A 60948-nucleotide genomic window follows, 5' to 3' on the forward strand; every position below is an offset into this window, starting at 1 on the left:
CACTGGAACCTCTTTCTTGTGCTTGAACATCTTCAGCGGTTTATTTACGATCCGTTTTCGGTTTTCCTGGAAGGAGTTATTTTCACAAAACTGCCTGATCGCGCTTCGTCCGATTTTCATAGTAACTATTTCCATTTTTTACTGATTTGTTGAGGTTACTCAACGTTTCGAATTCCATTTAACGAGAACTTGTTTTAAGTAAGTAATTAGATACTTACTTTCAATTAGATCAGTTCCAGTCTCGGGAGAAGAAAAATGTTGATATTGGTTCATCAATATCCTTAGCATTTCTAGTAATTTAACAAAGCAAGCATGAATATGTGTCATGAAAACAGGGCCACCTGTGTTTACCTACTGTCAGCGATATGTCAACAACTTGCCAACAAGCATTCGACAATACCGTTTTGTAACACCCTCGAGCATACGGTCAATGTAAGCACACGAATCAGTTCGGTTATCTTCGCAGTAAAAGGTCCAAACCTGGCACCGTGGGGCATTGTGAAATAACGCGGTTAGGGCACAAATGCTACGGTAAACGATGTTGTCTTAAAAATACGAACCGGACTTGACTTGGTATGCTTCTGTTCGACTGCCCTGTCGGTCACTTTTCATCTAGTTTCGAATGAAAAAGAGTGAAACAAGTGACTATTAATTGAGACGCAGATCTGTGAGGAATTTAATTAGCCCTACTCCTAGTTGAAAAGAAATAACTGCAAACGGGAGTAAATTATGTTAGTCACCAGCCACTTTGGTGTCAGAGCTTCCCAACGCACCGCTTCAATCATATGCGTTCTTACTGCTAATCAATTTATTTCAATTTCCTACCCACTCAATTCGTCCCAACCGGATAAAATGTATCTGCATTTGGTTATGCAGCGAAAAAAAAACTACTACTTGTTATGTTGTCAGAAACGGACGCCAGGCTAATAGCGACGACGTCTAGCCCTGCATGTGGAGGCAGTGCAGTGAGGCGGTGGTATCAGAAAGCGTTTAGTTCTATTGCACAAGTCGTGCGTTCCGAGAGTTATGAAACTGTTCGCTGGCAGTAATGATTAATGACCTCTGGCTAGGTCTGCAATATTTTGTCCACATCGCCACGTTCAATTTGTGGATCTGTTGAAAAGTGCCGCCTTGACAAAATAGCATATCGGGATCACGCATCGGTGGGGGGTTCTGAGCGATGCAGTGCCGCTCAGAATGGACACAAACCTGAGCTTGCAATAAACAGATTTTAGTTTGATTGCCGGCAATCAAGTTGCGTCGTGTTGGCAAACCATGATAAGCTGTCAGTGTAAATAATCGACTGAAACTATTGAAAAACGTCAAAACTTGTGCCGTTTGATAAATTTTAGGATCATTTCATACACCAAAACATACGCCGCTTGAGTAAAGTATTCAAATGAAATTGTTTTATCCCAACAAACTGCTGTTAATAACAGTAAATTACTTGTCTTAACTCTTGTACATGTTGATGTCTGCAATCAGAAACGGTCATGGCACCAAATTAGTCAGACCGTGTGTGTGTGTGATTTATTAGCAATTGTCACCATTAATGACGAGTAATAAAAAAATCACCTGTGCGTAAAATCGTTAGAGAAAAGTGCAGGTTGGTACTTAGATTTTCATAAGTTTAGGCGTAGGACTATTAAACACCCGAGCGAGTGGAATTCGTTCAAGGCTGTCCACACAATGTAGTGTTACAATTCGAATGGGTACTAATGGAACAGCATTCTGCAATCAAATTATTGTCTTCTTATTTTGGGAACATCTGGAGAACATATTTACTCGATGTGCTCACCCAACGCAAGAAAATAGTTCTTGTGTAGCAGTGTCAAGTGTCGCGAAAGTCTCGTTAGTTCCGTAGAACGAAAGTTCAATCGAAAACAAAAATTCTATTATGTCATATTTACTCCAACGTTTCGCTGTCCATTTGGTATGCTAAATTAGATCACACATATGGTATGGCAATTGTGATCGGGTCAAAGATTGAAGAAGATCTTTCCTTCAGCATAGCTGTTTAGTCTGCTAGAGTATTTTCAATCGGTTGGATCGTTTCGAATTCTTTTGCTATAATATCAGAGTGATCAGCGGAAATGTGTTTTATTCAAAGTTAATGATACAGTTTCCCGTAATTCCGTGACAATGAGGTGTGTTGTTTTACCTGTGAATATTTTTCAGAAAGCATCCAGAATTTCCAGAAAGCATGACATTGGAAATTATTGAATTATCTTGATTTACTCGTGTCAAAATGATGATAAGAAATGAAACGCTGAGTTGTCAATTTCATTGTCTTTTTTGTGCAGATCTTCGAAACTTTGCGGGTTTCTTTCGGATTTCCGAAGTTATGCAGAACTTTTAGGGTAGATTCCCGAAATTAAGTTTTTTTTTAAGAAATTGCTTTTCAATATCAGATGGCTTAGAAATACATGTATCCTCGAGATGTAGAATTACCTCTAATTTTTTTTCCCAATTATCTCTCTTTCTCTCACTCTTTATGTGACCTGGAATCCCGGACCTTGATGATTTTCGCATTTCTGTGACAAAAATAGTTTCATTTTTGGTTTTTTATACGAATTTCCGAAGTTATGCGTTTTTGAAGCGGTAGGTTATCCATGTATATAAAAAACTTCGGTGTATTTTGTTACTAGCAAATATGAATAAATCGTGTATGAGGATTCGTGAAGAAAATATTCTTAAAAATGCTTCAATCAAGCTAATAAATCAGCGAAATGAAGAAAAATCAAAAATAAAAGAGTCCAAAATGAAGGAAAATCTTTGGTTAGTGCAAAAATCATGTGGTGATAAAACAAAATGATTTTGAAATGTTCAAAAAATTTAAGAATTCTTCTTGCAAATAACGCGTTAGTAATACAATTAGGAACGATTTTTTTTGCATAAATATCTTTTATTTTTTTATTATTTGTATTTCAGAGATTGAGCACCTCTCTTCAAATTTCGTACAGTATTGTTCGAATTTTGTTCTAGTATATCCAGGGAGGCCATCTCATTGCCATCTCATAACTTCGTATTCGGCATTCGTCTGATGGAACAAGTTTTGGAGATCTTAAATATTCAGTTAGAGCGTCCAGACCTGTCTGTAGTCAGTATCAGTATCAGTATCAGTATCATCAGCAAATTGTGACAAAACACCACTACCCGGAAGAGGTGGGATGTCTGATGTTAAAATGTTGTATAGAATGGGACCTAGGATACTTCCTTGGGGTACACCAGCAGGAATAGTAAATCTTTCTGAAAGTGTCTTATTCAGAGAAACCTGGAATGCCCTACATGCAAGATAATTTTTGATAATTTTAATAAGATACATGGGAAAATTATACCGATGCAGTTTAAACACCAGGCCATCGTGCCACACATTATCGAATGCCTTTTCAATATCCAATATTGCCATGGCAGTCGTTTTGTACACTGATTTATTTTGCTCGATGACGTTGTCAACCCTTGTGAGTTAGTGGATGGTGGATTTTCCTTTCCGGAACCCAAACTGTTCTTCCAGTAATATATCCTGTTCATCTGCGAAAGCAAGAATTCGCCTTTGTATTGACTTTTCAAACAGCTTGGATAGGGCAGAGAGTAAGCTGAAGGGCCGATAGCTCTTGGAAAAGAAAGGATCTTTTCCCGGTTTCAAAACTAGGATAACTTTAGCTAACTTCCACTTTGAAGGAAAGTAACCAAGCTCCCAGCACCTGTTAAAAATTTTAGCTAAGAAGTCAAATGAGCGAATACTCAAATGTTTCAGCTCAATGTTGAATGTGTTTTCGAAACCGGGGGCCTTCATATTTTTGGATTTTTTCACAATAGCCATCAGCTCATTCGCAGTGACTCTACTTTCCTCAGGAACCAAGCTGTCTGATTGGTCAACCTCAGCTACGCTATCTGCAACGGCTCTTTCATGTGGACTAACAATGTTGAGTCCCAAATTGTGACAACACACAAACTGCTTGCTAGCGCATTTGCCTTATCTACTGGTGTGATTAAAGGTGTTCCTTCAATTGCGTCCTGGGGTGACATCAGAGGAGGAATAGGCTTCGGTTTTTTCTTAAGCACCTTCGTTAAGGACCAGAAGGGCTTTGAATGTGGGAGAATTTCTCGAAGCGTTGGTGGAAGTTCCTGTTGAGATGCTCAGATATCCTTTCCTGGATTATCCTAGTTAAGTTATTATAAGAAGTCTTTTCATCTAGGATGCCAATTCGTTGATACTGCCTCCGGTAGATATTTCGAAGTCGGATGAGTTTCTTGGTGACACTGTTAATATGAAGAGAGGAACACGGCATATGTTGTACTGGAACCGTCCTATCACGAGCGACTGTGATTGAAAGCTGGAAGGAAGATAGGGCCGCATCGATTTCCATCGGGGAATCTAGTGGAACATTGATATTAATAAGTTGTTCGACGATTTGTTGAAATTGGACCCAGTCGGTGCGATATTAGTTCCTCCGAGGTTGAATAGGCACTGTTTCTGGTGAAGATCCCAACATCAATATTACTGGAAAATGGTCGGAAGAGAGCTCGTTGAAGACAACTGGAGAGCTGTCTATGTCGATGTTGCTGATGAATATATCCAAAATGGAAAGAACTCCCGATCTGGAAAGTCGCGTTGGTTGATCCGGAGCGAGGATGTTGTATTGTCCAGCTTCGTAATCTTTTCAAGTACGAATCCGTTTCGATTCTGTCTTTTGTTTCCCCACAGCTCATGCCGTGCGTTCAGGTCCCCAGCAATGATGAATTTGTTCTGTCGTCGAGTGAGCATAGCCAGATCTCGCTTCAATGATGCACACGTACCATCTCGAAGATTGGTTTGTTTGGGGCAGTACGCTGCAATGATGATGATGGGTCCCATCGTCGTTGTAATCTCAATTCCGATGGCTTCTATAAGTTGCAATTTAAAGGCTGACAGAAGCCTGTGCTGAATGGATCGTTTAATGGCAATGGCAACTCCCCCTCCTCTGGTAGTTGCCCTGTCGAGCCTGTGAATCCTGTAACTGGAAATAAAAATAGAAATTTCAGGTTTAAAATGAGTTTCAGTTAAAATAGCAATTTACTTTAACCAACTCTTTATATTGCATATTCGATGATGAATTTACCTAAGGAGTTGATTTGATCTAACCACGTTCTGCAGTTTCGTAGTTTTGTTGTCATTGTTTCAAAAATGACGATCAGTTGTTCAGCAGAGAATAAATCACCAGAGTCATCCTTTGCTTGTGGTTGATTATTGCCCCATCCAGGAGGGATTCTTGAGGAAGATTCTTTTTGAGATCCAGCGGCTGAAGTCTTTGGATTGCTGCGAGGAAGTGGCGGTAAATTCGGAATATCCCTCTTCGGTGGAAGCCGTGGGAAATTAATTTCATCCTTCTGTGGAACATTCTTGCGCGTTGATTGTTTGCGGGACGCCTGTTGTCGATTTTTTGTGAACTCAGCACGTTTGGGACACGATTTGCTAGTAGATGGATGGTCGCCATCACAGTTCACACATTTTACAGCGATGTCATCTAGTAGGCAATCGTTGGTATTGTGTGATTCGGCACATTTCCCGCACCGACTTTTCATGTGGCAATTCCTCGCTCCATGGCCGTAGTTCAAACAGTTCGTGCACTGTGTGACATCCCGATGTACCGGTTTATACTTTTGCCATTTGATGATTATGTGAAATAACGATTTAATCGTTTTCAGTTGAGATTTTTTTCCGACAACGAAGTATTTGTTGTAAATGTTCTGTTCAAACCACCACAAAATATTGAATAATCTAGAGTCGAACTTGTGGAATAATATGTGATCAATAAATTTCCTGACTTACATTTAATAGAGAAAGCTGTTTTTATCTACCTAGTGCTGTAATGATGCCCTTTTCATATTGTTCATTTTCTCTTATATATTACAGCAAAAATTCATCGAAATACTACAATTTAAAAAAGTTGAGATGAGAAAGGCAAAAAATCATTTTCTATGCCTACTTGTCCAAACCTGTCGCAACTCGCTTCAATCACACTGACGACATCACACCCTACCGAACCCTGCCGCACCATACCGATTCGCTCGCGCGGTGCACTTTGCATACAGCGCGCGTATACAAAAAATCAAATATTTCAAAAACCCTATTTGAGCACAAAAATTTTTTTGTTGATTATGAAAACCAATAAAATATGCAACATTTTAGCATTTAACAGAAACAAAAATCTCGTGAAGAAGGTACTTTAATATCGATTTCTTTGGAAAATTTAAGCAGAAATTTTAGTAAAATTTAACATTTTTTTCTTCATTCTATGACAAAAATAGTTGTTTATGCATTTGCAAAGTTTCGTATAATTCGAAAGAGAACTTGAGTTTCAGGGAACATTACAATGAAAAGGTATATAAATGTTAATGTAACTAAAATAGCATAAAAAATTCGAATATCGACGAAATATTTCACGAACATGTTCGTAGATACTAATACTACAAAACAAAAACACTTATTGTAAAATCGGTTACCTCGTGAAAAATGGGGGGGCCACTTCAGAAATTTTTACTCTCAGATAACATTCCACTCCTTTGTAGTGGTTTAAAGCCGGAACAGTTATTTTGTAGCCTTCAATACATAAACGGATTGTTGCCTGTAGTCCTTTGCTGATCAGTGTGTTGAAATCCGAGCGTAGAGTTGGTGAGAAGCCCTTCAGGTAGAAAGGCGGCATTTTTTCCTTCTTCTGCATTTCCTCTTCGACATCAACTGGCAGACCAGCATATTGGTTTTTACTCAGCAAACGATCGTTTACCTTTACATCACTTGGCTTCAGACGCTTAGCATCCTTTGGATCCTTCTCGGATCTATGGCGCGTTTAACCCATGGCTGGAGTAGGTAGACAACTGCGAATAAAAAAACAAAACAAAATCGAAATTAGTCGTAGTAAGTTATTCGTCTATCCACATCGAGTGTTAGATGACGAATGATCGATTTTCGACCACGGTTCCCCTTTTATACGCATTCAGTTGAAGATATGTGCCTGACTACCTCAAAATCGTCGTCCTTGCGCGAAAAACCCTAGCAAAAGTAAAGAGTTTTCCGCGTTGTTTTCAAATTTTAAGAAAACATTATTTTTGAGTTGTTTGTGGTTATCGCACAATGTTCAAAATATTATCCTAAATTCCTGATCATATTTTTGATGAAATGGTGTAAGAATTATGTTGCTACCATTAATAAAAGTCGAGATATTCACGATTAAGTTCGCCCATTCTTCCATATGGCTAATTTTGAAAAGGCACCCCATAGTAAAGTAAGTCGTATTCACGACAAAATTTTCGAGATGACACTAAATCTCGACGTTTCATGCAATTCTAAGACTTTTGGCATCAAAACTTTTTTTCCGATTTCGAAAATTTCAACGTGACTTGAACCGATAAACATTAGATCACAAAGCACACCGGTTACTCGGCAGAGCTACAGAAGCACACATCTGCTCTATAAATAATTGATATATGAAATCATACAGTGGCACTTGGTAGCCGAGTGCAAATTCCACTCTTTGTTGAATTATGCCACCAGTAAAATTCATAATTTTTTTCTGTGTACTCTCCTACCCAGTGCTTGAGTGAAAAGTAGGGATACAGGGAGAAAACTGATGATGTAGGGTAACGGAGATATTTTGGTCACTCTAATATATTCTAATATATTCGTTCTAACACGAAATATCACCCTTCGATGTTCATTTTATTTGTGTGTATTATATAGTCAATTTTTGTAATAGTAGCTTAAACAATATATTAGGGGTACATATAAGTTCGTTCGGTTCTTGTTTCGGAATTTCAACATTATTGATAAATAATGGTTGAAATTTCAATATTCTATTGTTCATCGTTAGTCACTACTTTTTCTCATCTTTCTGGCAATTTACGGATACCCTATTTAAAAAATTCGTGAATTGATCCATTTTTGACTTCATCATACTTGGAGAAGTGCTGGTCAGTCAAGCCATGCTGCATCGACCGGAACAGATAGTAATCGGGAGGAACAACGTCTGGGCAATACAGCGGGTGACGTAGGAGTAGGTCTGTGTGTTCCTAAGTATGTTTTTACTGGCTGTGCTGTGTTGTCAGTTGTTGGTCCCTCCATATACAGAGCAAAACTTTCAAACCATGAATATACGGCCTGGATTGACACCCTGCCATTTTAGATTGTCGTAATCGACCCACTTTTCACTTCACCAAACCTTTTTTATTGTGCCACTGGAGTAGTGAAGAAACGTGAAGAGACGGTTTTCGATATCCCTTTGATTCAATTCATATGGCACCCGATTGCCTACCTTTCGGATCATTCTCATTGCTTTTGAATGTTGGCAAATTGCAGACTCAGTAACTCCGAGTGATTTTATAAGTTCTTCTTGCGTTTGTGGCAAAACCACTTTTAAACCATGTAAACCACAATGAGCGAAATCTGGAAACTTCTACTGTCACTTACACAGTGTAAACATTACAAATTAAACTAGTTCATCTCAAATTCTAATTGAAAGTACGTAATGGATAAAAACTTACAACTATTAGAAAGTGATGCAATTTGAGTCCGATTAAAAAAAATAAATTGTGTTAAAAGGGGAAATATAAAAACATCAGCGATGCGAGACGAACAAGTTTTGAGTTTTTCAAAACCCTACTTAGGGTACTCTGTTTTACTTGATTATTTTTTCAAGCATTTAGAAGCAAAGATAACAAAATTGACCGCCTTTATTTTTTCACATAAGATAAAAAATAGTGATAATCCATGGAAATAGTTCTCCTCTGCATTGTTATTCCAAGTATTTTCAAAAAAAATTCAATTAGTGCAGATCACCTTAATTTCATTCATATGATTTACAGGTTCAAACTACTTCTAGCACTGCAACTGCAGTTGTGCATCATTTTAGCCCGTAAGTAACGTACATAAATAATTACCTATCAACTAATTGATGACCACAAAAACACTCCCGTAATTCCAGAGGACATTTTCGAGTTCGGTGAATACGAGGAAGGACCCTGCGGCCGTTGGAAACCGGGCGATGTGGACCTACGCTCTTTCGATCTTATTCGAGAGTTTCAGTTGGATCGCTTTGAAAACAATGGCGAGCATATTTTCAGCATCGAAGGAACGAACAGTCTCCAAACGGCATATCGATTGGAAAGTCAAACGAATTTGACAATGCGAGCGATTGACGCATTTCCTCTGGGTCTGCCCCAGCAGTTTTCGTTGGAATGTACATTCCGAACGGAAGCTGAGCCCGTTTCGTCGTGGCACATGTTTGAGGTTACAAACGAGCACCACGAAAGCCAGCTGGCCGTAACGATGAACCCGGGTAGGCAAACCCTGGAGGTAGGAGTCCCGAGCTACGAAGGGGAACTGCAGGTGGTTGAGTATCATCACTCGTCGGTGAGTTTTTCAGGATTATGTGATTCGTTGGATCGAAATGTTAATTAGCTATTTTCAGTTGTTTGATCAACGGTGGCACAAAATCATGCTGGGAGTGACAAATGATTATCTTAATCTATGGGTCGACTGTAAACCGGTTCAGGATGTGGACGGACATCTGAATGCACCGTTGGAACCCCGAGGACGTTTCGATACCAACAACGGATTTGTTTCCATTTCGCGCTATGCGGAAACTTCGGTCCATGAACCGGAATCACCGATAGTTGATCTCCAGTGGATGGTGATGAATTGCGACCCGACGCGTCCTGCCCATGGAACATGCGATGAATTACCACTGTATGAAGTGGCTCACGTTGAGACTAATCTGCCACATGGACCGGAACCGAAAGCAGATTGTAATACCGTATGCCCACCGGGATACAACGGGACGGATGTGAGCTGCAAATTCTTGATTTTAGGATGTTTTATTAAACCTGATCGTTTTTTTATTGTCGCAGGGTGCTCCAGGAGTCCCAGGAATTCCGGGTGAAAAAGGTGCTAAAGGAGAGCCCGGTTTTAATGGGAGACGTGTAAGTGAGGGTTGATCCTGTGTGAAATTAAATAAAAAACCTTAAATATATATTGTAGGGCCCGCCTGGTCCAAGGGGTTTGGAGGGTGCTGCCGGTATCTCGATAAAAGGAGAAAAGGGTGCCATTGGAGCAGTAGGGCAAAAAGGAGAACCAGGATCAGCGGCTATCGCTGGTGCTGCCGTCATAGGACCACCCGGATTACCAGGCCCACAAGGCCCTCCAGGATTTGCAGTCAAAGGAGAAAAGGTAGTTTCTATTTTGTTTTATGCTAATGGGATTCTAACTTGCGATTGTTTTTCTGTCACTCAAGGGTGAACGAGGTTACGATGGATTGCCCGGATTGAAAGGTGAATCGTTGCAAGGACCTATTGGTCCGCGGGGACTTCCCGGTCCTCCTGGAACTACGGGGATAGGACTCATAGGCGAAAAGGTAGCGCATATTTTTTAGTGTATGAACCACGTTTGAGGCACATTATTTCAGGGTGAACGAGGAATAACTGGTTTTCCGGGTAGAGATGGAATTTCATTACCAGGTGCTCCCGGAACCAAAGGAGAGAAGGGGGAACCGGTGCGTAACATTATACTTCATAATCTGTTTCGATATACAATTAGAATTTCTTCCGCAGGGATCAGTAGTACAATCTTTGACAGAACGCGGCGAAAAGGGTGAAAAGGGTGACTCAGGGCCTCGGGGCCCGACAGGAATACAAGGAATGCCAGGTGCTCCTGGGCCTATTGGTCATCCGGGACAACCGGGACCACCGGGGCCCGTTCCGACTGAAGGCGCTTATGCGACAGGAAACTTGGGAGTATCAATACCTGGTCCACGAGGAATTCCCGGTTCTCCAGGTCCTCCAGGGCCTCCTGGACCTCCTGGTGCACCGTCTGAGGTTGCATCTTCAGGTACCTAGAAATCGTTTGCAGGTTTTCCTACTTTTGAATGCTGAACATGTTTTACAGGAAGTGGACGATATTTTGAAAACTTCATGTCCTACGGACATCGTGGACCAGTTGGTTATACTGGTTTGCCAGGTGTACGAGGAGCAGGTGGCGAGCGCGGCCCCGAAGGATCGATCGGGTTGCCTGGTCCGCCAGGGCAAGATGGAGCTCCTGGATTGCAGGGAATACCGGGAGTGACAGGACAACCGGGATCTCCGGGTACGTGATGGGAAACTTTATCATGAATGTTTTAACACTTGTCAAGTTTACAGGTCTACCTGGATTACCTGGAAGAAGCTACACCGAGGCTGAAGTACGAGATATTTGTGCTTCAGTACTGAGAGATCATCTAGCGGAACTTACGGAAGGATTAATAGGACCTCCAGGGCTCCCGGGTGAATCGAGAACGGGAAAGCCGGGATTACCGGGTAAACCGGGACCGAAAGGTGATCGTGGATATCAGGGTCTACCAGGTAAGCTTTTCAATCCATTTATTTATTGAGTTTCGTTTCTTAATTATATTTCTTTTGAATAGGAGATCGAGGTTATCCAGGGGAACCTGGGAATCCAGGACTTCCAGGTTCTCCCGGCGAACGAGGTGAACCAGGGGTTGAAGGCCGACCAGGCCACGACGGCGTTGGAAGAGATGGTGCTCCAGGTGAAAAATGGTTTCATTGAAAATGTTCAAAAGATTTCTTGATTTTTCTCATTCGCATAGGCCCTCAAGGTCCACAGGGTCCACCGGGACTGGAAGTTCAAGGCCCTCCCGGGCGTCAAGGGGAACGAGGAGAGTCTGGTAAACCTGGTAAGTATCGATCAGTCAAAACTACATATTTTTGCATGTAAAAACACACGTTCACTATCTTTACAGGTATCGCAGGACTTCGTGGACCACCGGGTGTTCCCGGGGTGTGCCCTAACGATTGCTATATGGCAGCAGCAGTAGCCGCCCAAAGTTTCCGAGCTAATCAACAAACCAAAGGACCGCCTTACTAACATGAGAGCTTACAATAATGACATCCATGCGTGCATTTCAATTACTCGTAACAATCTGTTAATAGCAAATAAATATTCACCTAAATGTAAGGAAAAAAAATAAATGATTTTTTGAGAACCCATATGAAAAAAAATTAACTGTATACTGGAGAATCTATCTATCATTTGCTATGACCAAACCAAGTTCAACATAAAGGAAGTAAACTTGTTGAGAACTAGTTTACTCTTGATGTGATGAAGAAATGAACTACGCAACGACTGAGTAAAACACGGTCCAAATGACTACCGCTAGACTAGTTTCAATAATTAACTTTGTTGAAGGATTTCTACTGCACGACTAGTTCTTGGTAGAATCGATTTTTAATTATTGAGTAATTGACTAATCAGTGGATGGTTAGGATTTCAACGGTGTTCTCAAATTATAAACTCTTCCAGGAAATTAGCCGATAATTGGTGATTGGTCGTAGAAGGATTCTTTGTGTATTTTATTATTATTATTTTTCAATTTAACAAGATATTCAATAAGGCACACTGCTTTTGTTCTAAGATGCTGAGGGCATTTCTTAATAGTACCTAAGACTATTTCTTGAATTTTAACATTATTGTATTTGGTTCACGTTTTCGTGTGCTGATCACCGCAATTATTTTATTTATTGTTATTTATTCGAAGATGGTTTTTTGTCATGCACACACGCAAAAAAAAGTTGGGTGTAGTGAACTTTTCATTTAAAACGAACGACACATTTTGGATCTATGACAGTAAACATTCACTGGAATAAGAAAATAGTTTTTTTGCAATGACTGAACGGAAATATATATTGGAGAAGCCAAGTGAAAGAAAAACTAACAGAAAAGATGAATTTTTGGAAAAAGATACGCTCAGAGACAGGACTCGAACCTAAAGAAAAATAGTTTCAAAAGTACAAACTTTTGGAGCAAGAGGCATGAAACATTTAAATTTGATCCGTTTAATTAGGAAACGAATCATTTTATTTACACTTTTGTGCCATTTTTTTATTCCTTTTTTTTGCGAATACCATTAAAAATCAGTTTTTGCAAAGACTGAGTGGAAACATGTGTTGGAGAAGCCAAATGAATGAGAAACTCAAAGAAAAGATTATTTTTTGGAAAAAGGTACGCTCAGAGACAGGACTCGAACCTGCGTTCTTATACATTCCGTGCATACGCGCTATCATTTCGCCACCCTAAGCCTTGTGATAGACACAGCTCTAACACACGACTGGGTATGATAACCAGCCAGCGACTAGCACAATAGGAAGGCAGCAAGTGATTATGAATATACTCTCATACACAGTGCTTGAGCGGAAGAATAGCTATAGTGCGAGAAGACTAGTGTTTGTTGTCTGATGAACAAAGAAGATGTTTGGATATTGGATATCGGTCGTGAGGCGGCTAGGATTAAGACTATGTCCGATGTACGCTTTATCATACCCAGTCGTGTGTTGGATCTGTGTCTATCATAAGGGTTAGGGTGGCGAAATGGTAGCGCGTTTGCACGGAATGCATAAGAACGCAGGTTCGAGTCCCGTCTCTGAGCGTACCTTTTTCCAAAAAATAATCTTTGCTTTGAGTTTCTCATTCATTTGGCTTCTCCAGTATATGTTTCCACTCAGTCATTGCAAAAACTGAGTTTGGTTATGGCGACTTTACGTCAAACCAACTAAAAATAATAAATCACTATTGAGAATATTTTCTACACAAAATACAAAGAAATAAAAACAAATTGATTGAAATTTATTTTTGTTTGAATAGGAAAAAAAGTGATGTGTGCCATTTAAATAGATTCATTGAAACATTGCGCAGTGGGAAAAAACAGCAAACCCGCGAAGAAATCGGGAACCATGGAAAAAGGCAACAAACAAGAGTGTTTCTTATGTAAAAAAATCCAAGAAATTCAATGGAATGGTTTTTAATGGCCGCACGAATCGCCATCCTGCTCGTTTTACCCCAAATGCCCAGCAGTTTAGGGTTTTCTGTAGTATTTGTTCTGTAACTTGAAAATAAATCGAGTGCGGTCTACGAAAATAGCTTGATTTTATGTGAAAATGTCTGGAGATTTGAATGGAAGAGTGTAGACTGGCCGTACGAAACGTTCTCGTGACTAGTTTACCCCATTTCTCCTTTTCATGATATCTTATTGTAAATCGTCCTTAAATCTCGGTAAAACTTATTGGAAGTTTACTAAATCTAGCTTATCTTGCGTAAAAAAGTCTGTACAATCGAATACCAGAACTTATACTGGCCGCACGAAATGTTTTGGTTTTGGTATTTTACCCCAATTCCTCCAATATGTGAAATTTTCATCTAAATCACCCTTAAGCCTTAAGCGAACCACGTTGAAAGCATACGAAAACTATTTTATATTATGTAAAAAAGTCTGGAGAATCAAATGGAAGAACCTACACTGGCCACACGAAACGTTCTGGTGACTATTTTACCACATTTCTCCATTTCATGATATCTTGTTGTAAATCGTCCTTAAATCTTGGTAAAATAGTAATCAATAGAGATTTAAGGACGATTTACAGAAAGGATCTCATGAAATGGTGGAATTGGGGTAAAATAACCACCAAAACGTTTCGTGCGGCCATTGTGGGTTCTTCTAATCGATTCTTCAGATTTTTTTACATGAAAGTAGGCTATTCCAAAATACCGCACTCGACTTCTTTTCAAATTACAGAGCGAATGTTATAGGAAACCCCAAAAATGCTGTACATTTAGGGTAAAACGAGCAGGATTGCGATTCGTGCGGCCATAGTAAACCTTTCCATTGAATTCCTTGGACATTTTTACATAAGAAACGCTTTAGTTGGTTGACCTATCTCGATTAGTTCGTGAGTTGCAGAATTCTTTGCGGATTTTCATAGATTTTTTCCCACTGTGCATGGATACGAATATACCCTCGAAATAAAAAGTGTCAGTATTGTGAAATTATTATGAGATTTGTCGGTTACGTCACCTATAAGATCACATCATCCGAGCCGGAAATGTTCGTCATGACCCTTCCAAACTTCTAAACCTAGACTTTCAAATTCAAATCTAAATTCGTAGGGTCATCTCCACGAAAATTGAGTCTAAAGAAAAACAAGTGAATGGTCGACAGTTCGTGCTTGCATGTCATCAGACACAGTCGACAATTGCTTACGGTCGAGACGATATAAACAAAGACAATACAGTGTAGTGAACAATAGATTGTACGAAATGGGCAAATACGATTTAACAAAGCCTGAAACTTGGCCTACAAGGCCAAATTCAATTTGTATTGATTTCAAGCGCTGCAAAGTTAGACCAGCAGCAACCGAAATTGAAATCTTGCTTAAGGAACGAATGCATCGTTACTGATGTAAGTGAGATTCAATTCAACAAGGCGTCTAACTGTGTGTACATTATGTTCAAGCGTGAAAAAGATGCAATTGCATTTGCTTCGGTTAATAACGAGGTGCACAGTGTTGATCATGATAATGTTAAATATAAAATCCCTGTATACATGGTGGACAATGCCATAGAAGTACGCGTGCATGACCTTCCCCCGCAGACCAGGGATGAGTTCGTTCGGGAAAGTATGTCGCAGTACGGTGAAGTTCTTTCCGTCGAAAGGGAAGTATGGCGGAATTTTTTTCCGGGTATCCGGAATGGCGTGCGAGTGGTACGTATGCAACTACGTAAAGCAATTCCATCGTACATCATTTGTGATCAAGACGGGATACATCCGTGTAAAACGCTGATTACGTATGAAAATCAACTGGTTACATGTCAGTTTTGTGAACAACCTGCACACTACGGCAAACCTTGCACTGAAAATGCAAAAAGGACATCTTCAAACAAAAATAAGGACAACCGCCCAACAACGGAAACTAGTGAGCGCAGTACTCCTGTTGTACCATCAAACCCACCAGCAACTGCAATTAATGCACAACAAGGCGCGTCTACAGCAACTAACAACCAACCCAAGAATGCGAATTACAAGGAAAACGAAGAAAAAACGGAAACCAACAACGATACCACCGATGCGGCAATGGAGGACGAGACGAGCCACGAACAAAGTGCCCCTCACTCATCGCAAGATATAAATGGAAGCTCCTCTCCCCCTAGAAAAAGGGTGACAACGAGATCCAACGGTAAAAAAATTATTTTATCTAATAAAAACATGGCTCATTCGGCCACGTAAAGCTTGTACGCAAATTGGCCTGAATAAAAAAAATTTATAAAAAAAAAGTGAATAGTCGGTTACGTCAATTATACCAGTATATCTCGGGAACCGGAAGAGACAGCAATTCTATCGTTGAACTGGAGCAACTAAATATATTATTTTTCACTAACTTTTCTCGGAGATGGGTAGACCGATTCTCCCAAACATTAAAATATAAAATTTTCTAATTTTGTTTGGATTTGTCTTCCAGTTCCGGAGTTATGTGATAAAATGTACAAAAAAATGTATAATATGCGTATAAATTTTTCTCAGAGACCAATTTTAACTAACTTTGATTCGAATGAATTGTCTTATGATCCTCTATAAAATTTTTAAATTTAACTTGAAACCGTCTGCCGGTTCCAGAATTATAGGGTGATTAGTGGAACATTTCAATTTCAAATTACTTACTCACTTTTCTCAAGGATGGCGCAACTGATTTTTACTAATTTAGATTTAAATGAATGGTCATTTGGTTTTCTACAAAAACTCTGAATTTCATCCGGATCCGACTTCCGGTTCTGTATTTAAAGGGTGAAGTGTGTTGAAATTTTGACCATCACTTAAAGGGGCGAAATAAAATAAAATATCAGTAGATGAGCAAACAAATCGATTCTAGCTATTCTGGTTCCCGGTTTCCGGTTCCGGAAGCACGGTAGTTACATAGTCATAATATTTTTCCAAATGGATCCAACTCAGCAATGGTTTGAGCGATTTTCACAAACTTGGATTCAAATGAAAGGTCGTGTGGTCCTATACGGAATCCCTGAATTTCATCCGAATCTGATTTCCGGTCCCGGAATTATAGGGAGAGTGTTAAAAATTTGACCTTACTTAAAGGGGCGAACAAAATACGTAAAAAAATGTCTAAATCGACATCAAAACTACTCCAATCGGTAGTCACTGTCAGTAGACAGCCAAACAAAGTGATTCCGGTTATTCTTTCAAGAATCAAAGATTTTTTTTAAAGAAAACCACAGTATTATTTATGATAGCATGATTGATATGAGAAAGGCATCATTACACCACTAGGTAGATTGAAAGAGGTTTTTCTCTAACTGTTTATCCTCGCAAAAGTTTTATACTAGTGATTTCACACAAAATCAGTCATATTTTTGGATAAAAACAATGAATAATTGATTCCTACACCAACAAAAATTGACTCATAAAACTTAAAATCCGCCAAATCCGAATGTGATTTTCCACGAAATCCCGCTTGTGAGGAATTCTGGCAACCGTCAGAAGACTGGCTGCATTCCGGCTGCTGTCAAGATTGTCCAGGCGAAATTGCGTCATTATCTCGCCGTACGTGTCTTGTTTATTTCCCTCCTACTTCTTTTTTATTTTATTTTTATTCGACTTCATTTGATATTCGTCAATCCCGCATGCACATACAAGAAACGAATCTTGAGACAAGGTAAATAAGATTAAATTACGGGTATGTTTGGTAGTGAGAAAGCAATGTTATTGACAATAACATTTTCCATAATTAGTATACACCCAAACCTCCGTTTACTAATACTTTTTATACGTTACCTCTTTTTACGTACCTCTTTTTACGAACCAAATCCCAAATAACGTAAACTTTTTTTACGAACCTACTTCGTAAAAAGAGGTTTTGTCATTCATCGAAAGCAATTTCCGACTCCATGGAAACTACTACAATATGGGTATTTTTGGAACGGGTTTAAATAGTAGATTCCGGAAAATGATGTTTGAGGTATTTTGGAAATTCAAGATGGCGACTTCCGGTTTGTTGATATTCCTTGAAAACTCTTACAATATGGATATTTTCGGATCGGTATAGTGTTTTAAAGGAATGCCAAGTTAAAGGAAAATGAGAAAAACTTTCAAAAGATACTAATAAACCGGAAGTCACTGTTTTGCATTTCAAAACCACCTCAAATATTATTTTCCGACGTCTACTTTAAATTCTCTTTCCGAAAGTACCCATATTGTAAGGGTTTTCAAGAAATATCAAGAAACCGGAAGTCGCCATCTTGGATTTCAGAACTACCTCAAACATCCTTTTCTGATATCTACTCATTAACCCTGTTCCGAAAATACCCATATTGTTAGGGGTTTTAGGCAATCTCAATAAACCGGAAGCCGCCATCTTGGATTTTGAAACGAGCCCAAACATCACTTTCTTGCACTTATTCTTCACATCCGTTCCAAAAATAAACACATGATGCGCGGTTTCCACAATAATCACACAAAACTTTTTTTACGAACCAAATTCCAAATAACGTAAACTTTTTTTACGAACTACCTCTTTTTACGAACCCCCGTTTAGTTCGTAAATGGAGGTTTCGGTGTATATGAAGGGCAATAACTTATTGCTTTTCATATGCACTTTTTATTGAAAAAATAGAACCAAGAATAGCCGAAAACATGTTTTCGTTCGGCACGTCAGAAAAGACATTGCACTCCGTTGCAAAACAAAAAGTGTTATGTAAGTAGCAGAAACTTTACGTCTGCTTAGCGGCTCAAATTGAACTGCCGAGTTTAGCACTAAGCAGTTCAATTTGAACTGCTCTGCACTAATGAGTCAAAGACGAAACGTAAACATAATAATAAGAACCAAGACGCTAAAAATGTAAAACCGATTCAAAACGGTTCTGCCAATCTTGTATGGCAAGAATCCGACAGAAAGAGAACCGTTAATAACCGCTAGGCGAGATTCTCTGCCGGAAACGGTTGTTGCATTGTTGCCAGACTGGAATGGCTGGCCGTCGGGGGGGAAATCTGCCCGCCGCTTGCAAGTGGGATTCGTCTATTCGAATTATCTACTGAAAAAATAACAATGTTCGAAATTTACAGTTGATTTACAATAAACACCATTTTTAAATTCAATTGAATTTTGTCCCAAGTTCCAAGTAGGTAATTATGTTCCCTGTCAACCTTCCATATGTTGCAATGTGAGCATATCTAAGAGAAACATGTTTTTCTAACACAAACTATATCTTGTCAAAACTGAATTGTTCATCCAGTGTCTCTTTATCGGAAACTAGACTAAACAGTATGTCCTTATCATCCAATGGAAATCCATTTGTGAGAAAATTAAACCGAATACCCTATTGCTAGTTGCCGCAAGTTTTTGCTAGAAAAATATGTTTCTCTTAAAAATGTCCACCTTGCAACATATGGAAGGTTAACAGGAAACATAATTAGCTAACACATGGATCAATAAGTCCCGAGACTAAAGCAGAGATGGCGCTCATAGTAAACCAGTAACCACGTCTTTCTAGAGTACTAACCTTTGCTTGAAACGGGTCAAAATTTTAAGTCCATCCGACCAGAAACAGCTGAGTTATCGAGGTTGGAGTAAAGTCGTTTTGTAGTTTGTTTAAAAAATGGAAAAAACCGAGTTTCGTGTTTTGATAAAACATTGTTCTTCAATGGGAAAAAACACCGTGCAAGCGAAACAATGGATTGAAAAATGTTATCCGGACTCTTTTCCATCAAAAGCAACGATTTGTCGGTGGTTCGCCGAGTTTAAACGTGGTCGTACCGACACAAATGATGCGGAACGCTCGGGTAGACCTGTGGAAGCCGTTACACCGGAAAATGTGAGTGAAGTGACAAAAATTATAATGAAAGATCGTAAAGTGAAGCTCCGTGAGATTGCTGAGATGACACAGATATCATATGAAAAATTGAGCATGAAAAAAGTTTTTTTCCAAGAGGGTGCCGCGATTGCTTTGGATGGAACAAAAACAGCAACGAGTCGATGATTCAGAAAGCAGTTTAAATTGAACGAATTGGACTTTGATCTGCTTCCCCACCCCCCATACTCGCCAGATTTAGCCCCCAGTGACTACTGGCTCTTTGCTGATCTTAAAAAAATGCTCCAGGGAAAAAGATTTGGCTCAAATGAGGAGGTTATCGCTGAAACTGAAGCTTATTTTGAAGCGAAAGATATTTTTTTATAAACATGGTATTGAAAAATTGGAAAAACGCTGGAACCATTGTATCACCTTAAAAGGTGATTATGTTGATGAATAAAAAAAAATTTGCAAAAAAAATGTTGTTTCCATTGTTAGTCTCGGGACTTATTGATCCATGTGTTTCTTGAATCTTGGGAACAAAATTCAGTTGAATTCAAAAATAGTGTTCATTGTACAACGACTTCGAATTTCGAAAATTGTTTTTTTTTTCAGTGCAGGATTCGAATAGACGAATCATATTCGGATTTGGCAGCACCCTCTCAGGTTTGAATGAAACTTTTTCGAGCTATAGACTTTATCACAAAAAGTCATCTCGCTTAACGCTTAACGGTTTTTTCAAAACTTATCTAAACCAATATAACTTGTTTGTTACCTATTTTTGCAATAAAAAAAACTTGTCAAAAAAGGGCAAATCCTACCTAAAATTGTTTTGCTAATGAGGTTCACGAAAGTAGTCGAGTTTTCGAATAAAAATACCTAACAAATTATTTACCGAGCCCTACACTGCAAAAATCGATCGTGAAAGTCAAATTACCAAAATCACCATTCTTTAATTGAATGAAAACACAATTCGACTCAGTTCGTCGAGTTCGCAAAATGTCTTTGTGTATATGTGTGTATGTAATGTTTTTGTGCACCTAACTTTCTTGGAGACACTTGGACATTCACAAACATAAATTCAAATGAAAAGTCTTGTGATCCCTTACGAATTTTCTGCATTTTATCCGGTTCTGACTTCTGGTTCCGGAATTATGGGATAAAATGCGCACCAACTTTGCTCGGAGATGGCTGAACCGATTCCAACAAACTCTAATGGCAGGTCATAGAAAGTCTCATGAAAAATTTACAAATTTTATTTGGACCAACTTTCAATTCCGAAATTAGAGGATACAGAGTAAGCCATTCTTAACGCAAAAGAGATTTTTTGATACCAAACATTTACAGGGCTGTGTAGTTTATTATATACGCTTAGAAAAAGCTGTATTTCCTGTGTCATTTGTGCAAATTGTAGTGATGTAAAATTCCCATTCTAATTGATCAAATAATACATTCCGGAACTAACTGAATCACGCATCACTGATATCACGGTATATTACCGTGTATTTGCATTATATTTTCTATCACTAAAACATTCAACAATGAGCGGATGAGTGCTGTTTTTCTCATGCTGTCTCAATTACTAACAGGTTTCCGAGCTCGTTCGAACTTATACAATGTGTTTGTGAAATTTGATCGTATTGATACTGAATTCAGTGCTAGTGGAAACGTCACCAACTGATACCACCAACAAACTGAACTGATTGAGAAAAATAACTTTCACTAGCGGTAAGGAATGTATCGAAAATAAGCTATCCACAAGTTTTTCTTTCAAATTATGATAAAAAACGATTTTTTATTCAAACTAAAAATTGATCCTTTATTGTACGAGGTTAAACTTGAGCATAATAAAAACCAGATGAAATTTAAGTTATTCCTTCACGAATTTTCGAACTTTTGATCGAACGCTCTTCATCAAGTTCCAGATAAGTGTTGCATCGCATTTTTTGGACGCTTGAGCCGAAATTTTCTTGAACTCCTGGATGTTCCCAGCTACCTTACCAGTCTTCTTCAAGACCTTTTTCACGATTGCCCAGTAACGTTCGATGGGTCGAAGCGGGCGGAAATTTGGTGGATTGATATTTTTCTCAACGAATTTTATACCCTTTTTCCGCAAGCCAATTGAGAGTGGGTTTTGCAATAGTGAGCCGACGCTAAATCCGGCCAAAATAGTGGAGGTGTACAATGCTTCTAATATAAAGCAGCAATTTCTTCTGAAATCTATCGATCACTCAGATCGATAAATTTCTGCATTTATAGTTCCAGTAGTGTAAAAAATTGTTCACTTCCTACCACAGGAACATATTGCTTGCCATACCAGTACCTTTCGACCGAATTTCTCCACTTGAATCGACCTGTCCGCATCGCTCACATCCTTCCCAACGACGACAGTAAAGTATTGTGGACCTGGAAGGGTTTTTGAGTCCCCTTTTACATAAGTCTCATTGTCCATCAAAACGCATGCATCCGGACACTGCAAAAGACGCGAATACAATTTCCGGGCCCTTGTTGCTACTTGCTTCTTCTGGTCAACACTTTGTTTCGAGACTTTCTGCTTCTTGTAGGTCTTCAGGTGATTTCGCCTCTTGGTACGCTGGATCATTCCGACACTCGTTTCAGCTTTTTTAGTCAAATCACGTATTGACATCATGATTAGCAATACTACTTTCTGGTCCAGTTTCGGGTTGGAAGCATCGGGTTTGCTGCCTCTCCCTGGTAGCTCATCCAAAGAATAGTGTTCCCCAAACTTATTAATGATGGTTTTAACACTGGCATGATGAATTCTAAACCGCTTCACTAATTTTCGCATAGTAATACCCTTCTCACTTAGCCATGTGTCCAGAACCTTAATTTTCACATCCTTTTCAATACGCGACATTTTCAAAACGAAGAATTTCAACCGCACAAACAAGTAAACAAACGAAAGCTGACAGCCAAACGCACAGCATGCTGTGATCTGAGCATAAAAAACGTGATTAATCCACCTAGCAGTGAGATGATACCTTTTTTATCAATCCGCATGTGTTTTTTGCATGAATATTCTTCGATGTTTAAGTTTTCATTACATTATTTTAATGACCGTCGTTTTAAGTGACAATTTGAGATTGTAATCACTCATTACTCTGTAATGTCGAAACTGCAAATACAATCGAATATAAATCTAAAAGTGTGATAATCGATTAAACATGCTATGATATGTTAGTTCCACTTTAGAGTTTACGGTAATTTAAGGTACTTCCAGAGCCGGTATTCAGGAACCAGCATAATCCAAATCGATTCGTATGGCCATATGACGAATAAATTACAGTTTTGAGTACAACTTTGAAGCTTAATTGGATAAAATTCATTAATTTTTGTATGTATGTATAAAACTAATTAATTTTGTATATAAGTTTAATTCAATTTGAATTTTTGTTTCTGAAATTTGATTAGGCTTTTTTGAGAAAACGATTGAGCTTTGAGAAACGATTTTATACTGGAACCGGATTTCTAAAATCGGTATGGCCGAAGTCAGATAAATTCACCTGAATAGCTGTATAGTTTACATTTGTTTCAAAATATTTGAAAATCAGTGAAGACATCTTTGAGAAATCATAGCACGAATTAAATTTTTAGGTGCCTTCTGAATCGACAACTGAATACCACTAAAACTGAAAAAAGTTAATTTTTTTATCGACTATCCAAATCTGCTAACCCGATAAACCTGATTAATTTATGTGGAATAGACATTTTTATACTAATCACCCTGTATCCCCGAAACCGGAAGTTGGATCTGACTGAAGAGCAAGATGTTTTATAGAATCTTGAAACTTTTTATTTGATTCTTAGATCGGTTCAGCCATCTACAAGAAGAATGAGTTACACAATTTTGATTTGGTTTCACATATCATCCTGTAGTTCCGGAACCAGAGGTCAGAACCAAACATAATTCAGGGACTTTGTTTGGGAGCATACGACTTTTCGTATGAATCTGAATTTGTAGAAAAGAATTTTTCAGAGAAAATTGAGTGAAATTATTTGTCACACACGCATTTTCTGATCTCGACGAACTGATTCGAATGGTATATGGATGTTATGTTCTTCCAGCATTTATTGCTGTAAGTAGTTTAAAACAATATAATTAAAAAAAAAGGTGCCATCATCTAGTTTACATGTGTCATATTAGAACAACTATGTTGCCAAAAACGAACCGTGCTAAAATCGGTCCGAGGCAAAATATCATGCTGTACACAGTCTTTTTGGTACTTAGAAACAATTGTATGTAACAGTATAAAAATTCGTGTTTCATGTTGCACCCAAGCATTGCTTTGTCATACAGCGCTCAAAACTCCTACTGCTGGAATAGGGGGAAAAGTCGTTTACACAAAAATTTCGATATCTCCGTTAAAAATGGATGGATTTTAACAATCTATGGCTTGTTGAATAGGTATTATCGTGCGGAATCTAAGTCTGAAAACATATTCTGTTTTCAAGGTAAATTGTGACAGATACTGTCAAAAAACTGAAAATTTTGACATAAAACTTCGAATAACTCGAAAAGTAAACATCCCATCTCAAAACCATTCAATAGCGTTTTGGGTGACGGGGAGACCTTTCATTTGCGACTAGTTTGATCAAAATCGGTCCAGCCATCTCTGAGATCTCGACCTCTTAGTTGACAACACACATACAGACACACACACATACACACACACAGACATTTGCTCAGTTCGTCGAGCTGAATCGATTGGTATATGTCATTTGGCCCTTCGGGCCTCGGAAAAATTTTCGAAAGTTTGAGCGAATTCTATACCTATTTTTTATGTATATAAAAAAAGGTAAAAACCATCACAAATACATGCGTACAACCGAAATGTATGTGGATAGCTTATTTTCGATACACTTCTTATTTGTCAAATTCTGAGTAAATTTATTCAGTGATAGAAATTGAAAAATTAGGTTTAATGATCAACTTAATCTCTGTTTATTATATTTATTTATTTACAATCAATCAACAGACACAATATGGTCCGCTTGATAATGTCACATAATATTTAAATATGATCAAATATATTTACCATTTTCGTCGAACAACTTAAAATTTACTTCTGACGGAGCAGAATCTGCCCTACACAACTAACAAGAGAAAACCGGGGCCCGGTCCGACTATTACAACAAGTTCTTCAAATATTCGTCGACAATCTGTGATTGCAAAGCACGATGAATAAAATTTGTTCACAATTTAGAAACAGAGTTAGTAAGTTACTAGGTTTTCTAAACCAGTTTTGAGTTGACATTTGAACTAAATACGAAAAAATGAGTACAAATTGCTCACTTGAGAGTAAAGTTGAACGAGCGTTTAGGTAGTTACTCAATTTTATATGGTTCCGACTTCCTGATATTGGTTAGTTTTCCGTTCACTCCCGGTTCGTTACGGGGTTATACAAATGTGTACAATCATCTGCTAGAGGAAAGAAGCGTGTATTCGGTATATGCCGGAAGGATAACACTTGAGTTAGAGCTGATTAAACGTATATTTAATGAAATATTTCGAGTCTTGTGAGTTCTTTCCGAACTCTGACATAGCTTTCTTGATGAAATAATAAAGTTTTATTAGAAATAACAGACATCTCTATGCTACTTCGATAGTAACCCTCTGAAAGAATTTCAGGAATGATTGATGAGTCCAACGCCATGTTCTTGATCCAATAAAAACCTTTAGGTATAGGACAAAGTCCTTCCGGAGGTATTTGCGGGAAGTTGGTTTTAGTTGCGAAGATATGTTGGTAGTCCTTTACGTAGTAGCTGGCGAACTGACAAACCGGTTTCAATGCAAGTTTATAAGGAAGCATGTTGAATTGGTTATTTCCCAAGGCACTTCTAGCAAACGTCATTCCTACCTGTAATGTAGGATGTGAAAGTTGTTTTTAATGATAGGCTTAAATCTAAATCACCTCAATCGTATCATCCAAATCCAACGCCAGTTCAAAAGTTCCATTGAGGACCGGCGTCGTTCGGTTGTATTTCGTTACTCGAATGTTAGAGATGTTTCCAATTGCACTAAATTTTGTCTCAATACGGTCATATTCTACAATAACCTCAATAAAAGTCCAACAAGTTTGAAGACTTGTCAGAAATTGAAACAAAGCAAATAACAGCTTTCGTCCGCGCATTGTTGGATATTAAAGTGGTTATGATGCTTTGTGCTTTATAATAGACAACGAAATCAGTGGTTCGTGCTATTAGACCATTACTCATGATGTAGAGATTGATCGATTTATATGGGAAAATGGGAAAATGTTAAACATTGAAAAGCTTTTTCGTTCACACATATGGCACTGCTTTTGATCACTATGAAACACATGGAAAAGTTATTAATCACTGTGTAAACCGGACGCACAGTGGTTCGAATCAATAAAAACGTGGACATAAATCAGTAGCTGTCAAACCGTTCTTTTAATGCATATAGTTGCTTTTAAGAAATTATTTACAAATATATACCGCTTAATTTGATTCTATCTCCAATTGTTCATGGCCTACTTTAACAAAAAAAAATATACCAAAAGTCTAGGTCGCACCGTTTCGGATTTACAAAGCGTTTTTATATCAACCCCCTTAAAATGAGTTTTTATACATAACTTGTTTCGAGTTATTTTTTATGCATACCTTATGATCAAAAAAGAATCGGAATTTTCATTTTAAAATTCCCGCGCTTGTACAATCGGTAAACTTTTATTCTCTCGACGTTGGCAACACTTTTATACACATTCTGTCAAATTTTGACGCATATCGTACGATTAGTTTTTGTTTGGCGTCTATACAAAGTAGTTGAAAAAATTTCGTGTGGCGATTTTTATAATGGATGAAAATTTAGAACAACGTGCGTGCCTCAAATTATGTGTTGCAAATGGATTTAAGTGTTCCGAAACGTTGAAAATGTTAGAAAAGGCCTTTGGTGAATCGTGTCTAGGAAAAACACAGGCATGCGAGTGGTATAAACGCTTCAAAGGTGGTCGTACAAGCTTGGATCATGATGAGAACCCTGGCCGCCCAACAACATCTGTTACTGAAGAAAACTTTGAATCGGCGAAGCAAATCGTGTTGCAAAATCGTTCTGTACCGATTAGAGAGATTGTTGTGTTGTTGGGCATCTCTTATGGATCAGCCGAACACATTTTAACTGGTGTTTTGGGTTTGAAACGCGTCGCTTCTCGGTTCTTTTTTATTTTTTTTTTTTATTCAATAATATATTATAATATTAAGGCACACTGCTTAAGCTCTAAGATGCCAAGGGTATTTACTAATCTTAATAACGACTAATTTAAAACTAGAATAGTATCATTATGTAATGTAGTATCGGGGTAGCGGATTCTCGACAATTCAGCTTTCAGCAGGCGAGGTGAATTGAATATTGGGTGAGGGTCTTCCAAATGGCGAATATCCATGTTGGCCGCATCCTTCGGTCCGTGTGGGTCCGCGGGAAACACCCCCAGGCTACGAAGGCCCGGCGGGTGGCCCGCATGCTGGTCATTGACTGGAGCGGTCTTCCGGTGATGGTGATGTTACGGAAGAGAATGAAAAAAAAGAAGTAAATATTGTGGGAAACGCGGTAAAAAAGGGGTGTGGGAACAAAATGTTTGAAAACGACAGAGATCTAATTAGTTGCCATCGAGATGGTGAAAAAACAGGGAATGGGGAACGAAAAAGTTAGTGACAAAAAAAAGATCTTGTTAGTTCCAATGAAGATGGTGGACAGGGACGGGGATCGAGAGAATCGGGCGGATGTTAGTGCCGAACCTGTAGGTGGAGATTATACTTTCTGAGCGAGGAATAACACATTACACTTGTATATCAATGTGTTTAAGGTACTGGTATATGAGAAGCATATATGAACTATCCCGACTCGCCAACACATCCCGAACCGGCACCTCAGGCGGTCTACCTCGGGCCCTGAGGGATTCCAGTAGCTTCGACCTGGCGTCACGATACTCTACGCACGACCACACGACATGCTCGATGTCCTGATAACCGTCGCCACAGGTGCAGAGCCCGTTCTCCACGATCCCGATACGCCGGAGATGTGCGTTGAATGTATAGTGATTTGACATGAGCCGTGACATAACGCGAATGAAATCACGACTCATGTTCATCCCCTTGAACCAAGGTTTCGTCGATACCTTAGGGATAATGGAGTGTAGCCATCGTCCCAGTTCGTCATTCGTCCATGAAGTTTGCCAACTTTCGAGAGTTTTCTGACGAGAAATACTGAAAAATTCATTGAAGCAGATTGGTCTTTCATAAATATCACCTTCCAATGCGCCCACTTTAGCCAATAAGTCTGCCTTTTCATTGCCCGGAATGGAACAATGCGAAGGGACCCAGACTAACGATATTAAATAAGACCGTTCAGATAAAGTTCTCAAATGTTCCCGTATTTTCCCCAGGAAATATGGGGGATACTTTCCTGGCTTCATTGCCCGGAGAGCTTCTATTGAACTTAGACTGTCCGTGACAATGAAGTAATGGTCTTTGGGCATGGTTTCAATGATCTCGAGGGTGTACTGAATAGCAGCTAATTCTGCGACGTAAACTGAAGCCGGATCACTGAGTTTGTAAGAAGCGGTGATGTTTTGATTGAAGATGCCGAAGCCTGTGGACTCGTTGATGTTTGATCCGTCAGTGTAAAACACCTTTTCACAGTTGACTGTTCTAAATTTATTATAAAAAATATTTGGGGCCACTTGAGGGCGCACGTGATCCGGAATTCCACGAATTTCTTCTCTCATGGATGTGTCGAAAAACACAGTAGAATCAGAAGTATCCAAGAAATGAGCACGGTTGGAAACAAACGAAGAAGGATTAATATTCTGAGCCATGTAATCAAAATACAAGGACATAAAACGGGTTTGAGAGTTAAGCTCAACTAACCTTTCGAAGTTTTCAATCACCAGAGGATTCAAAATATCGCATCGAATGAGCAAACGATATGAGAGATCCCAGAACCGGTTTTTCAGTGGAAGAACGCCCGCCAGCACTTCGAGGCTCATCGTATGAGTCGATTGCATGCAACCCAAGGAAATACGCAACCAACGATACTGAATTCTTTCCAGCTTGATGAAATGAGTGTTCGCCACTGATCGGAAGCAGAAGCATCCGTATTCCATCACGGACAATATCGTTGTTTGATACAACCTGATCAGGTCTCCTGGGTGGGCACCCCACCATGATCCGGTTATTGTACGAAGAAAGTTGATTCTCTGCTGGCATTTTTGTTTCAGATACCTAATGTGACATCCCCAGGTGCCTTTGGAGTCGAACCAGACCCCGAGATATTTAAATGTGAAGGCCTGAGCTATGGTTTCACCCCCTAGTTGAAGCTGTAATTGTGCTGGTTCTCGCTTCCTCGAAAATACAACCAGCTCAGTTTTCTCCGTAGAGAACTCGATACCCATTTGAAGAGCCCATGTTGACAAGTTGTCGAGGGTATCTTGCAATGGTCCTTGGAGATCGGCAGCTTTGAGTCCTATAATAGACACAACGCTGTCGTCGGCAAGTTGTCTTAGCGTGCAAGATGTGTTGATACATTCATCGATATTACTTACGTAAAAATTGTATAAAAGGGGGCTTAAGCATGAGCCCTGAGGAAGACCCATGTAGCTGAATCGTATTGTCGACAAATCACCATGCGCAAAGTACATGTGTTTCTCAGACAATAGATTATGTAAAAAGTTGTTCAAAACTGGCGAAAGACCATGCTGATGCAACTTCTCAGATAGGATATTTATAGTAACTGAGTCAAAAGCCCCCTTAATGTCTAGGAAAACTGACGCCATTTGTTCTTTACGAGCAAATGCCATTTGAATTTCTGTTGAGAGCAACGCAAGACAATCGTTCGTTCCTTTGCCCCTGCGGAAACCAAATTGTGTATCTGAAAGTAAACCATTAGTTTCGACCCAATTGTCTAGACGAAACAGAATCATTTTTTCGAACAATTTCCGGATACAGGAAAGCATAGCAATCGGCCGATACGAATTGTGATCGGAGGCTGGTTTCCCTGGTTTTTGAATGGCGATAACTCTGACTTGTCTCCAGTCGTGTGGGACAATATTACCCGTGAGGAACTTGTTGAATAAATTCAGCAAGCGCCTTTTGGCGGGGTCAGGCAGATTTTTCAACAAGTTGAATTTTATTCTGTCTAATCCCGGGGCTTTATTGTTACATGACAAAAGTGCAAGTGAGAGCTCTACCATCGAAAACGGTGATTCGTTTGTATTTGGTGTCGCGGCGCGGGTGATCTTCTGTTCCGGAACAGAGTCTGGGCATACTTTTTTAGCGAAATCGAATATCCAGCGGTTGGAGTATTCCTCGCTTTCATTCGTGGTGTTATGATTGCGCATTCGTCGGGCTGTGTTCCAAAGAGTGCTCATAGATGTTTCTTTCGTTAAGCCGTCTATAAACCGACGCCAGTAACCGCGTTTCTTGGCTCTAATCAAGTTCTTAGTTTTAACGTCTAACGCCGCGTAATTCCGGTAATTATCAGGTGTTCCATTTTTTCTGAATTTTTTATACGCGGAGGCTCTCTCCGCGTTTAAATTTGTGCACTCTTTGTCCCACCACGGGTTGGGAGGACGGATGTTAGTTTTTGCGCCGGGTACACGTTTCGTCTGAGCTTGAATCGCAGTATCGAGAATCAAGCCAGCCAAAAACGTGTACTCTTCCTCCGGAGGAAGTTGTTGAGTTCTTTCAAGTTTCTCAGATATCGAGGTCGCATAGCTATTCCAATCAATATTTCGTGTGAGGTCATACGAAACATTGATTGTCTTCGATGGTTTTAAGCCGCTGGTGATTGATATTACGATCGGTAGATGATCACTACCGTGGGGATCAGGAATTACCTCCCACGTGCAATCCAACCGTAGCGATGTCGAGCAAAGGGATAAATCCAGCGCACTTGGTCTTGCTGGTGGTGCAGGAATCCGTGTCATTTCTCCCGTATTCAAGATTGTCATATTGAAGTTGTCGCAAATATCATGGATCATAGCTGATCTGTTATCGTCGTGAAGACAGCCCCATCCCGTACCGTGTGAGTTAAAGTCTCCTAAAACCAACGTCGGTGCGGGAAGGAGCTCTATGATATTACTGAGCCGCCGATGCCCAACCAAGGCTCTAGGGGGAATGTAGATGGAAGCAATACAAAGGTCCTTACCTTTGATTGTAACATGACATGCGACAACTTCAATACCTGGTATCGAGGGGAGGTTAATTCGATAAAAAGAATAGCACTTTTTGATCCCTAAAAGTACTCCTCCATAGGGATCATCTCGATCCAGGCGAATAATGTTAAAATCGTGGAAGTTTAAGGATATTTCAGAAGTTAGCCAAGTTTCGCACAATGCAAATGCGTCACATTTCAGATTATTCACTAGAAATTTAAAAGAATCTATTTTTGGGATGATACTTCTGCAATTCCACTGTAAAACAGTGATTAGATCCGTGACCTCGGTGGATGATTTAGCCATCGAAGGATACAATCGCTGAGAGAAGGGGCCAATTTGCAGTCAACTGCTTCAAATATGTTTTTACTGTTGGCATGAAAGCAATTAAAATGCTTCTAAGAGGGTCTGAAATATTGAAAGTTGTAAAAATCCAGTCCACAACATCAGAGAACTTGATAAGTCCAGCACCTAGTTGGTTCTCTGGTAGATTTTCTGGGACGCTTGGGGATTTTGTAGTCCCGGGAAGTCGTGGGAATTCCATCTCGGAATTGAGTTTTCCGAGACCAGGAGCTTTTTGCTTCGGTGTTGTGTCCCGATTCCCGTTAGCTGTAACTTTTCGAAGCCCTTCGGAAGACACCTTCGAACCCTTACTAGGTAGCTTATGAGAGGATTTATTTATTCTTTTCCTATAGCTATGAGGGACCGCCGAAGATGGACCTTCCAAAGGGTCGTCAGAATCGCTCTCGTCAGTCGACAAGCAGGCATATGGGTTCGTTGTCTGTTTAGGAGGGGTGGCACTTTTAAGCATCTCTGCGAAAGAACGCTTGGAGTGCTCCTTTAGGGAACGCTTCATTCGATCACCTCGCAGTTTGTAAGCGGGACAATCAGAGAGGTCATGCGGACCCTCCTTACAGTAGAGACACTTTTCAGCATCCTTACCGCAAGAGCCGTCCGCATGAGCTTCCCCACAGTTAGCACAACGTGGCTTATTGCTGCAATGGGTAGCTGTATGCCCCAGTTGTTTGCAATTAGTACAGTTCATTACTCGGGGTACGAATAGGCGAACAGGCAAACGAACCCGGTCCAAGAGGATGTAGTTGGGCAAAGCAGAACCGGCGAAGGTCACACGATAAGAGTCTGATTGGGGATAGGACTTTGTTCCATCCCCGGCGATCGATACTGAATGCAATCGCTTGCAATCCAGTATCTTGACATTCTTAAGTGAGGGGTCTTTAAAACAACCCGCCCCGTACTTAAGAACGTCCTCGCAAGTCAAACTCGAATCGGTGACCACACCGTCGATTTCTACTTCGCGAGCTGGCACGTAGACGCGGTACTCCCGCGTAAAAGGATCATTTTGAACGAGCTCATTAGCCTGTTTTGAACTGGTAAACAGGACCCTGAGCTTGTCTGGACGTATCTTATCAAAACTTTTTATAGTATTGTATCGCGAGGACAGGTCCCGCGATATTTTTAAAATATTTAATTTTTTTTCTTTCGATTTGGTCCGGAAATAGACCGCATAAGGACCGGCCGGTAGTGCGAGCCCATCCGGATAGCTCTTTATGCGAGACTTTTTACAATCAAGGGAAGTCTCCATTTGATCATCGGGAACGGGGGGGTCAGCATTTAAATTAGGCATAGCGGAACTACTTCCGCGCAGAAATAAATGAATCGGGGAGAAATAGAACAATCGAATGCAGGAAGGAAAAAAAAAACTAAATAATATTACTTAACTTAAATCCAACGGGGGCCACCAAGGCCTAGCCCTCGTCGATCGGCGTATCGCCGCTGCGATGGTGTGCAAAAAACCTCCGAGAGGAAAAAGCACACTCTTTTGTAATCCGCACAGTGATATCACGTACACCGCTGTGCCTGTTTTGATCGATCGAACAATCACCGGCTAACGGTACTTTTTCGATCGTCCGCTCACAACAATACACTGCTTCAGTATATAATGTGCATAAAACCTCTCACAGGAAAAAGCACTATTGTCTATTACACAATAGCAATCTAGTTTTGATCGTCCGGTCACTTTATCACACACGGCACTGGTTTTCAACGCTTTCGCAGTAAACACAAAGCACGTCCGTTCACTCGGAAGGTTGAAACGGCAATGAATGGTTCTTTTTTTATCATGAGGTAGTTTGTTTGGAATAATTGAAGAAAATGAAAAAATCCCATGTTTTTTTTGTTTCCTGGCAAAGTTATACAACATTTTACCATTTTTCACCTGTGATAAAACCTTACACCGAAGTGAAATATGCATGCAGCTGATTTTTACGAAACTTTATGCAGCTGAATTTTACAAAATTTATAGGAAAAGATAGGTCCAATACTATAAAAAAAAATCTAAGTGGAATTCGAAGGAACTTTTTTCTAGACCTTTTTAAAGTTAGTTTTAATTATTGAATTATGACAACCCCCTTAAAACTAGTTTTCTAATCGAAACGTGTTTCAAGTTATTTTTTTATACATACTTTGTTTGGAATAATTGTAGAAAATATAAAATTCCACATTTTTGTAGAAGGTAATGCATAGGTTTATTCATTTTTGGAAAAGTTATACATCATTTTACCTATTTTTACCTAGGAAACATTGTACCGAAGCGAAATATGCAACTTAATGCAGCAAACTTTTACAATACTGATAGGAAAATATATACCTAACCCAATTTATTTTCCGATGAGAATATCCTGAGTACTATTCGTGTGACTCATTTTCACTATGGCCATGCTGAAACCATGAATAGTTAAGAAACGGAGGGCGTCATGCGTCTGCTATTTTTGTAACACACTTTTGCAGTGAGCGTAGAGATGGGCAATTCGCTCCTGAGCTATTCCAGTGAATCGAATCTTTAAAAAGTGCTGACAGCTCTTTTTAAAAGAACCGCAGCTCACCAGCTGGTAAGCAGGGATGCCAGGTTCACAGATTAATCTGTGTTTTACAGATTTTCAACCTTTTGCACAGATTAAAAAAATGGCATAGATTTTCACATATTTCTGAAAATGGTCACAGATTTACACAGATTCAGAAATCGATCACAGATTTTTTAAATTGATCACAGTTTAGCATCAAAAATTACAGAGCGGTAGGAAACACTTGTTAAAATTTGTAACCATCACCCACCGCTTCGAATATATATCCGTGACCAACCACCTATCACATTCAAGAACATCGCTTAATCAACATACTACAACTTCAAAAAAGGAGACTACACTGCTATGAGTAATTTTTTCTCATCTTTAGATTGGAACTCTATATTATCCAATGAATGCAACTCAGCTGCAGTAACTTGGACTCATGTTGTGTTATACACCATGGATCAGTTCATACCAAAAAAGACACCTCGTAAAACAATCCACCCACCATGGTCTTATTCTACCTTGAAAAATTATATAAAAGTGCTAAGCGATCGGACTTGAAGAAGTTGTCCAAATATCCTTCGCTACATCTCAGATTTCACTATTCGCGTTTAAACTACCGTTATAAACGTCTAAATAAGACTCTCGACCATAACTACCATCAGCGGATCCAGAGAAGTCTTAGAACGAACCCGAAAAGCTTCTGGAGTTACGTCAACGAACAACGTAAAGAAATGGGCTTTCGAACTCAAATGTCACTTGATGGAGTTCAAGCATCAACATCTCCTGAAATCTGTGATCTGTTTCGTAAGCATTTTAGCAGTGTTTTTTCGGACGAAATTTTAACTGATGATCAAATTCATGAAGCGACCGGTAACGTTCCTCTGCGTACTCCCTACGGCTCTCATCTAATTATTACGACCACTGAAGTTAGCAAAGCGTGCTCCAAGCCTTAGTCATCATTCATTGCTGGTCCTGATGGGATCCCATCTATATTACTAAAAAGATGTTCAAATTGAATTTCGATTCCACTATCGATACTGTTAAATAGTTCTTTGAAAGCAGGCCATTTTTCGGTCATATGGAAAAAAAATCATACATTTTTCCCGTCTTTAAGAAAGGCAGTAAAAACGAGATATAAAATTACCGTGGAATAGCGGCGTTATGCGCAGTATCCAAATTATTCGAACTCATCGTCTTGGACTTCATCGCACATAATTGCTCAAACTATATATCTGAAAGTCAACACGGTTTTATGCCGAAACGATCTACTACTACAAATCTCGTATCTTACACTTCATTTATCATAAAATCCCTGCAAGCGCGACTGCAAGTAGATGCTATATATATATATATATATATATATATATATATATATATATATATATATATATATATATATATATATATATATATATATATATATATATATATATATATATATATATATATATATATATATATATATATATATATATATAATATATATATATATATATATATATATATATATATATATATATATATATATATATATATATATATATATATATATATATATATATATATATATATATATATATATATATATATATATATATATATATATATATATAAGGTGATTTTTTTGAGGTTAGGATTTTCATGCATTAGTATTTGCTCAGATTTTTTGAGGTTATGATTTTCATGCATTATTATTTGCTCAGTATGCTTTGACATTTCATCATGAATAGACTTACTAACGAGCAACGCTTGCAAATCATTGAATTTTATTACCAAAATCAGTGTTCGGTTTCCGCTTTTTTATCGACAAATTTTGTTCAGCGATGAGGCTCATTTCTGGTTGAATGGCTACGTAAATAAGCAAAATTGCCGCATTTGGAGTGAAGAGCAACCAGAAGCCGTTCAAGAACTGCCCATGCATCCCGAAAAATGCACTGTTTGGTGTGGTTTGTACGCTGGTGGAATCATTGGACCGTATTTTTTCAAAGATGCTGTTGGACGCAACGTTACAGTGAATGGCGATCGCTATCGTTCGATGCTAACAAACTTTTTGTTGCCAAAAATGGAAGAACTGAACTTGGTTGACATGTGGTTTCAACAAGATGGCGCTACATGCCACACAGCTCGCGATTCTATGGCCATTTTGAGGGAAAACTTCGGAGAACAATTCATCTCAAGAAATGGACCGGTAAGTTGGCCACCAAGATCATGCGATTTGACGCCTTTAGACTGTTTTTTTTTGTGGGGCTACGTCAAGTCTAAAGTCTACAGAAATAAGCCAGTAACTATTCCAGCTTTGGAAGACAACATTTCCGAAGAAATTCGGGCTATTCCGGCCGAAATGCTCGAAAAAGTTGCCCAAAATTGGACTTTCCGAATGGACCACCTAAGACGCAGCCGCGGTCAACATTTAAATGAAATTATCTTCAAAAAGTAAATGTCATGTACCAATCTAACGTTTAAAATAAAGAACCGATGAGATTTTGCAAATTTTATGCGTTTTATTGTTTAAAAAAGTTCTCAAGCTCTTAAAAAATCACCCTTTATATCGATTTCTCTGCTGCTTTCGACAAGATCAATCACCGGATCACAATTTCGAAATTGAGTAGACTTGGATTCAATGGACCTTTTCTCAATTGGCTGTGCTCATATTTAACCGATCGCGACAGGTCAGTGAAAATAGGAGATTGCACTACGTCTCCGTTTACGATCAGTTCCGGAATTCCTCAAGGCAGTCATCTTGGACCGTTCATATTCCTACTCTACCTAAACGATTTAAACATTTTGCTAAAATGCATGAAGTTATCGTATCACGAGTAGAGTGTGAGATTAAAAAAAAATCTCTTTGATGTTGTGCTGTTCGTATATATCGATTACTTAATTTGCTATCTTTTTGGTTGTTTTAACGGTTAAAAGATCAAAATTGAAGGCAAAAAAAATGCTGTGTGACATCAAACTGGAAGCTAGTTTTGCTCTCAGTGAAAGCACATTGAAAACTTAATATGATGTAGATTTTCTCGAAATGACACGTCACGAGCATAATCTAAAAATAGAACAGTCAAAAAAAGGTCCGGGATAGTATACATTTAGGCGATATTACTCGCAAGCAAGAAAAAAGATTTCATGCAATCTCCCTCCACGCGCTACCGCGGAGAGAATCCGGTTTCGAACTTAGGTGATTTGTAATGCGAAATTGCTATGGACTGCAAGTGCTAGCTATAAGGAGATGGAAAATGTTCGGTTATATGACAAGCAGTGTTGTTTCACAAAGTTTTCATAAATACGTTTATTTCTTAAGGCAGTTTACATAAGTTTTTCTTCGCCGTAGAAACACTTTTGCATAAAATTCTTACCTTATATAATTCCAAAATAGTCACAACGATATAAATTTATTAAAACATATTCCTCTTATTACTTAAATATCATCTTAGGGTTGTCCCAGTTTGGCGGTTCAATGTAAAGGACGCTGGTCTTACAAGCCAGTTGTCGTATGTTCGAGCCCCGACCTGGAAGGATTCTTATGGCGTTTTTCATTGGAAAACACTGGTGGCGTGGATTGCTCTGGTTTTGCACTCTCGAGCAGAAATCGCAATGAAACACCGTAAAAATGTTGCATTTCTGCTCGAAAGTGCAAAATCAGAGCAATCCACGCCACCAGTGTTTTTCAATGAAAAACGGCATTAGTGTCTGTAGGATCCATAGTACTAGCCATGCAATGATTCTGTAGACTAAGAATCGGCTGCGAAGTCTGTTGAAACAGAAAGGCCAAATTCCACAAAAGGAATGTAATGCCAAGACTTTGCTAGGTAATTCGTCATTAATTATGAAATCTACTCGGAAATATTATTTGAACCATTTGAACTTCTATGAATTTTAAAATAAGCTGTTATTTTCAGACATTTTGTTTATAATTTCATACACTATTTCGAGTTTGTTTGTATCATTACATAATTTCTATTCTAATTTAGCTATTGGTTGAACTCATGGACGCAGCTGGAATCAGATTTAAGTTTTAAAAGGGTCCTTTATTGAATTGAAACTCCAATTTTCTTAATGAAATGATAAAGAAGTTTTATGTATGGAAGGTCACGACAAGCAAGAATATCTCGAACTGAGACATTGGATAGTCTACCTTGGGTATGCAAAGAATTTATTAGTTGAGATCTGACATCACAATACTCCACGCATGTCCGAACGACATGATCAATATGCCGATAACCTTCTCCACAAGCACAATGATTAGTCTCGGAGAGCCCAATTCGAAGGAGATGTGCGTCTAACGTGTAGTGATTGGACTCACATCCAGTCCCCTGAACCATGCCTTTGTCGATATTTTGTTCTCTTTATCCTTCTCATATTCAAAGCGGTAGCATTCAAACATTATAACATTAAATTGAGTTATCTACTTGATCTTACACAACTCGCACATGTAATCACTCATACGAATTTAGAGGCTCTGAAGACCGAACGTTTTACAGTGAAGTCTTCTAAAACACAGGAAACGTGAATTAGGAATCCGGCAATAAGGTATCCCAAACAATTTGTTCTTTCGACTTATTGGGACAATGAACGATTATCTCGCTTCTGACCACAGATAGAACCAGAATCTCTTCAGTAAATTTTTTAGTTCATGTGTAGACTTATAATTTTCGATCATCAGTTAGACGGTTTCTTTAGAAAAGTATATTAAAGTTCCAAGATCTATTAGATGATTGATAAAATTCTTTTCATAGTATCTAGCGTTAGTGTGTATATGAAGTTCTAAGCATTTATAACTAGGAATGAGAATTGTTTTGAAGAGTGTCTTCGACACAGTTTGTGCACTAGTTAGGAATATACAAATTAAACATATATTTTATTGGTGGCTCCTCTAAGCCACTAAGTATTATTAAGAATTAGCTCTAGATTCTGAAATCTGAGACATTCAATGTTCGATGTTCGAACTTCGTAAACAATGAATTTTCCCATACTGTTGGATATAAAGTTGTGGGTATTTTCAGAACGGGTTTGGCGAGTAGATTATTTTCGCCAACCAGGTCCCCGACGCAAAAATTGTTACAGAACCGGATACTTAACGTATCTAGAGGAAAATCGATGATGTCAAATATATTTCTCATATCAAATTCTGAAATAAGCTCCTTCTACGGCAGACGATCAGCGAGATGGAAATGCCAAAGCCACAGATTGACCTGCTTCAGACAAACATCGTACCGATGATCGCCAATTTATCCAATGCTTCCCATATGTACATCAATATTCCCGTGGATAAAAAGAAGAAGTATTATAGGCGTAAAACAGGAAAAAATGTTGAAAAAATTCATTTCTTCGCGGTTATGGTTGCGGTCAACTGCAGGATCTCGGCAGGATGTCAAAGCATTTTTGTAAAAGACAACATAGTACAGGGTCCGGCACTCGAAGTGTAACCAATTAAAAAGGCCATAAATTCAGTTTGGAAAATTACTTTTACTTAATTCAAAGAACAAAATGTGTAAAAATAATACAAAATTCAGAATCAATTCACTTTTGCTCGATATGACCACCTTTTGCCTTGACTTGATGACTTGAGAGAGCGAAGGAGTTGCTTCGTTTGGCCGAATGTGACTTGCAGGTATTTTGGCCCACTCGCGGACAATAACTTTTTTCAGCGCCTCGAGACTGGTGTATCTTTTAGTTCGGACTTTGCTCTCCAAAATGGTCCAAAGAGAATAATCCATTGGATTCGCATCTGGTGAATTCGAGAGCCATTGTGTGGACGTGATGAAGTTCGGAACGTTGTTTTTCAGCCATTCTTGGTTCACTCGAGCTTTGTGAGACGGTGCCGAGTCCTGCTGAAACGTCCATGGTCTGCCACCGAAATGTTTGTCTGCCCACGGCTTCAAAGCAACCTCCAGAATACTTTCCCGATAATATGTCGCATTTACCTTGACGCCAGGCTCGATGAAAACGATTGGAGAGCGCCCATCTGCGGTTACAGCGGCCCAAACCATTATCTGTTGCGGGTGCTGCCTCCTGGTGGCCAATCGATGACTCAAATTCTCGTATGAACGGTCGGTCAAGTAAACCCTATCGTTTTGAGAGTTTACGAATTGCTCAATTGGAAAAAATTTCTCGTCAGAAAATACAATGTTCGGAAATTGACCGCTTTCGGCCAAACGAAGCAACTCCTTCGCTCTCTCAAGTCATCAAGTCAAGTGAATTGATTCTGAATTTTGTATTATTTTAACACATTTTGTACTTTGAATTAAGTAAAAGTAATTTTCCAAACTGAATTTATGGCTTTTTTAATTGGTTACACTTCGAGTGCCGGACCCTGTATTAAAGGAATAATTCTTCCATTGAAACTTAACTTTGTATTTTGTGTTGCCATTTTTTTTTTTTTTTTTTTTTTTTTTTTTTTTTTTGTTTCAATTATAGAGGCTTTAACATTAATGTCATTCGCCTCTTCGGGCCAGAAAAACTTTCTGACCCTATGTGCGGGGATGGGAATCGAACCCAAGAGGGCGGCGTGAAAGGCATCGACTTACCCATCACGCTATACCCGTACCCCGTGTTGCCATTTGAAATTTGCTCAATTTCAATGGATTCACTAAGTTGTTGATTTTAATATTTTCATTGTTGCCATTCTCATATAGAAAGGTTATGCAATCACTTGAAAAACCGATTAGTGAAAATTGGGCCGGAGGGCCAAGTGTCATATACCATTCGACTAGGTTCATCGAGCTGAGCAATGTCTGTCTGTGTGTGTGTGTGTGTGTGTGTGTGTGTGTGTGTGTGTGTGTGTATGTGTGTGTGTATGTGACAAATAATCTCACTAGGTTTTCTCGGAGATGGCTAAACCGATTTTGACAAACTAGGATTCAAATGAAAGGTCTCGTGGTCCCATACGAAATTGCTGAATTTCATCCGAATCCGACTTCCGGTTCCGGTGTTATAGGGTAAAGTGTGTTCAATATTGTACACTGTCACTTGAACCGGCGAAACAAAAACCCTAAAAAATCTTATAAACTGGACTCTAAACCGTTATTCCCAATCTTAGGGTCAATTGAAAGGTCCTATGGTCCTACCAAAAATTACTGCATATTTTCGGATACGACAAACATTTAAATCGTAATTTAGAGTGCGTATTAGTAGAGTTTGTATGTCATGTTAGTTGGTGGCCGTACGAATCGACTTCGATTATACCGGTTCTCGGGTTCCGGTGCCGGAAGTGCATATAATAGTGAACCCACTTCGTTTTCTTAAGGATGACCTACGCAATCAAAGCACTGTTTTATTCTGTATGTTATACTAGTTAATGCACAAACTATCTCTTGGTTTCTTTCAAAAATCGAAGAAAAATTTGTTGAATAGAATACCACAATATTATACATGAGAAAGGCATCATTACACCACTAGGTGGATTAAAACAGGTTTTTTAGTTTCACAAAACTTTTGCCTTTAAACAGTAAAATGATAACATAATGTGATATTAATTGAAAATTTGATGAGTCGATATCATATTAGGATTTCAATCTGATGTTGCTATCATAATCAGATTTCAATTTGTTCTAATTTTGATGTCAGACTTTACTCGGGTAGCTATCCCATGCAACGGTTGCAGATAAATGACACTGTAACGATTTATTTTGGGTTTTGTGTTAAAAGTCATGTCCTCAAAGAGAAAGTGACCGAAAGTGAAAAATGATTTTCGAAATTGTGAAAAAATAAAACTATCAGTATAAGCTTCGAACCCACAACTTTCTCCTTACCGCAGACATGCTCTACCAATTAAGCTACTTTGGTACATGTGCCGGTTGAAGCACATCCTGTGTCTCTTGTGGATGAACCGTTTTCGACTAAGATCTTAGATTTTCTGAATTCGCCTTTGTTTACTTAAATTACGCTGATTGTTTTACTTAAATTAATCTGTAGAAAAACGGTCGAGCATCATTATTTTTATGCACGCATTATTTACACTATCCATTCGCATACGCAAAGTCCCTTGCTCCTTGAAATACCGTAACCGTTCATTAAAATAAAACACAAATTTAAATTTTTTCACGATATATTGCTACTACATACTATTACATGAAAAGCTATTTACAACAGAGGATATCTGCGAAATCAGACAGCCATGATTAAATCCCAACAAGCAATGGAAGCAGTATAATCGCTCGTAACACAAGAACCGATTGAACATGAACTGTTCGACGCATTATCAAGCTTAATTACTCAATGGGATGAATCAGCGATGAATGGAACACACCTGATCGAGTTCTATTGTCGTTACTGTGCATTAGATCACATAGCTGGCAGGAAATCCGTTGTAGGCGGAGTACGCTCCGAAAGCAGGCAGTCCAGTGTACGCGCTGTAGGCCAACGGAGCAGCAACGCCTGGAGCGGCCACGAGTTTGGCGGCAGGAGCAAGTACCGGAGCGGCAGCCACGTACGGTGCCGCGATGGCATGGTTCACCGTGTGAGCGTTGTAGGAAGTTGCGTACGGTGCAACCACTCCGGCAGCAGCAAGCGGTGCAGCCACCGGAATGACTCCGGCCGACACCGAGCTGAGAACGCACATGGCCAGGCAAATCTGAAATTAACGGATCCAGAAGTTAGATCGAGCTACAAAGTTAATGATCGTTGGTCGTACCACGAATTTGGCAGACATTTTACGGATTGGGGGGAAACAAAAAGGATAGAACCGAATTGATTGAATAAAAGCTGACTAAAGACTGATATCCTAATCGTAAAGTCATTTCGTTTTTATATTCACCGAAAACAATTAGTGCAGTTTGGCAAAAGGGACCACCACAAATTGAGCGATTATTACGCTACAGCTGTTCGAGTTAAGTTGTGTGTTTCTTCCATCGCACGGATGACATCGGCAGCTGAAAGGAATATGCAATCGAAAAAGAACACACCCTCTGCATATCAATTAACCGCTCAGTATAGCACAACAAAGGTCACTTAGAGATGCTCAAATTGTTTTTTGTTCAATCTTTGTTGCATTCAAAGTTTGTTTTTACTCTGAAATGAGCCCGAGCTGATTCCGGGAATTATCGAAATTTACGTACTCGTTACAACCTGCCAATGTAAACTGTTTGAAACGAATGATTAAAGTCAGGGTACTACATTTCTGTTGTGGAGCTTGTCCTTTTGATTCTACGTGGACGATTCATTTAGATCCTACCAACACTAAGAATTCTGCCAAGTCACAATTGGAACATACGACACAACTAATATACGAGATTAACATCTTAAAGGATAAATATTTTCACAATTCCGAACTCATTCCAGCAAATAAAACCAAGAGTGTGTTGAACCCTCGTTTCACGCGGAATGCGAACATTTCTATCGTTTCACGACAAAAGGGCCTAACTGTAAATTTGCTTACTTACTTTTTGGAATATAACAAAACTACAACAAAAAAACGTGCTTAATCCACCTAGCAGTGAAATAATACTGTTTTACCTTTCTCATATAGGAAGGCTATGCAATCGCTGTGAAAACCAACTTCTGTTTGTTTGAAGCTAGTTTCGAACCTAGTTTTAACGTTGTTGAAACTGATAATCGAGTCATCAGTTTGGTTTTTATATCAGGTTTGCTCAAACCCCCGTTGCTAAGTGCGAAATCAATACAGTTTCGTGAAAAGTGTCTGTTTGGTGAAACTATCCTGGGTCAGTTTCGGTTTTCTTAAGCGAAAACGACATAAGAAGCCACTTAAAGGTATTGAAATTCTTTAGCCAGGCGAAAACTGTACCGAACTGTAATGATGAACAAAATGTGATGACAAAAACCCGGGCTCGCAAGTTGTATCGTGAATATTTGACGAAACTTTCCTGCGTCATAATGGACGTTGAAACTTATGACTGGAAGACTTAAGGTGACCGTGGACAGAAGCCAAGGAAAATAAATGTAAAAGTATTGGTGAAACAATACTTTTTCATATAGTAATAGTATTTGTGAGTAGAGAGAAACGGAATACAGGTGCAAGAACAAAATGTAAACATTGAAACTATTCAAATCACCTAGCAGAACAGAGTGGACTTATCTCATCTTCATGCTCATTCTGGAGTTAACAAATTGCAATCATGCGACCAAAAGAATTGTACCAAAGAAGATAGTTTACTGTTTGCCTTCACTTGGTTCTTGGCATTTTTCTTACTTTACAAAGAAAAAAGGAAGCTGTTACATTAATGGATTAAGCGACGACGATTAAGTATAGTAACACGAAATCAGAACAAACTCTGTTGCAATGGCTTTTTATATTAATTATAATTTTTTAATATGAAGCTCCCATATTAAACAAATACAAACCAACAAATTCTACATTTTCCTTTTTATCGACAACATCATCGTTTTCGGACAGGAAAGCAACTTCACCCAGAAAACAGTCAAGTGGCACTTGACGAGAGGGCTTGATGACAAATCGGCTATTTGCTCTGAAAAGATTTATCATGCAAATTTGACGATATAATTTCGTATATTGACGAAAATATTTTAGAACTTTATCTATTGGTACCAAATTATTGGATCCAGTACAGTTTCTAAATTCCGTGGTATTGTTTTGAACCGGCACATCTGGCAGTTCTTCCACTGTTTGAACTGATGAGTCCCGCACATACTCACTACCCAAAACACACTCTATCAACGTATTCCATCTATTTTGCTATTGACTTTCGCGAATGAGCGCTGCTTGCCTCTTCTTAGATGGACGAGGCATTTTGAAAAGATTGCAATACTGTTGAACTGTTTGTTCATTTTTTGCATTCCATAGCGACGGTAAATAAGACAACAGGGTTGCGAATAACTTGGAGGGGAAGCAATGTTTGAAATGGAAATAAGGGAAATGTTATAGTTTTTTTTTAACATTGAAGTTTTAGATGGTGACGTACGAAAGTAGTTTTGATCCGTAGTTTTAACTATATCAATATGCGACTAATTGAAAATAATGCCATTTTTAGTGCATTGCAAGGTTTTTTTTTTCTCTAATTATGTATGGCAACACTGCTAATATAAAAGGATGATATTACCAATACTAAAGCAGGCCGTAAACTTTTTATCGTGGATTTTTGGAAAACTTTCAAAACCAGAACTGTGTGTTATTCAAAGGTTTTATAATAAAATGTTTAGATTAGAGGATAAGTTTACCGGTGAAGAACAACTCAAAAGTGTTTCATAAAGCTTACTTATGCCACAGAGCAGCAGTTGAAATCGTGAGGTGAGTGAAAAATAATAACATTCTAAGAAGAAACCTTCTAATGAAGGTCCGAAAAAGTTTTGCACAAATAATTCTTCCGAGTTGATAGTTTATCGTAAACATATATCAATACGATGATACGATGATTATGTCACCAAATTGCAGTAGCAATTCTACGCAACATATTTACCCCTACGCGTAGAAAAAATGTGTTTCATGGTTTGTTTACATGAAGAGCATGGCAAAATAGCGGAAGGTGGAGTGGGATGGTAGGTGGTTTCTTGGTTGCCATTTGTGGCTCGCTTCCATGGTCACCTTAAGGTAGCTTCTCGGAATGTCTTTTTATACTGTCATGCAACGGAACTGCGTAGAAGAACATTTCATGAGCTTGAGCTTGAGCGACCACCCCTGTTTGCTACTCTACTTTTTATATGATCCGACCTGGGATTGGTAAATCATCCTTCAATGTACATCTTCTGGTAATCCCAGAATTCATTGATAAGTACCGGCGCCGGCCAGGCCCGAACGTAGATCGTCTAAGGAATGGGAAGGGATGTTAGTCCAACACTTGTTGTTACTAGAGGCCGTATATACTACTGCGCACTCCACAAGTGTCACGGGAGAAGGATATTTATTAGTAAAAATTTCATTATTGGTAGTATTCGCGCGCTACTCAGTATGTTCCGGTTTCAAGATGTTCAGATGCACCACTAAACTCACTGACTTCCCGAGTGAACGTTTCAACAATATCCTATATTAAAGTCCCGGGAAGTCTTGATTCACAGCTCTTATTCGCGGAAACTGAAGAAAAAATTGCAATACTATCGTTTTAACAATAAAAACTTCCCTATTTTTGCCTTTCTCATATAGAAAGGTTATGCAATCACTGTGAAAACCGACTTTTGAACCGAGGCCCGGAGGGCCGAGTGTCATATACCTTTCGACTCAGTTCGTCGAGTACGCAAAATTTCTGTGTGTGTATGTGTGTGTGTATGTGCGTATGTGTTCGTAACGTGTTTTTGCACTAACTTTTTTCAGAGATGGCTGAACCGATTTCCACAAACTTAGATTTAAATGAAAGGTCTTGTGGTCTCATACAAAATTCCTGAATATTATTTGGATCAGACTTTCGGTTCCGGAGCTATGGGGTAAAATGTGCAAAAAAATGAAAATATGTTTTATAACTTTTCTCATAGATGGCGCGACCGACTTCCACAAACTTGGATTCAAATGAAAGGTCCTGTGGTCCCATACGTAATTCTTGAATTGGGATATTTTTTCAAAGTCTCAGAAAGTCGATTGAAAAAAAATTAATTTTTTCGAGATGACACTAAATCTCGACGTTTCATGCAATTCTAAAACATTTGGCATCAATTTTTTTCCGATATCGCCTAATCATGTACCCATATATTTTGTATTTCATAGGTTCGGATTGTGCTTGAAGTAATCCCTCATCATCCTTGCGTTCATGGAGTTGCGTGGGTCTCCTTGAACGAATTTACCACACGGGACACGATAACACTAGATCTTGAAGTTTGATGCATTTCTAAGACATTTCGTAAAGGACGAATTTTGAATTTTAAAAGGTTCGTTGCACTATCAGGAATCATAATCCACTAAAAGAACGTAAAAACAAGACTTTTCTTTGCATGGAAAAAAGACAGGACAAATCACGGTATAGTCTCATAAATTATACATTTGATCATCCCTAGCTTAATCGTTATGCCGGCACAAGTGTCGTACCTTCATAAGAAAAGGTACGATTTGTGTGTACCTACCCGATACTATAGTTCACGCACAATTTAGTCTGGTCGTGTAACTGTGTCTTGGTTGTATGCTAATTCCGATCCCAATTGATAGGCAACCAATTGTGGATTGCATAACCGCCCCCGTCTCAGCGGTACAAATCGACCTTGATGAGGTCGTTTCAGCACAATCCCATGCATGGATAAGTCCAAACATCCTTGTCAGCTGTCAATCACCGCGTGAAACGTGTGAACATATTTTCCGATTCTTAATTCTAATCGTTGGCAGAATTTTGAATTCTTACAACCCACAAGAATGACCAAGGGCAGCGCCCCTGGAAAGGTATAAATAGCAAATGTTTGACTTGAAGAAAACACAGTTTCAATTTCCAATCGATCAACAAACATCAGTCAGTCAAAATGTTCGCCAAAATTGTAAGTATGAAAGTGCCCGTAAGTCACCCAATGCTAACGTGTGTGTGTGTGCGTGTTTTTTTTCATCTTTACTAGATCTTCCTCTGCGTCGTGGCCTTTGCTTGCGTTTCGGCAAAGCCTCAGTTCCCACTGGCCTACTCGGCCCCACTGGTAGCTAGTCCTTCGGTGTCCTTCTCTTCTCCCTATGCCGCCGCATACACAGCTCCAGTTGCTGCAGCCTATACCGCCGCTTCCGCTCCACTAACGGCTGCCTATACCAGCTATCCGTATCCGTATGCAGCCTATAACTCGGTTTTCCTGTAAAAATATTTGCTACCTGGCACGAACTGATGGATAGAACGGTTTACTTTTGAATAATAAAGAATTTGTTTAACGAAGCAATTGGTCATTCTGTTTCCGGTTTTTTTCGTATAAAAAGAAAGCACAATTCTCCGAGGCAGGACAATTCTCAGAGGCCTACATGCGTCAACTCATGCGACCTTAGATCTCATATAATTTTTATCTTTCTCATATACAATCACTGAACAATTCCAGAAATTAATAGTAGAGAAAGTGACAGAATCTAACGGGTGGCAACTAAAATTTTGGAATTTCTTTCTCAGGCTGTCAAAAAAAGACAAACATACTTGGAGAAGATCTGATTTAATGAAAATAAAAATACATTGTTCATTGTTGAAAAAGAAATTAGTGAACATTTGAAAACGGTCCTTAATCGGATGTTCGGCGAAGCTTCCGTTTGATGTCGAAACAGGAGCGTGGTACGGCCTTCATGTCAACTTTGCGAATGCATCTCTTGATTCTACCAATCAACTGTTAGCAATTCGTGGCTCTCCAGTTATTTTTGTACACCAAGGAGCTCAAAACCCCGAAGAAATTTTCGATTAGGCGACACTGAGGTAGATTTATCGGGTTGTGGTTTTTGGGTACAAATGGGAACGACGGGGTATTCATGAACGATTGTGGTTTTTGGCGCAATGCGATGACGCTTTATCCGGCCAAAACACGTATTGTCCATCAGCATGATGTTTTTGAAAAAACGGGATCAAAACTTTCTACAAACATTCGTTCTGGTACACATCTTGATTGATTGCCAATCCAGATGGCTTGAACCATGGCTTAGAAATGCCTTTCTCGGAAATGACAATGTACAGCATCACTTTCTGTTTAAACTTATGTTTAAACTTATGTTTTATGTTCGGAGGTACAGTAGAACTATCCGTTGAATAGTATCGATCGTTTGCGGGAATCTGCGTCTTCGAAAGAGGGAAGTAACTTTCGTCGTCCAAAACAAAACTTTTTCCGGAAAAATTTTTAATCAATTAGCGGCATTGGGAATTCAGCGTTGAAATCTGTGCGTCAGTGTATTCCAGGGCTCGTGTCTTCTTTCGGTACTTTGTTCCGAGTCTTTTCAACGTTTTGCAGATGTACTGGTGAGAACAGTTGAACTTTTTTGCGGCATCCCTTTGACTCAGTGAATCCTTGTTGTTGAAGGCACGAGAAAGAGAACGAAGTCCTTTTGCGTCCATAATTTTGGCTGGTCTTCCACTACCTTCCTTACGAGCAGTTGTTGGGCATCTTAGGATATTGTAAACTGTCGAAGCCGAAACATTTTTGCTTTTAAAATGTTGTACCGTATACTATTTGCCGAGATTTCTGTGCAGTTCGTAGAACTGTACAATGCGCTCGTGAAATACTTCTTTTTTTCCATAAATACGTTTATTTCATAGGCAATATACATAAGTTTTTCTTCGCGGTGGCATCCAGAATACATAGTACTTTAAACCTAATACATTTCGAATATCATATTAGTATGTTGGTATTCATTAGTTAATCTAAACACTGTTTTTATCAAGCGAGTTGCTATTATAAATTACACCAAATGAAATACATTTATTTTGTACATAATCTTATAACTATTTCAGGTTTGTTTGTATCAGTTCATCACTTTTATTTAATATAAGATAGCGGGCTATTGGTTGAACTCATGGAAGAGAAAACAGTCTAACATAAAATGAAATTTAAATTGGAACTCCAACGGACTTAATGAAATAATAAAGAAATTTCATGTAAGGAACGTCACGACAAGCAAGAATGTCGCGAACTGGGACATTGGATAGTCTACCTTGGGTACGCAAGGAATTTATAAGTTGAGATCTGACATCACGAAACTCCACGCATGTCCAAACAACATGGTCAATATCGCGGTAACCTTCGCCACAAGCACAATGATTAGTCTCGGAAAGTCCAATTTGAAGGAGATGTGCATCTAACGTGTAGTGATTGGACATGAGTCTGGACATCACACGAATGAAATCTCTACTCACATCCAGTCCCCTGAACCATGCCTTTGTCGATATTTTCGGAATAATTGAGTGCATCCACCGACCCAGATCATCTTTATCCCAAGAAGCTTGCCAGCTGGCAAGTGTTCTTTGGTGAGACGCGCTATAGAATTCGTTAAAAGCAATCGGTCTCTAATAAATTTCACCCTCAATAGCATCACATTTGGCTAAAATATCGGCTCTTTCATTGCCTGGAATGGAGCAATGAGCCGGGACCCAAACTATTGTGATTTGATAATTATTATTCAATATGACGTTCAGACACTGTTTTATTTTTCCCAAGAAAAAAGGTTCAGGTTTTTGCCAGCAGCGTTTGAGCGATTGCACTCAGACTATCTGTGAAAAGAAAATAATGGTTTGGAGATAATGTGACGATTATACTCAAACTATAATGAACTGCTGCTAACTCTGCTATATAAACAGATGCAGGTTCTTGAAGCCTAAATGAGGCCGAAACATTATTGATGAACATACCAAACCCTGTCGCTTCTTCAATTCGCGATCCGTCTGTGTAAAACATTTTCTCGGAGTCAATATGCCTGAACTTACTTGTAAATATTTTTGGGATTTCCAACGAGCGTAGGTGTTCCGGGATTCCACGCACTTCGCGCTGCATGGATGTGTCGAAAAATAAAGATGAGTCAGGGACATTTAGGAGGCTGACACGGATAGGAATATATCTTGAAGGGTTGATTTCCTGTTACATATGGTTAAAATATACTGTCATGAATCTTGTTTGAGATTGAAGCTCAACTAGCCTTTTGAAGTTATTAATAACCAGTGGATTCAGTACCTCACATCTTATTAGCAGTCGCGATGAAAGCTCCCAAAAACGATTTTTCAATGGAAGAACTCCCGCCAGAACCGGCTCGAAAAAAGGAGTCCTCTTTTGACGCTATCCATGAAGTAATCCATTTTTCCAACTCTTCGAAGGATTGAAAATGTTGATCTGTCAGGCCGTGTGCCATCGAACGGAATAGGTGGAAGTCAGAAGGAGCGACATCTGGGGAATACGGCGAGTGGGGCAAGATTTCCCATTTCAGCGTTTCCAGGTACTTTTTGACCGCTTTTGCGACGTGAGGCCGAGCAGTATCGTGTTGAAGGATGACTTCATCATGTCGCTCTTGATATTGTGGCCGCTTTTATTTTAGCGCGCGACTAAGGCGCATCAGTTGCGTTCGGTAGCGATCTCCTGTGATGGTTTCACCCGGTTATAAGAGATCGTAGTAAATCGCACCGAGCTGATCCAACCAAACACAAATCATAACCTAGGCACCGTGAATATTCGGTTTTGCTTTCGACGAAGTAGCATGCCCGGGCTTTTTTCGAATCTTCATTAAGCAATGCTTCTAGTAGTTCATCTTTGAAGGTTTTTCTCTCTTCCACCACCATGTTTGTTATCGACATCGAAATCACCATTTTTAAAACGTTGAAACCACTCCCGACACGTCCTTTTACTCAGAACAGCATCACCGTAAGTTTCTGAAAGCATTCAATGCGCTTCAGTTGAATTTTTTTCGAATTGTAACAGAAAAGTAAAACTTCCCGCAAATGGCGAGAATTGGGCACATAAACAGACATTTTCGAGCGTTGAATAATACGAAAATAAGAACAACTGTCACTGAAACGGCGATGACAGTTCTTTAGGCACTGTACACACTCACTTTAAAGGCATTATCATCTATGTATTTTGACCAGCCTCAGCCGGTACAGCCACCTATCGGAAAACGGTGGAAGCAAAGTTGTACACCTGATATATGAAACTACACGGAACCACCTGCGATCCCATTTCAACCAAAATTTTAGTTGATTTTCTGAATTCGATTGGTTAAAATTTGGTACAACTAATCGATTGTTGTTTTAACTAAACTGTCATTTTTGTTTTTCGATTAGCAAAAACGATGGTTGAAACAACTAATTTAACTGTTTGGAAAAAATGCTGTCAATTAGTGAGGACACATACCTTTCAATTTCAACAAATATTTTAGTTGAAATAACTGGTGTTGTTATTGAAACAAAATTCTGTTAGTTGAAAAATAAATCGGTTTTATTTGTTTTAGACATTGCAAATAGTTGAATCAATTCGAACAATGTTATTGATTTGCGAAAATTTTAGTCAATTTATATGAGCTCGGGTGCATCAACCGCTGGGAATTGGAATTTTGCGACGGCAATTAAACGCGCCATTCAATCGCAGCGCATGAACATCATCATCGGTATCAAACAGCTGGAGGTTAAACAGTCTGCTGGAAGTAAATCAATGATCGAATTTGAAGCATAAAATTTTTGCGCATACCTGAAAGATTACGAGATGATCATTCATTAATATTTTCTAATTTGTCACCAAATCTTTTTCATCTTAAACAAGGTTAACTTTATCATAACACCGCTGTTAGATCAACACTTGTTATCATGAATTTCTCAAATCGAATGCACACAATTTCACTAAACGCTTTAACCATCGATGTTGTATTCATTGACATTTTGAAGCGACGCGAACAGATTTCAACTAAAAAAGTTGTTGATTTTGCATTGCAATTATTGTTTTGCTTTCAACTGTCTCCGGCATTTGACAGCATTCAAAACAACATATTTTTCAACTACTTGAATATATGCTAATCAAAAACCATATTGGTTGAATCAAAAATAAATTAGTTAAATCAACTATCGCAAAAATCAAAAACTGCGATATCGCAATTTTATGATCGAAGGGTTCTCCGTGTAGGGGCCTCCGGGCCAGGCTTCCCAAATGTACCGCCGTGCGACATTATTATTGAGGCTGTCTTGCTACTCTTTCCATGACAGCCTTGTGATAGGTTTCATCACGACAGCCCTTAGACAAATAGTTCTGTACAGCCAACGTTGCCGTCATTCACTTCGTTCGACAGTTCATTCCATCTCAAGACATTTTGTCATGGTCCACGACAGCCGAAGAAGCATGAAGTTCTCGCTGTTGTGACAGTAAACTTCGGGTATCAGTTACTGCGTTGTTTCTGTCGAGAGCAAAATATTACTCTCCCTTGACCAGGTCTGCGACAGTAGCCGGTGCGGTTCAAATTTGTTGCTCTTGGTTTGCTATGAAGATTCGAGGCAAGCATGTGGGTTTTAGTTTTGCCTTTGGTGATTGCTTTGCGCAGCGGTTGATCATTGCGCATAGCAATCACCGTTGGTAGGGCATTGATAACAATATAATTGATAATTAATAATATACGAAACTACTAATACGAAATGGATTGAAGAACGGACTTTGGTTTAAATGAATAGTTAATTTTTATATTTTGGTCGATCTTCTATGAATCGATCGATCAATGAAATTCTATAGAAAGAAAAGTTTGTTTTCAAGAAATTATATTCATAATTAAAGAGCTGAGACAGTTCGGCGTGCTCGTTTCAGGCAGTTTACGTTCGGTTTGTGGGCTGTAACATTCATAGTGTAGGCGCGTACTGATCAAAGGCGCGATCGTTTCTTATATTTACAAGAGTGTATAAGTCAATTGAATCAGATTTTAGATGTAAACGGTGAATGAATGTTTGTAGCAAAAGATTTATTCAAATTAAAGGTTCTGTATTCGATACTAGTTAGCGTGATTCTGAATAGCATTCAACTTTGCGGTCGACTTGTAAGTCTACGGGACTATTGCATGGTCAGTGTTGCAATACTACGGACACTAAGAATCTTTCCAAGTCAGAACTGAAACATACAAAATCTGGCTCGTTAAGTTTGTTATATGTACATTGAACCGGAATTACCAATGCAAAAATCATTTAGAAACTTATTTGCAGGTACCGTACAACAAAGCTTTGAATGCAAAAACTGAATGAAAAATTGCGGTTCTTCCAAAAAAACATGTTTCCAAGCGTGGAATGCAGCATGGTTGCCCGTAACAGATTCGAATGTTTATTTCGTTTTATTTAGAAAAAAGTTTTAGTTCACCAAGTTATTTAATAATGTCTTTCTTGAGTAATATGGTCTTAAGCTTTCCAGACATATTAAGTTATCTTCTATATATGAATAGTATAGTGTTTCTATTAACCTGGAATATATTCCAAAATACATATGTGCTGATAATCTGGAATTCATTTTCTTCCTGTTATGCATTGAATTATCTTATCTCTAGAAACGGCATATTAACTATTATATTATTTTGGTTATAGCTACCAGAAGTTCGCGACTTTTACACACGTTAAAGCTGTCACTTTACATTGGAAAATTTAAAACTCGGTTAAAGCGCATCTTTCATCAAGTAGAAGCTTGTGTTCAATATATTTTGAATTCTTTAGCTTAATGTCGTTGTTTACCACAAAACTTGATATAAAAGTAACTGAGGCCCAAATTTATAGCTGCAGTTAAAAGGACAATTTCATGTAAACTTTAAGAAGTATCTTAATCATTTCCTCTATGTGCTTTTACGCTCAATCCAATTTTGGAAATGTAGATGTTGCAATCACGAGCCGCACGCAGAAGAAGATGCGGTGCCTTGAAATTTCAAACAGCACATCCAATTTCTATGCGCTTGCTACAATTCTCGTACACATTTTTGGTTCTCTGTTTCAGTCGGCTCTCACGCCCTCACATTTCGATGCACTATAGATTTATCGTATTGAATTTCATTGCCGGTTCTGGTTGTGAAATTTGGGGATAAGTACGATTACCTATAAAGTACACCTATATTTCCAAAAATGGTAAGTAACAAAAACTACCTAAACATGAATTCAAGCTCAATTTGGTTTTGAAGAATCTTATATCTGCCATTGGAATTATAAAAATTTCATAGTGTATACATAGATTTTGATTTTGCCATAAAAAAAGGTTTTGAAATTACTTGAAAATTCGACTATTGAAAGTTGACATTCGACTAAGATAAGTTAAGCAATTCCTCCGTGTGTATGTATGTGTATTGTATGTGTCAAACAACGTCACTCAATTTCTCAGGCATGACTGCAACTATTTTCCCAAATCAGGCTGAAATGAAAAGGCTGCATAGGTTACTATTAAATTTAATTCGGATCCGACTTCAGTTACAAGTCTAAGAATGTCGAAAATTTTCGATTTAAATGTTTGTTCTATCGAAAATATGCAGTAATTTTTTGTGGGACCATAAGACCATTTGACCCTAAGATTGACAGTTTTGAGTCTAGTTTAGAACATTTTTTACGTTTACAATATTGAACACACTTTATCCCATAACTCCGGAACCGGAAGTCGGATCCGGATGAAATTCAGAAATTCCGTATGGGACCAGAAGACCTTTTATTTGAATATAAGTTTGTTAAAATTTGTCAAACTATCGCAGAGAAAAATGAGTGAGATTCATTTTGATATATATGACCACTATTTCCGGTGCTTCCGGAACTGGATACCGAGAACCAGGATAGCCGGATTCGGTTTGTTTACACACACTTCACCCTATAACTCCGGAATCGGATGTCGGATCCGGATGAAATTCAGGAATTCCGTTTGGGACCACGAGAACTTTCATTTGAATCTAAGTTTGTCAAAATCGGTTTAGCCATCTCCGAGAAAACCTAATCAGAATATTTGATACCCACACACACATACAAACGCGCACACACACACACACATACACACACACACACACACACACACACACACACACACACACACACACACACACACACACACACACACACACACACACACACACACACACACACACACACACACACACACACACACACACACAGACATTGCTCAGCTCGATAATCTGAGTCGAATGGTATATGAAACTTGGCCTGCCAGGCCAATTTTTACTAGTCGGTTTTTCAAATGATTGCATAACCTTTCTATATGAGAAAGACAAAAAAAGCTAATAATAGTTGCATCCGGTCGGCTGATAATATTTAGTCGGAAGCTATTCCAGATGTGAGATTACCAAAGCTTTACCATGTTTGTCATGCTCTAATGTCAATCAATCGATCTGTACTTTAGGGTGTCATTAAAAATCATTATTTCAATTTGCAATCTTCGGAAAGCTACAGTTGTTGGAAAAAGCGAAAGCCGCTTTTCTTCGCTCTCGTTAAATGTTTGTGAAAAGAACATTCTTGTTTCTTTTAGAAAACAAGCTAAATGAACTGACATTTATTTTTTGAATTTCCACTTAACATCAGCGGAGAAAACTGCTCTCGCGTTTTGCAACCTTGGCTGTTTTCCTATCATTGTAAACTGCCCCTTAAGTACCGCAAAAGGTGTCCCTTTGCGAGATTTTAGTATAATCCGACATGGTGAGTGAGTCCGATTCTGCTCAAATTTTGCATAACGACATTTTTGAGGAGCTTAATAATTTGAGCACTAACGTTTTACGGAACTAAAAACTATTCCTTTTTTATTTGCACCCTACTGTACATGAATATACGTTAGATTATTGTCCAATAACACGAATCACAGTTCCCATTGTCTACTATAAAGCAGTTTCCTTTTAATTTTCATTCACTTCAATATCCAACAATGGCCGAACGAGTGTTGTTGCTTGTTTTGTTCCAATTACTAACAGGTTTCCAAATCAGTTGGACTTTTGTGGAAGTAATTTTAGAATTTGACCGTATTGATACTGTATTCAGTGCGATTGGAGAATTCTCCAAGGTTCGAGTAACGAAATTCAACCGTACGACGCCAGTTCTTAATGGTACCTTTGACATAACAATAGATTTGGATAATACACTTGAGGTGATTCATATTTGTCTATCTCTAAAAACACTTTCAAAATGAACCTTTACAGGGAGGAATAACGTGTGCTAGAAGCGCCTTAGGAAATAACCAATTCAACATGCTTCCTTATAAACTTGCGTCGATGCCGCTTTGTGATTTTTTCAAATACAACTCACAGGACTATCAGCACTTTTTCACAAATAAAACTAACTTCGCTCAGATACCGCCGGAAGGATTGTGTCCTATTCCTAAAGGTTCTTATTGGGTCAAGCAGTTGACATTGGACCCATCAATCATACCTTCTGTTATTCCAGAAGGTTACTATCGATGTTATGTAGATATATACGCTATTTCCAATCATACTTTATTGCACCATCAAGCATTCTACAGCAGAATTCGGAAAGAACTCACAAGACCCAAAATATTTCAATAAACTATATATTTGATCAATCCTAGTTCAAGAATAGGTTCAGAACACACCGCCTGTAAACCATGCACCTCACCATCGGCATCTATGTTACGCGTCAGTCAAAGAGTTCCGATTGAGGAGCACTACAATTGTTCCAACGAGGCACCTGCTGCCTTTTATCCGGCCCCACGAAGCTGAAACCACAGATGACAGATATACATGTGTGAATTTCAAATTTGCCACACTGAAACCTCAATTTACGTGCTGAGTTCTGCGTAATACAAAGCATCATTCGAAAAACATTTTGTATTTTTTTTCGTGGAAAATTATTGAGAAATAAGCCGGTGAAGGAATATTTTTGAGGACACTTCTAAGAAATCATAATTTCCGGTGTCCACTGTATCTCATCACAGACCTATCAGAAGTTGTTTTGGCATTAAAAATGCCTTACTCTTCGCTGTACGGGGCCGGGGTCAATTAAAAGTTTCAAAAATAGCCGCCTAACCTTTTTCTGTCATAATTTTGAACGCTTATAACTCAGTAATTTGTTGATGAATTTATATAATTTAACTACCAATCAATTCAATCAATTGACCTATATGTTCAAGAGCCAATGACAGTCGCGGTGAATGATGTCAAACTTTCGTCCGATTTGCGCAGTATGAACTATAGCACAAAAGGAAATCTATAAATATATGCCCGAATACATTTCTGCTTTAGTTTTCCCATGGTTGCTAGCGAGGAAAGGTGAGTGGACGACAAAGCTGAAAGTTACACTTATTCGCTCGCTGGATAGTTGCTTTTGTATGTGTGCGGTGTGTTGATACCGTATTCACTGGTATTTAATACAAGATAGCTGTTTATTTCAATTCTACGGTAACTTGTAGACCAATTGAAAATTATCGGCGATAGATTTTTCGGACCTGATTTGAAGCGTTTGTAACTCGGTGTTTTATTGATGGATTGGTCTCATTTAACTTGGTTCGAAAGCTTCAATATTGTACGCCTCGAAATGTTTTAATTTGTCAACAGGTCGTTGCATACTGAAACCTCCATTCACATACGAGCAACACGGTGGCGCGCAAATAGATTCAGTATAAAGTTGTGTTATGATGATAATCATAGGTACTTCTTTTTCATTGAATTTGGCTGAACACAATGAACTATCTCTCACAATCCCTCAGACTCTGTTATTGAACTAAACCAAAATGGTGTAACCGGATTGAATAGTTAGAAATTGATTTAGTCTTGTAAAGCATAATATTTTGATATAATCTTGCTTCCATGAATCTTATAGAAGGGATCCAGACTAAGTGTAGCAAAAACATTGGAAATCATTATGCAGTATCAATTTGAACAAGCTGTTGTCCCACCAGGAAATGCTTCAAAAGATTCGGAACTTGGTGCAAATAAGTTTCACAGACTCACATATATTTGTATCATTTGAATCCTCACTAAACTCGGGTCATCGCCAGTTTCAGTTAAATTATCACTTATATCAGAACAACAAGTGGCTTTTCACTACATGCGTTGTAACTATGACAGTGTTCGTTCATGTATTAATAAAATTAAGTTACAATATAAATAAAATTAAGGAATTTGGTTGCGTATGCATTGGTTCCTTCATATGCAAAAAGTGAAAATCAAATAAAGTAACAAAATATGTCTGCGGACTGTGCACGGGCAAAATTCCGATTCTAGAAATAAGGAAAACGGGTCATGATTTGGGGAAAATAGTATATTTCCATGTTATGATAATACACCATGATCGAAAGTTCTCGGATCATGATCCATTTGGACTGAATTTAAGCGTAATACACTTGACGTTATTGGATATAACTCCAAGCGTGTTTCTGCTACGATGGTGATCTTTGCAACATAAATTCAGGCGTTATGTTTTAAAATATGAAGTTTTCAAATATGAATTAAATGTAATGGAGTGATGAACGTATTTTGTACGCGATTTTAATTAATGTCTCAAATGATGCACATTTGAATAACAAAACAGTGCACAGTGGGAAAAAAACCCGCAAAGAAATCGAGAACCATGGAAAAAGGCAACAAACAAGAGTGTTCCTAATGTAAAAAACGTGTTTAATCCACCTAGCAGTGAGATGATACCTATTTTTATCAATCCGCATGTGTTTTTTGCATGAATATTCTTCGGTGTTTAAGTTTTCATGACATTATTTTAATGACCCTCGTTTTAAGCGACAATTTGAGATTTTAATCACTCATTACTCTGTAATGTCGAAACTGCAAATCGGATCGAATTTGAATCTAGAAGTGTGATAATCGATTAAACATGCCATGATATGTAAGTTCCACTCTAGAGTTTACGGTAATTTAAGGTACTTCCAGAGCCGGTATTCAGGAACCAGCATAACCCAAACCGATTCGTATGGCCATATGACGAATAAATTACAACAGTTTTGAGTTCAACTTTGAAGCTTTTCGGGATTGTCATCTTCTATATCGGTTTGAATTTTAAAAATTCATCATCATGTAATTCGAGAACCGGAAGTCATAATTGGATAAAATAATTAATTTTTGTATATAAGTTTGTTTTAATTAAAATTTTTGTTTCTGAAATTTGATTAGGCTTTTTTTGAGAAAACGATTGAGCTTTGAGAAACGATTTTATACTGGAACCGGAATTCTAAAAGCGGTATGGCCGAAGTCAGATAAATTCACCTGAGTAGCTGTACACTTTACATTTGTTTCAAAACATTTGAAAATCAGTTAAGACATCTTTGAGATATCATAGCACGAATTAAATTTTTAGGTGCCTTCTGATCGACAACTGAATACCACTAAAACTGAAAAAAGTTAATTTTTTTATCGACTATCCAAATCTGCTAACCCGATAAACCTGATTAAATTATGTGGAATAGACATTTTCATACAATCCCCGAAACCGGAAGTTGGATCTGACTGAAAAGCAAGATGTTTTATAGAACTTTGAAACTTTTCATTTGAATCTTAGATGATTCTTAGATTTCATTTGCATCTTAGATCGGTTCAGCCATCTTCAAGAAAAATGAGTTACACAATTTTGATTTCGTTTCACATATCATCCTGTAGTTCCGAAACCAGAGGTCGGAACCAAACATAATGCAGGAACTTTGTTTGGGAGCATACGACTTTTCGTATGAATCTGAATTTGTAGAAAAGAAATTTTCCGAGAAAATTAATTGAAGTTATTTGTCACACACGCATTTGCTGATCTTGACGAACTGATTCGAATGGTATATGGATGTTATGTTGTTCCAGCATTTATTGCTGTAAGTAGTTTAAAATCAAAATAATTAAAAAAAATTCTGCCATCATCTGGTTTATATATGTCATATTCGAACGATTATGTTGCCAAAAACGAGCCGTGCCAAAATCGGTCCGAGGCTAAATGTCATGAAAAAGAATGCTGTACACAATCCTTTTGGTACTTAGAAACAATTGTATGTAATAGTATAAAAAATCGTGTTTTCCGTTGCTCCCATGCATTTCTTTGTCATACAGCGCTCAAAACTCCCACTGCTGGAATAGGGAGAAAAGTCGCTTATACAAAAATATCTATATCTCCGTTAAAAATGGACGGATTTTAACAATCTATGGCTTGTTGGATAGGTATTACCATGCGAAATCTAATTCTGAAAAACATATTCTGTTTTCAAGGTCAATTTGACATTGAACTTCGTATAACTCAAAAGGTAAACATCCGATCTCAAAATCATTCAATAGCGTTTTGGGTGACGGGGAGACCTTTCATTTGCGACTAGTTTGATGAAAATCGGTCCAGCCATCTCTGAGATCTCGACCTCTTAGTTGACAACACACATACGGACACACACACATACACACACACAGACATTTGCTCAGTTCGTCGAGCTGAATCGATTGGTATATGTCATTCGGCCCTCCGGGCCTCGGAAAAATTTTCGAAAGTTTGAGCGAATTCTATACCTATTTTTTATATATATAAACCTGTTTTAATCCACCTAGTGGTGTAATGATGCCTTTCTCATATCAATCATACTATCATTCCTATATAATACTGTGGTATTCTACAAAATTATTTTTCTTCGATTCTTAAAAGAAGAATCGAAATAGATTTGTTTGACCGTCTACTGATAAAAACTATCAATTGGAAAAGATTTGAGGTCGATTTAGAAAACTTTTTACGGTTTTTCGCTCTTTTCAGTGATGATATAAAATTTTTAACACACTTTACCCTATATTTCCGGATCCGGAAGTCGGATCCGGATAAAATTCAGGAATTACGTATGGGACCACAGGAACATTCATTTGAACCTAAGTTTGTGAAAATCGGTCGCGCCACCTATGAGAAAAGTTAGAACACATATTTTCATTTTTTTGCACATTTTACCCCATAAAGTTAGTGCAAAAAACGTTACATACACACATACGCACATACACACACACACAAACACACACATACAC

General features: G+C 38.5%; 3 protein-coding genes across 3 annotated transcripts; 2 read left to right on the top strand and 1 right to left on the bottom strand.

Moving 5' to 3' along the window:
• The first annotated feature begins 2034 nt into the window (after positions 1–2034).
• LOC131436864 (collagen alpha-1(IV) chain-like) lies at positions 2035–11957 on the top strand. Its single transcript, XM_058605817.1, has 14 exons — positions 2035–2147; positions 8842–8891; positions 8961–9388; positions 9447–9821; positions 9886–9957; positions 10016–10204; positions 10269–10388; positions 10440–10526; positions 10585–10861; positions 10919–11116; positions 11170–11370; positions 11433–11555; positions 11616–11702; positions 11769–11957. Exons 1-14 carry the CDS (start codon positions 2143–2145, stop codon positions 11891–11893), a joined length of 2337 nt encoding a protein of 778 aa, XP_058461800.1. The 5' UTR covers positions 2035–2142; the 3' UTR covers positions 11894–11957.
• A 29782-nt stretch (positions 11958–41739) lies between these two features.
• LOC131436564 (cuticle protein 21.3-like) lies at positions 41740–42450 on the bottom strand. Its single transcript, XM_058605354.1, has 2 exons — positions 42343–42450; positions 41740–42282 (listed from the first exon to the last, which is right to left on the bottom strand). The coding sequence occupies exons 1-2, from the start codon at positions 42358–42360 to the stop codon at positions 41989–41991; spliced, it is 312 nt and encodes a 103-aa protein (XP_058461337.1). The 5' UTR covers positions 42361–42450; the 3' UTR covers positions 41740–41988.
• A 4557-nt stretch (positions 42451–47007) lies between these two features.
• Positions 47008–47449, top strand: LOC131437062 (cuticle protein 18.6-like). Its single transcript, XM_058606116.1, has 2 exons — positions 47008–47072; positions 47148–47449. Exons 1-2 carry the CDS (start codon positions 47058–47060, stop codon positions 47373–47375), a joined length of 243 nt encoding a protein of 80 aa, XP_058462099.1. The 5' UTR covers positions 47008–47057; the 3' UTR covers positions 47376–47449.
• Positions 47450–60948: the final 13499 nt, after the last annotated feature.

Source organism: Malaya genurostris, chromosome 3, assembly GCF_030247185.1.
Source record: "Malaya genurostris strain Urasoe2022 chromosome 3, Malgen_1.1, whole genome shotgun sequence".
NCBI lineage: Eukaryota > Metazoa > Arthropoda > Insecta > Diptera > Culicidae > Malaya > Malaya genurostris.

Bases quoted from the DNA above. Each gene is read 5' to 3' on its own strand.
- LOC131436864 (XM_058605817.1), top strand. The intron at 9,958-10,015 runs GTAAGTGAGGGT...TATATATTGTAG, and splicing joins CCGGTTTTAATGGGAGACGT to GGCCCGCCTGGTCCAAGGGG. The intron at 11,371-11,432 runs GTAAGCTTTTCA...TCTTTTGAATAG, and splicing joins TGGATATCAGGGTCTACCAG to GAGATCGAGGTTATCCAGGG.